A 71,402-nucleotide genomic window follows, 5' to 3' on the forward strand; every position below is an offset into this window, starting at 1 on the left:
CATCAAAGGCAGATCTTTTACATGCTTTCTCATCTTTATATGAAAGTGACTCCAAATCTTAGCGTGCATTAAAAAATACTTGGTAGGTAGCTACTAATGTCATTTCTGAGTGTGGTTAGCACTAGATTTATTTTACAGTGGATACTGAAGTTAACATCGCTGTGTGTAATGAGAACAGTGGGAGAGGAGGCAAGAATGGAATGGCAGAGAAATTTATCTTAATTGGTGATGGGTCAGCAATGAATGTTTTTTTTTTAATATTAATTAATTTCAGCTCATGATTTTATTAACTGCCATTATGTGAATTTGGGCCAGTTGGGTCACCCTTTGCTAGAGAGGGCACAAGGAAATGGTGACTATTTTTCTTAGATCAGTAGAAGTGAATCTTCTTTGTGTCTGCAGATGGTGTCTTCCAGTGCTGGACAGTGGGAGTCTTCCTTGGCTTATCATTGAGGGATGCAGTCCTTACCAGATACAGAGCACCTAGCTATTTCCTTACCTGCTAAGCCTTATATCTTATGTTCTGGATTCTGCACTCTTTTAAGCTCTCTTTTCCTTTGATGGATGAAACAAATGATGAGCCCCTTTCCTCTACTTCTGCGTGTGAGTTTTGACAGCAAGAAACTTCTGCTGCTCCCTGAACTTCTGAGTAAAGCCAGCTCCTCAGGACAGAAAAGGGAAACACCTTGAGAGCACTCTCCAGCATCGAAATGCCCCACATAAAAGCACGTTTGTACATTTTGTTACGAAGGAATTCCTGGCTGTACCCAGCCCTAAGTAAATAGCCAGGGAGAGGCAGCTGAAGCATGACGGATGGCGGTGGTTGGAGAGCAGGGACACAAGGCGTGGAAGTGCACAGTGCAAAGCAAACAGCGAAGGGAAATTACTGTGTTTTACAGCAGTGGTATCAGGATAAAACTGTCTGGTGCCTAATCCTCTCCTCAAGATCTCATGCAGCAAGTACAGAAAATGCAGAAAAGCTTGTTGAATTTTTTTATTTTAATCCGTAGGTAATTTTTCCTGTTACATCGCGCATTTCAAGACACTTGAGAATGATAAGTGTTGATCGATGAAAGAATTAACCCCTTTGGGGTGTTTTGCTTCAAATTCTGGACAGCAGAGAACTTAGAAAGTTTGTAATCTTTTTCTCAAAGATGTATTATATAAGGTCTGGGGCAGTCCTACCTATAAATTGCCAGAACTGTCCTTAGAGCTCCCTAGGTTAGCGAGATGTCAGAAAACCAAGGAGGGTTTTCCTTGGATGGCTTCAATGGGATTGTCTTTAGTTGAGCACCTGTTTCAGGCATGTCTTGCTGTATAATTCATCAAGGGGATTTAGAAACTCCCTTGAAACCAAAGGGAAACCTTTGAATCCCAGGAAGAAACACAAGACTGGAGAGAGGGCAAAGTGTGGTTTGTTAGAAGGTGCTGCATTACAGGGAACATGAATGAGTTTCTTCAGTTAATTGAATGAAGAAAAATTGCAAGGTTTGTGCTTGTTTACAGCTTGTATACCTTCTTGCTATTTTATATGTAACTTAATTTGAAAACTACACCCTAAATGGGGGAGGGAAGAAATACCTAAAAGGCTGAAATCCAGTCACTGTGTATTAATTTTATTTTGGAAAATTTTAAATCAGGAACTTCTTTTGCAGCACTGTGGTTTTGTCATTCATGAGCTAAGATGTTAAATATACTAATCTCTTCTGTGCTTAAAAAAGATACTTATTTCTGTATGTGATAACTTCCCCTCTGCAGGAGAAGCCTTAATTTTGTCCAGAGTGCCTGGTTGGCATCTCCAAGGCTTGTGCAGGCTGTCCCACCACGTTGCATAGCTCAGCACTCTTGGCTTGTGTTGTCCATGGTTTTACCTCTAGTTTTGTGAGCACTTTTTGACACTCAGCACTCCTCTGCCTTATGGGTCATATTCATATACTAGTCAGTTCATGTCGTGGAGCAGGGTTGTGGCAGAGTGGATTTTTATTTTTTTTGCTTGTTTCTTTAGCTAGGCAGTGTGCTGACTCTCTTCTTCCTTTTGGCTAAAATTAAACCTTCTCCCCACCCCACGCTGCTCTCCCACCCTTGGACTTCCATTACACGAGGCATGAGAGACATGCAGAACAGACCATAGGTTGGCATGAAGTTTCAATTAACTATTAAGTTTTTTTAGCTAGGGATATGATCTAATTAAGCTTGAAGAGCATGCTTGCCCCAGGTGAATAGACAGCTTGCCCAAACAAGCACTGTGGCACTGCGCAAAAATTACTCCCAATCAAAGCTTAATTTTATCCCTACAAATCTAAATGGGATGTAGCACCTTCAGCAGCCCATGGGTGCAGGTTAAAGTTGATAATACCAGCTATTTGGAGACAGTGTGAGCACCTCTGGGCTCACCAAAGCCCTCTATGCCCATTCCACAGCAGCATTTCAGGAAAGCAAGTGGGGAGCCTCTTGAAGCTTTCAATGCCACATGCTTGGTAAAGGAAGTCCCAGGCACTATCCAGGAGTGGGATTTTTGAAATAGTGCCTGTACCATGCTCCATACTTGGCAACAGCTGGTCATTATAGGCATGATGGGTATCTGGGGTCCCTGGCACCAGAGCTCAGCCTTCCCCATCACTTCCTTGGTTAGCAGGAGAGTCCAGAGTCTGTGCCATGAAGATTTTTGAAGCTACTTGAATTTTATTGTTGTTGTTTTTGTTGCTGTGATTTTATTTCTCAAGTCATTGGCGTGCCAAGTGCTGATGGACTTCAAACACTGGTTGATAAATGGATAAGGCAAAAAACACCCCATGCAGCCAGGACTGTGCAAAGTGAAGAGGCCATGAGATGTCCCAGAATAAAAATCCCAAGCTTTCAGCATCATCTGGCTCACAACTGTCCTGAAGACTGTGTCCTGTCACCAGAACTGCCAGAGCTCAGAAGCTGGATGAGGCACCCGCCATTTTTGTTGTGCTTTGCTGTTACTTCATACTATTTTTATATGCTTTGAAGAAAAGGACTTGAAGAGCCAGTCTGGACTTCTGAAAGTATCTCTTGGGTGTTGGCAAAGGATGGAGCAAAACACTGCTGTATTTTGCTAGTTGGCTTTCTACTGATGATCTGCCTCAATGGCAGGAGTTTTCACTACTTTTGTGGAAGCATTGCACAGGGCTTTTTGTTGGCTCATTCCTTCATCTGAAGCAAAGAAGTGGTGAAGTCAGGATTTCTGGGTGCCATTCCAGAGCTGAGATGACTTTTCTGGGTGACACATCAGGGTGGAAATCCCAGGAAGCCTTGGTAAGCATCATATATGGGTGCAGCTCCTTACCACCGCATCAAGTATTTAATTAGCCATAGAGCATGAACTTCAACAGTGTTTCTGATGGTGATTTCCTAGGAGCTGGTGTTCATGGGCTCTGTCTGTTACTGTTATTATTTCTGTTTCTGCTTGTAACTGATGTGAGTTGTTTAATTACAATATCGGTACTTAACAGGAGGAGCTACAGGGTGGTGTAGAACATTGGTCCCTGGTACACAAGCACACGTAGGGCAGACAACCCAGAAGGTAGCAAAGGTAAAAACTGGTCTATTGAATTTGCAGTAGTTCAGCAGGATTTGAATGTAAGTAATTATGTGGAAAGGAAATGGGAGTTGGAAAAGGGCAGGTACCCACTGATGACCATGCTGTTACAGGCAGTGACTGTTCTTCTTAATACAAAAGCAGAAGGCATGTGCCTTGGTGTAGTGTGTGTCAGACAAATAGCAACTGCTTAATATTTGATCCAGTATAGACATACTTATATGTTTGTGTACAATAACCGTACACATACCATCTGTATCGTTATTGCACTTGTGGTGGAGGTCAAATCCAAGTGGAAAGCAGGGGGCTGATGGTGTTGCACTTAATGTGGGTCATTTTCCTTAATGTGGGTCATTTTCCCCCCGATAGTAAACTAACATCCACTAAGGTGAAAATTTAATTGTATTTCCTAAACAGTGAATTCCCTGTTCGAAGGGATGACTTTCAGTGGACAGAAATAATTCAACTATAAATGGTACTGAAGAGTGAAGTGGTGAGGATGTATTAGGAACATAAATATTTAAACTTTTTTTTCAGGTTAAGTCAAATTTATTTTCTTCATTGATGGCTTTCTGTGCTCTGGGAATTCTGCAGACAGATTAGAATTCTGCTTTTAGCTTGGCATTGAGTACTTGTGCACGGCATTGGTGGCAGTTGGAATTATCTTTGCAAGGCCTTTGCAAGAAAAAGATTGAGAAGTTGCTTTGAAAAGATCCTGAGTGAAAACAAATTGATGTGGGGGTCCCTGTCTCCCACTCTCCCCACGTCCTTTAACAGCAGAAGACCCCTGGACAGTGCTGTGCCTTAGCCTGACTCACTTCAGGAAGATAAATTGTGTATGATATAACAGGAGTCTGAGGGCTCCGTGTGACGCTGCCATGAGCGAACACAGGATGCTTCTGAGAGAAGCCAGGTTTGGTGCCTCCAGAGTGATGGGGTCTGTTTAGCTTTGGTGATTTGTGATGATGCTCTGTGCCACCAGGTTGCTGCCAAAGTGGTGGTTGGCCCCAGCACATGCCAGCTGCATCCTTGTCATTCACAGCGGCGATGGTTTTATTTTCATTTTAACAAAAACTTAAGGCAGGAAAGTCCAGAACAACTTTTCTGTTTGTGGCAAAGCCCTTCATTTCCAACAAGTACTACCTTAGTATTGTTACAGTAAATATACCATGATATTTATCTGGAGGGAACGCCTAGTCCTGTGTCTGTGGGGGAAATGCAATATCAAAATAACTTGATTTATTGGTGTCGACTGCAGAGTATTGTCCATGCATCAATTCATAATAGCTTTAGATGAGGTGAAAACTGAATAACCATGTTGGTTAGGGAAACAGCAGATCTGTAAGATGCAGAATGGTCTCCCCATCTGACAGCTCTGGGGACCTGGGTGAGGAAACTGGCTGCAACTGCTTTTGTATATAGTGTGACCTGCAGATGGAGGCTTTTGCTGGTATCTTAAGCTTCAGAAAAACAAATATTCCCTCAAAATAACTAAAAAAATAAACTTCCACTTCTTCCTGTTTTTACAGTTTGCTTGTTTCCTCAGTGTCATGGTTTTGTCTCCAGTACTGTAGATTGTTAATCTTCAGAGGATCAGGACCTTCATAGAAGTATTTCCTGTACATGTTTATCTGTCTTTTTAACAAATTAGTATCTGCTTGTTCTCATCAGAATTTTCCTTCAAATAATAGGAAACTCTCCCCTCTGTAATAAGGCTTTTTGCTAGAAAAAATATCCAGATGAATCACTGCCAAGGGTTAAAGTACCTGTTTTATGACTTCATTGATGGCATCCTTTAGGCCGTCTGCAAGTAGCACCATATTCCAGAGGTCACTGCCCTTGTGCTGCTTTTGGCAAAGCACTGTTTCAGCTAAACTTCATTTACTTGGTTGTGAATGCATCTGGAGGACTCCTCTCTGAGTGTCAGCTGGAATTCCAGAAGAGGGATGCTGCTGCATCCTAGGCTTTTTCTTGGGACAGACACAGACTTCCACCTAATCCTTTAGCAAGGTGAGCGTTGGCCATTAGTCAAGAGGGAAGTGCCTGTTTTCCACATCCAGATGTTGCATTGCCTTGTTATAATGGGATGGAAACAATCTTTTCAGCTGCTACACTACTAATTTTTGTTACTTTTAGCTAATCTCTACAGGGTTTGCGACTATATGCATTAAATGTATAAATATATTCCTCCTGAAATGTGCGCACGTGTGTGTTGGTTGAGGACTTGCCCAAGCACATCTGTACAGGGTGAAGGCAGGAGGAGTGCGATTTCTCCCCCCTCAAAACCAGTGGTATATATCATCCATGCATTTCCAAGGGAGAGCACTGGATTTGGATGAGTAACTGACTTTCCCCCTCAGCTTTCTATTTTGAAAAGGAGCTGTCATCATCTGACTCCGTCACTGAGTCCGCTGGAGCTGGGCCTGTAAGTCAGAGCTCATTCTGGCACTGCCTTGGGTTTCCGTGGCAGAATGCACTGGGTTGTGTTGATACCCACAGCATCTTCTCAGCAGTGGCCTGGTTGGTGACTCCCAGGGCTGTCCCCGTGCTGGAGGCAGCACAGGTTGGGCAGCATCCTCCTTATGGTACTAGCATTAATAAAAAGGCATCCCTGGACAAAGGAGTAGCTTGTGGGCCTTTGCCCACCTTGCAGATTAATGCTGGAAATGTCCCTTTATCACTGTCAGAGAGGCATGGGGGAGTTTTCATTGGTTTGGGTTTGGGGGTTTTTTTCAGACATCTTGTCAACTTGTGATTTCCCATTGCGGTGAAAGCTGATTAGCAAAGTTTGTACTCATCTTGCTGTTTTCTCTGCATATTAATTTCTAGTGGAAAAGAAGCCTTGCAGGGCAGTCCTCACACGTCACTCTTCTGCTGCTGTCTTGTCTAGGAGCCAAAACATCCCAGTGGAGTGCTGGCATAGAGTTGCCCTCCCTTTGCACAAATACAGCGGAGACCCATCTTCAAAGGCTCTTCCTTGCAATAATTTTTCTTGCCCCAAGATGTTAGTGGACATAGTGGCAGAGAAAGATGAATCCTCGAGTCAGACTTACAGCTGGATGAAACTGCCTTGAGGAAAAAAAATCCAAGTTTGTAGGTGGAGCATAAAAGGGTGAGCACGCACCTTTTGTCCTTGGAATTAAAACCCTAGTTAAATCAGAGTTTAAGGGGATAGGGGGGAAAAATGAAGCCATTTTGAATTGAAGTAAACACTTGCAGTTTCATTATCATGTGCTGAACATGCGTAGAGTGGCTGCTACACAGCTTGAGACAGAGAAAATCCAGTGTGAAGTTAGGAAAAAAAAATCAGGGTGTAGTGTATCTTCTTCCTCCCTTGTAGATACTTTAATAATTTATTGGAAACTGACAGTGTATGGTATAGATGGGGCTTTGCCCAAACATGAAATCACAGAATGACTAGGTTGGAAGAGACCTTCAAGATCATAGAGTCCAACCTATAAAAGGTAGATGCTTTCTTCCCACAGATCTTCTGCAAGGAGATAATGTAGCTTCTCTTTGGGGTTCATTTTTTGCTGCTTTTAAACAGTGCTGTGGTCATTTAAATTGATAGACTTGCATAAGCTTTTAGGTTTTTTTGGTCTGGTGTTGTGGTATTCCCCAAGGAATCCAGAAGATTGGAGATGGTAGCTCCCAGCTAATAGTGAGTGTACCAAAAACCCTGATGGGTATGGTACAGGATGAGAAGCTGCTTCACTGTCTTTGCTAGAAGTAAAGATCATGGGAGTCTTAGTTCTTCATATATATCAGGGGACTCCAGCTGTCCCTGTACTGAACCTTTTTTGGAAGGAATTGGTGTGAGAGCATGAAATGCAGTGTGTTGAACAGCTCATCCTTACCTGCCAGAATGAGAAAATAGGATGACTCCAAGATGACTCCTGTTGGATTTCTCTGCCGTGTGCAAGCAAAATCCCTCTTGCCAGGGACACATTCAGCAGGCACTTGTCTCCACCGTATCTTTTAGCATTTAAAAGATTCTGCCTGTTAAAAGAGCAGAGCACAGGAAATGCAAGCCATTAAAATGCATGTGACAGTGTTGTGACCAGGCAAAGGACAGTGGTAGGGAGAGAGGCACAGGCACGCAACTGCCAGCATCTTGAGGAAATGATTGTTTGTTTGTCCTTTTTCCAAAGCCCTTTGGCTGTGCAAGGGAAGCGACGGCAGAGATGTAAACAGGAAAGCTGGCTGCAGGGAGAACAAAGTAGGGGTTAGGAGATGCACACAGTTGGCCAGAGGAAACCAAAGGTACTGGTGAGAAATATCTGCCTGATATAGGACCTAAATAATAAAATCAGTAAGCTAGAAATAGAATCATAGAATCACAAAATGGTTTGGGTTGAAAGGCCCCTTAGAACTCATCTTGCCCCTAAGCCCCTGCCATGGGTCTCCCACAAGACCAGGTTGCTCAAAGCCCCATTCAATGTGACCGTGAGCACTTCAGCAATAAGGCATCCACAGATTCTCTGGACAACCTGTGCCAGTGCCTAAACACCCTCTGAATAAATAATTTGTTTTTAATATTTAGCCTAAGCCTGCCTTCTTTCATCTTAAAGCCATTCCCTCTTGTCCCCCCTCTGCATGCCCTTATGAAAACAGATAATGCCAGATGTCCTGATCCAAGGCAGGCCTGGTGACACTTGTAGTATCCTTTACAGGAGGGGAATCCTGCCTTCTGTTTTTCCTGTGTCACCGAAGGAGGCAGAATGTGAGGATCACTGTCATAAATAAGCAGTAAAATAGTTCCCACATTACTAAAAATGAAAGTGGAATCATAAGCATTAACCATCTTCCTTCAAGTCAATAAAATAGCAGCTTGTTCCCAAGAGCAGTAAAATGAAGAGCTGGACAAGGTACATTTTAAGGGCAAGATAATGTTTTACTAAGGCTGACAGAGAAGCAGAGTGATCCTGAAAACTTCAGCTGGTTAGTTCAGGTCAGTCCCTGGCAAAACAGGGAACTGGCTGACAGGAAGCACAGTCAGCATGAGATTGGAGAGCATGAAGCTGGAGCTGGTCAGCATGGTTTTATGGGAGTTTTCACTGATTTTAGGAATGCAGGTGGGTAAAGGTTAGCCTGGTGGCTGCCTCTTGGTCTGCAGGTGTTTTTACCATGGAATATTGAGCTGTGGCGTGAGGCTTTCCATTATATAGTGCCAGCCCTCAGAGAGCAGTAAAGGTGATGTGAAATCTAGAGAGAAGAAACTGGAGAAGACACAAAATGATGTATCTGGTTTAGGATGTGCATAATTAGTCTGAGAGTACTCGCATAGTAAAAAATAATTTATCCTAAAAAAAGAGAAAACAAAGATGTAGTGGTTAAAAGACTCAAACTTAACTACCTCTACTTTGAGCTAAGCATTAAAGTGCAAAATAAAAAGGGAGGAGCAAGGCCTTGGTTTTTCAGTAGCTTGTTTTTTAAACCAGTTTCCTATCAAGAAAATGAAAGTTTGCAGTGTGCCCTGTGATGACTGAGGCCATGTCACACAAATAAGGCAAAGTACAGGGTTAGATTTCCTGGAGTATATTACAGCTGTTTGTCCAGGTATCAATTAGGAGCCATGGAGGAAGGGTTTAATTAGAAGAAAAGCACAGGAGGCTTTTCCAGTGTGGAGGAGCTCCGTGCATGTCATTTGTGTAACCTCTTTTCTGGTCATGGATGTTTATTTGGAATCCAGTAAGACGCTCTTGGCGCTTTCCTTTGATCTGTCTGCAGGAAAATGAAATCCATATGGCCTCCACCCAGATCCTGGCTGGAAATACCCATCTATGCTGGGGTCATTTTATGTTGTCATACATATGTACAAAGGTCCATTCATCCATGAGCATGACACTCAAAATAGGGAAAGCATGGTAATGATATGTAGGGAGGAGCATTTCAGTGCTCCCAGAATGTTCGGCAGCCCAAAGCGTATCATAAAATGTCTGAAGTCTTTCCTAAGAATTTACTTTTGTGCCCTTTTTTTCTTATTTTCGCTGTGCTTCCTGCTCTTCCCTACGACACAGCTTAATGAACTGGTATTCATGAAAGCTTTGTGGACAACAGGGAGAGCATAAGTGCAGTGGGTGTCTCTCAAGTGCTGGACGTAAAACCACACTGACCATGTCTTTGAAGTCTTTTGTTAGGGCTTGTTGTTTGTTTGGAGGGTGTTTGATTGGGTTTGTTTGTTTGTTTGTTTGTTCTATTCCAAGTTCTGTTTTTTTGTTTGTTTGTCTTCTTAATTCAAACAAAAATTGGAGAAAAGTGGCTTCCTTTACCTCTTACAAGGCTCAGCAAACTGTGTTCAGGCAATAATTGCTGGGCTTGATCTTGAATGCTACACTTAAGGTAGGTTGCCTGGTGTTCCCAGAGGGTGAGGCTTAACCAGTTTCAGTATTCCCAGAATGGGCCTGGATCTGCAGATACTCAGACACCTCACTCTGCACTGGAATTGCATGCTGAGACATCTTTGTGCCCAGTTCACAGCTGCCAGAGCCTGGTCCCAGGTATTCTGTTAATGTTTTGCTGCAGAAGTTCAGCCCACTGACATGACTGCTGTTAACAAGGTGACTGAATTTCATTCTCCTCACCACAAGTACTCCAGTAGCTGCAGTGAAAATGGGCTCCTCTTGCTCCAGCCAGTATCTCAGCTCTTTGAACTATCGTTGCAGTTGGCTGGCAGGCAGCAAAAGGCAGATCCACCACCTTGCTGGCTCTCCAGGTGCAGTGTTTCCTTTGGGTTTCTAACAGCAGAACCCTGTAGCAGCATGAATTTTCCTGGGAAATTGGGAAGATGTTCATATGTTGGCACAGCCACTCACTGGTCCGTGCTAGGAACTGCAAGAAAACTTTGGAGGATATTTCACTATAGCACCAAGCTAGTAGGGTTGGGTGTGCAATCTACTGGACTGGGCACTATTTAAGGGGAGAAATGATAATCATTTTAATAATACTTTTTTAAAAGGGCAGCAGCATTGACAGTCTTGGAGCTGAGGTTTGTTAGCTTAGCCTTAAGGTTGAAGAACGCGCAAAGGTGAGAATCCAGCCAGTGAGTAATTCAGTTGATGCCGATTCAGTGACTTGATATATATTTCCCTTTGGAGAAAACCCTTGGGAGAAGGGCTTGAAGCCAACTGAATGAGTTGGTGGTTCTTCTTGACTGATGCAACTGCTTCTGAATGTAGACAAAAGGCCAGGGCATTATTTCCATCCCTATGGATTGAGCATGCTGTAACATTCGCAACAGAGAGCTTTTTTCTGTCTTGTGTTTTCACACACAGTGTTTGTACCCACCTTCTCCTGACCCTGGGCAGAGCAGCAGTTTTGCAGAGATTACCCAGGTGGTGGCTCAACCCAGCCCCATGAGCTGAGACCTGCCCCACAGCAGCTGTGAGATTGTGGTACGTGTACAGTACAGTGTGATGGCTTTTCTGTGTCATTTGTTATACTGGAACTGTTTGTTGATGCTGCTTATCTGTAAGAACCTTCTGATGGTCCCAAATCTCTCTGTGTGCTGAGCCTTGAGATTTTAGGAACCAGTGGCAGGATGGTCTGCAGACCAGTAGGAAGGCAAGAAAACAGGAAAGCTATGGGGAGATGTAACTACTCAAGATGTTGTTTCAAAAACATGATTACAACACAGCTTATTCAAGGATAGTTTTGTCTTGCACAGGGAGGCTAATTTCATCTTCCCCCATCCCTTGGGGGAAAAGCTGTAGAAACTGGACTTGCAGCAAAAAGTGCCAGGCAGCTTTCTTGAATTTTTCTGGCTGACATTGTGTTGGACCTGTGTGCTGAATTCTTGCTGGAGACATATGAGGATTGGGCTGATGGCTGCTACATTAAGCATTTGAAGGTAAAAGCTGTGTTGCTGCAGAGCTTGAAGAGGTAAGTGAGGTGTCAGGTTCTGGCACATCTGGATAGGATGAGATGTGGACTGGGGATGTGCAATTAAAATCTAAAAAAACCCCCACCTATTATTTTTAATTACCTGCATAGCATGATACTCTGACTAATGAGCTAACCCACTGGTTGCAAATGTACTTCGACCAACACAGACTATCCTTTGGCCATTAAACTAAAGATCTTTTTATGTTATGTATCAGTAAATGCAGCTGTCCGTCAATACCAGTGTGACAAACTTCACATGCTTCCCGTTGTCTTCATCATGGCTTTGGACTGTAGCTTGATTCTGTTGTCATTACAAAATCCAGCCAAGCTGCAGATAGGTGCCTGCAGCTGCATCTGCACATGTGCTTGCTGCATGCTGGAGAGAAACAGTGAAAGAATGTCGGTATGTCATGGAATCAAAAGGGTTTGGATGGGAAGGGACCTTTAAAGGCCATCTAGTCCAGCCCCTTCTCATGTCCCAGCATACTCCGTGCAGCCTGGTGTCTGTTCACTGAAGCTGGGTTCAAGCCTCGTTGGGCCTTAGCTCAGCATTTCCATGGTCCAAGCATGGAGTTTTCAGGAGCAGCTGTGATTTTGGGTTGTCTGTGTCTGTAAAATACAGGATACAGCTTTCCTCTGAAGAATGCTTGCAGGCAGCATCACCTCGGTCACCATATTCCACCTTGGGGGAAAAAGCAGTTTTTGTCCCAAATCAGGTGTAAAACCTTCTGGATTTAAGGCAGACAGAAGCAGCTGAGCCTGGGAAGGCTTAGTTAGCTTTCTTCTCCCCTCCTGCCTAATCATCAGCATAGATTAGTTCAGAAACTGGGCAGGTATTTTTAGAAGCTGCTTTCAGAGCCCTAGTGTCACAATTTTTCTTCTTGCTATCGGTGCTGAGGCATTTCTCCTTTAATGAAGAGGGCGTTGGGGGTCATTGTAGAACCTGTGGGGACATACACGACACCCTGGGCTTCCAGCAGTTGTGAAGGTTTCTGAGCAGCAAGGGAGCGTTTGAGACGCAGTGTCCGAAGCCGAGACCGTGTGCAGGGATGTCACTGTTGGCACTCGAGTTGTGTGGGCTGACAGCAGGGATGGGGCATATGAGGATCTATAGCTGATACTCAGAGATACCAACTCGTTGCCCACTGGAAGTATTTAAAACCCCATTATAAATTGTGATGGAGGCACATTGGAAGGCTGAGTGCTTCCTCCTCCAAGCCTTCTGAGTCGTTTGGACCCTTGATCCCAGCGCTGCGTTGGCAGCTTTTGGGACGGAGGAAATGACACCTGCATTCATCCTTGGACCTGTTTGCAGCCCTGGGTGCACGGGTGAGCTTCTCCACAGCACGCTCAGCTGCTGCTAAACACCCTCATCATGACTTTATGGCACTTGTATGGCAATTATGGGTTTGGTTTTGTGTTTTTTTTTTTTTTTTTTTTTTGTTTGTTTGTTTGTTTTTTGGGTTTTTTTTCCCCCAGCCTTATAACCGGGGTGGGGAAACAAGGATCTTTGGTCGATGTTCTCTTCCGAGCTGGGAGGATATTGCGAATGAGTAATGGTCCGGCTGGGGCTGTAATGTGCAGAATACCTCTGGGATGACTCACCCCGCACAATGCAGCACATCCCTCAAGGAGACTGAATCACGAATGGGGAGAAGCCAGCTGGGACTCGGGGTAAGCAGCGCAGACAGGGAGGCTGCTGGTGGCAATGGTGCTGAAACGGAGCAGTAAAGGTTTAAAATGCAGAGGAAATGGCATCCCCCAGCAGGTAAGAGTGCCTCTGGCCGCGCGTAATTCCGTATTTCGTACTCTTCGGGGTTTTTTTTTTTTCCCCGTCTGCCCCCACAGCCCTTCTGAATGTTGCTTAAATCAGCATATAATTTATCAGTGGATATGTATGAATTCTTCTGTGAAACACAGCTTTTCATATATGGTTACATATCAGTTTTTAATTCTTAGAACTAATGGTTTGACATTCACCCTTTCTTTAAATACCGGTGGGAAAAATAGATGCTGCCCTGGGAAGCTGCTTCCCTTGATGTCCCTCTCCATGGACATTTGAAGGAGTAGGGAACTTATCAAAAAAGGTTGAAGGTAAAAACAATGCGGGTGCTGGTTTTGATACAGCCAAGAATGTCTTCTTTTCTTTTTTATGTTCATTTATCTGGCAAAAGATGAAAACCCTTAGATTTAGACTGCAGTTATCCTGCTTACTCCCTCACCCCACCTCTGATACAGATCCAGCTGGAACTGAGTCACAGAATATTTTTTTTTTAATATTTGCAAAATATTATCTACTCTTCGTAGTTATAACATATATGTCATTGAGGATGTTTACAAAGGGATAAATAGAGTTCTAGTCTCCACTACAAATGAGGGATCAAAATGAAGGAGAGTGGGGGGAAATTCAGCTTCCTTTGGGTGAATGATTTTTTTTTTTTCTTTGTAAACTTTGAGTTTACAGGAATACTTTGTATATGTTTGTCTGCAGACATAATTATTTTTATGGAATGCAGTTTCCGTGGTTGTTGTTTTTTTTTTTTTTTTCCTAAGTATTGCTGTTCATCAGCTAACATAGGATAGCAGTAACGGAGTGCTTATGGTCAGTTTATGTTAGGAAAAAACTAGGGTAGAACTTAGTTGTGGTTTTTTTGGTTTTTTTTTAGGTAGGGGAATCAATTCAGGATGCTGATCTTATGAATCTACCTGTTTGGCTGGCTAAACTTCTATGTGATTTTTGCTTATCTTACATGTGATATAAAACAAATACCATCTGTCATGCAACAACAATTTATTACTCATTACTGTAAATGATAGTGCTAATTAGCTTCCTTATAATCTGTTAATATTTTATGCTCTTGCATGAAAACAGGAGGACTTGAGGCTGCAACTCTTGCCTGTAATGCATGAGGTGTAGGGCAAATTATTCAAATATGTTATGCTGCCCCTTTTACCTTTTTAAGGCGTACCACCATGTGCATCTATAACCATTTATTGCAAAATTAATCTAGTCAACAAATTTGAGGGAAAGTATTTTTTAAGATATTTCCTTGAATGGTTGCTCATTAAAAGTTTTAGTAGTCATTAGTATGTATGTCCCAGTGATGTCATGGCTGCCTTTTAGGAAAAAAAAAAATCAAACGTTGTTTGGAGTGTTTTTGTAACAAGATTTGCTGTGACTTTTAATAGCTCTAACACAGTTTCAACAGCGTTACATAAATGCTTCATTACAGACACAAGTCATACATTAATCTGCCCCAATGCTGTTAAAATGTCATTTTAATTCAATATTGTTTGTGTAATAAGCTAATTTCTGGGGAGAGACCTTAAATTCCATACACTTGAGCTGCATCAGTGGATCTTTTGCTTGCCTATCAGCATGCTTGTAAGCCATCTTTTTTCCCTAAAAAGCTGCTTCCAGTTCATTTGAGGTTTTGCCCACGTGTACAGCACTTTGTGGGGATCACTAGGCAAATCTGGCACGGGAAAGGATGTTATGCTGGCCAAAAAAAAAGTATTTAGTCCATGCAGAACTACATAATATATATATTTTTGAATATATATAGGTATCTAATGTATGTATGTATGTATGTGTGTATTTCAGGAATGAATTTTCATGTACTTCCTGGAAGGATCTGAACTAATTATGGGATTATGAAATCCCATTTGAGCTAGTTAGGATAGAGCTGTTTCTCGTAAACTCAATAAAATCAGCCTTAAATGTTGAACAAACGTTTTGGTGAAAGGGTTCCTTTGTTCTTCACTGCCTCGGCATTTAAGGGAGATGTGGAGGCGGGTGGCTGGGTTGTTGCAGGTGTCTTGGTTTTTTGAGAAGTCCTTTTTCTTTTGGGGGGGGGGGGTGGGGGGAAGAAAAACCAAATAAAACAGCTCTTAGTTTTTCCTGTGGAGGATTTTTGGATGCCCTGCAGCACTGAAAGCAAACCCAGGCTTGCCAAGCACTGTCTGTGGAGACCTGACCCGTCTTCATTCTGCCTTTGGGGCTGCTCTAGGCTCTACCAGCATCTCTGTAGTGAGGAATGTGGAGACTGAATTGTTTGTATTTACTCTTGATTGTGTGGCAACTAAAATTTCCCAGGTGCCCTTTTATTCTGGTGGTATTCGAGTTGAAAAACACAAAAAAACCAGGTTGCGTATTGGTTACACAGGAATTGGGTTACAGGTATAGTGGTTCTTTGTTCCTAGTATGATGCAGAGGTGAGGGCAAGGAAAACTTCTGAGAGGTTTTCCATGGTTTTCTTCAGATTTCATTCTAACATTTGATCTGGCCAGAGAGGCACAGATGTCTTTTCTTCTTGGTGATGAACTTAATGAAAAAGTTTCAAACCTTCTGGAAATCTAAGTGGTATGGAAATACCAACTTAATTTTGCTATAGCTGCATGCACTTAAAAGTTTTCTTTCAAACAAATTGGTAAATTGGGATTTTAAGAAAAAAATGCTGGTTATAATAAGTCCAAAATAGTGAAACTCATGATATGCAAATACCATTTTTATGAGACCTGGAACTCTCCTGGCTTTGTAAGCTGTAGAGTTAGGAAGGGAGGAAAATACCTAAGTGCCTCATGGCAGCAATAGTGTGGAAGTTTATAAGCTTGTATTTTGGTCAAGCAGCTTGGCTAGAGAGAAAATGATTACTGAGTTATGGAAGGTGTCTGGGAAGTGTTTTCGATGCTAAATGTGACTCAAAAAAAACAGTAGTAAATATGGTGGGTTGGACTACTTTTATTTTCCCCCTTGGGATTTTTAGACATCTCAGATGGTGTTTGCAGTTGCTGCTTTGGAAGCAAAGTGGAAAAGAAGAGCAGCTGGTGGAAGGGAGTTGTCTACTTTAACCCAGTCTCCCTTTACAAAGACAGTGGTGAAATTTATGGCTTAACTAAGGAGTGAATTGTTGGGTGTTTAGTTCTGGATGCAGGATTGCAGCCATAAGCCCTCACTGGCCATACAAGGGGCTCATGGCTTTGTCCCCCATTATAATGTTTTGGTGGAGGTGATGTGTTTTATGTCTGAGAGCACAGGATGATGGCAGCCCCATGTGTACATGGTGGGGGACAGCACTTCTATCAGCCTCAAATGTCACCTGTCTCTTAGACACACAAATGCTTTGTGAGTCAGACTATAGGTACTGAAACCAGGGTTCAGTGATGACAGAGGTAAGACTCAGTCACTTGTTTAGGAAAAATCTGTGTCCTCCAGAAGAGCAATTATATGTGCACACACTCTGTTTTACTTTTATAGATATATATGCATACCCACGAGCTACAATTTTTAAAGAGTTCTCTTTTCCTTCCAATAAAAACAACACATGCTTTTCAACGCTACCTTTACTCCCCAAGTTCATTCTGTTTCTTTTTTTTTTTTTTTTTTTTACTCAGGGTGGGGCAGGCAGACAACCTGGAACATACTGGCTGGCTGCCATGCAGCTGGGTAATCCCTTCAGATACTTTCTTCCCCAGCTTTTAAGGCTGTTGAAGACAAATATGTAGGGTTAAGATAGTATTTAAGAGCATAATTAAGGCTAGTTTGCATGAAATGCTTAGCATATAGGCCATAAACACAGCAATTAGAGCAGTCTTAAAAGTTTCAAGGATCCAGTAAAACAAGGGGAACTAAGGCTTCTGTGGGGTTTTCTCTAATTGTTTCATTTTTAGCTATCTGTTCCGCATTAATTGTAATGGACCAAATATTTTCATGTACCTCATTAACCATTTCTTGTGAAAGAGTCAAATTGCAGTTACTATGATAAAAATGCAGATGTTCTGCTCCTCCAGTTCACCAAGGTTTCATCAGTGGCACGCACATGGGATTTGCAGATCTCTTCTTTGCTCCTCAGGATTTGGAACACTTGGAACCAGCCAGAGCCTTGATGCAGTCCCGTAAAATTAAATAGCAAAGAAAATAAACAGCTTTTACACTAAGGAAGCGAGATCCTTATATGGAACTGAAATATTTGAGTACCTCCCAAGTATTTATCAACACTGGCCTGAGGGAAAGAAGCATTGCCTATTCTAGGCTTGTAGATGGAAGCAGCAGGCACAATTTAGACATAGAAGACTGGAGGAAGCTGTGTGTAGCCTTGAAAATTCAACATGGAGCTTCTGAGTCCTAATCCAGTGATTCAACCAAGATGTCAAGCCCTTAACCACCTCCTTTCCTTTTATCTTTTTTTTTTTTATTTTTTCCTTTTTTTCCAAGTCCCTTGGCACAGGTTGTGCTTTGGGAAACATGCCTGTGGGTGGAGCAGAGCAGGAGTGGGGACGGGGCTCTGCAGGGAGCCCAACGTCACTGGTGACTTTTGATCGTGCAGGAAAGCATGCCAAGGGATTACTGTAATGGAGCCAGAGCTCTGCCTGCCCTGCCAAAGGTGAACCCTTCTCCTGGACAAGGCTCTTGTTTAATGGGGGAACAGAGGTCATCTTGTTGGGGTGGGGAGATGCAAACTAGATTTTCTGGCTTAATAATGTTTAAGGTTGGTCTTCAGGATGGGTTTAAATTGTGTTCTCTCTCTGTGTGTAGTGGCAGAGTTTGTAAGGTCCATGGGTCATGGATTGATGGGGATATGAAGAGGAAAACCATGTGGCTCTGCGCCCCTCCAGGTTGTCATTATAATGGGCAGGAATAGTCATGGCTCCTAAACTTAATGTATAGGCATCCGTTAGTACTCAAATGTGATTACAAGCCTAGAGAATTCACTGAGAGGTGATAGAAATGTGTAAATAACTGTCAGGAATCACAAAGTACTGAGCAGCTGTTTCTTGCTTAATTTTCCTCTAAGTGAACAATTTATGCAGCAAAGTAACTGAAGGCAACATTACTTTTGGGACAGCCAGAGGCTCCAACTGCTGCCATAAAAGTGAATGGTGAATCCTGCAGGAAGCTATAATGCCAGTGGCAATTTTCAAGCATGGAAGGAGAAGCAGCAGTTTCTGTGGATGACTTTTGTGGGAGGATAGGAGACAAGGTCGTATTGAGCGGCTCTGACTTCAGAAAAGAGCTAAAAATAAGTCCAGAAAGGATCCTCGGGGAATAGTAGAAAGATATAGAAATGTATAGTTGGCTTTCTTTTTACTTCATCTGCTAATTGCTAATCCTTATAGACCATATGGGAAAGGTACAGAGAAGAAAACAAAACCTGTCTTGGATGGAAGCAGCTCAGTTTTGCACAGTAGGAAATTAGCTGAAGTATTTTGCTTATTTCTGAGTATCAGGAAGTCAGGAGATTAAAGTTGCCACTGTAAAATCTAGAAATGAGTTTTCATTAAAAAACAAAAAGGTAACTGGATCCATTTATAGATACACTTGCCCCAGGAAGCTGCTTTAAGGACTCAAGGAAAAATATTCTTAAAAACATGGTTTCTCAGTTCTGTGAATAAATACCTTGTGTGTGTCAGCTGTGGCCATGTATCAGATTGGAAAGCTTTTTATCAGCCAGTGCAAAGTACTCAGGGCAGCAGTGGATGAACTTCTAGCATCTGGGCACTGCCTTCATTGTGTAGGTCCAGTGAGAAAGTTGGCACATCCATAGAAAAAAGGCCATGAAGAGAAAATTGCAGCATGCGTTTTGTGAGATCTGTGTAGCTGGAGAAGAGATAAGCTGGTCCCAGAAGATGCTCACTGCTTCCCTTGCTTTGTCCTCAAACTGCCTTCAGGTAGGGTGTGTGAGGCTGCTTGCTTAGATGTTAAATCTGGTTGTATTAGAGAAAGGGAAGCTTGGAAGTGTTACCACCTGAAGTGCTGCCAAAATAGTCTGAAAATGAGGCAGTTTTACCTGGTGCAGGATGAAGAAAGCTACTACTGCTTGTCATGCAAGCTGGGAAGATATTTGGATAAAGGGAGGAATTTCTTTCCATGAAGAATAGTACCTGTCATTTCGAAAGGCTGCCTCATGGAGCCCTCTGTGTGTTGATCTTCCTTTCTCCTGAATTGTACCTGGTGGCCTGGAGATGGACGGTCCCTTGGCTTTGCAAAGTCCCTTTTGATGTTCCCGGGTTTGATTGCCCCTGCAGCAGCTTCGTGGGCACCTTTGGGCGCCTCAGCAGCTCTGCAGCTGGCGGCGCCGCGGTTGTGTGTGGCTGCCATCCGAGCAGACCGTGGTGACCTCCCCGCAGCCGTGGGAGCTGTCTTCAGCATCCCTGCGTTAATCAGTGCCCAGCGCCTGATGGACGGCGCCAGCGCAGCGTCAGCACGAGGACAGAAAAGCTGATCTGGTGTTTCCCAGCAGCTCTGTGCTGGGGACAACCTGTTCTAGTTAGCAGTAGTCTTGTCGCACGTTCCACGCAAGGTGTGTGGCTTTTGCTTGCGTTCTGTAGGGGTTTTTCTGCTTCTGGACCTGGTGATGTCCCCAGTAGATGATGGAACAACTGCTTTGTGGAAAGGGTGCAGGAGGAGGCCTGGAGAATCCAGCTGTGGGGGCTCTTCTGATCCGTTGTGGTGGGCATCTGGATTATCCCCAGATCTTAGGTGCTTCCGGAATAGTTCCTTGTGAAGTTAGGACACTCTGCCTTTCAAAGCCCTGTGAAATGCTGGTGAAACTTTTTTTTTAGGAAGATTCGATGGTTCTGATGACCTGAGCTGAGCTGATTCCCATCCCCTTTCATCTGAGGTACTAGCTGGAGCCGCATCTGTGAGGTTTTCCCCATAAAACTGTCCCAGATGTGGAGGAATTTTGAGTGTCATCTTCCAAAGTCCACTTCACAAATTTGATCACAGAAGCCTTGAAACACTTCGCTCGTGTGTTGAGTTCCATGTGTTCATCCAGCCCTTTGGAGACCTGTTGGCCTTGGGGGTGGTGCCTTGGTCACCCCACTCTCTTGATCCCTGTCCCTAGCCACAGGAGGGCAGAGTGTCAGAGACCACGGGTTGTTTGATCTATGTGTTGACACCTGGAAAACCTGGCAGGTTCATTCCTTGAGGTTTGGTGGGTCTCTTTCCTGTGGTGGCTGGAGTGTTCCAGGCCATCCATGACAGAGGTGGAATTCCATCCCGGGCAGAAACTCTCCGGCGGGGTCAGCGCAGCGCTGTGTGAATACCACCCTCAAGAAAAACTGCTGTGATGCTCACGAAAGGTTCTGTTTTTGTTTTGTTGCCATTGCAGTGACAGCTATATTGTGCGAGTCAAAGCTGTGGTTATGACCCGAGATGACTCCAGTGGGGGATGGTTGCCACAAGAAGGAGGCGGTCTCAGTAGAGTTGGCGTCTGCAAGGTCACGTACCCGGAGGGCAATGGAAGAAGTGGATTTCTAATCCATGGTGAAAGGCAGAAAGACAAACTGGTAATAGACCCTAATTCAACTTTTGTCTGTTATTATAATGAGAATTATCCCAAATCTGTTGCTATTGTGTCCTTGTGAAAGTCTTTGGGGTTTTTTTTTTTTTTTAATATATAAAAAGCAGGCATATGCAAATAATGCCAGATTGGACAAAACAAACCTAATCTTCATCTTGAATTGCCATCCTTTGCTACCTAGGCTGGCATGATGCCACCTGGAAGGAGCAGGTAAATTTTTGACATCCACATGCAAAGATCCCCTTTGAATGAAAGAGGGCCTGTGATTTTCTTTTTTTCTTTCTTTTTCTTAGACCTAGTGCGGGGGTAAGTGACAAGTGAATTGAAGTGTAAAGAGCCCATGAAGCCAGTCACATTGCACTGAGTAATGCAGTGCAAGCCTTTTAAAAGGGCCATGAATTATTTATGCTGCGTGCTGTTCAAGGTTTGAACAAGCTGAGTGAAAATATGAAGACAAGTTGTCTCTTATGAATTGACACACTCAGTTTCTCCTGGTAGCTGTTTATCTAAAAAGGAGCTCTCATATCCCTGCACAAATCAAATTAATAAAGTCTTTTCCTGATTTCCAGGGGCCACTTGAAATGTTATAGTTGGTTATCTTGTTTTTATGTGTTTGATTTTTCTGAAATGCACTCCAGTGAAGATATGTGATGATATAAAATGCGGCACTTCTTCCACATACTCAAAAAATGCATTATTTGAGTCAGAAATGATCTTACTTTCAAAAAGACTGATGTCTTAAAGCTGTTTCAATTATGGTTTGTCTTTTGCAATGCTGTTTTGCTTAGGATGCCTTTTTTGATGTTACTTGGGAGCCATGGTTATGGTTTTGAGGGGTGGAGTAAGACATGGCAAGCTGTTCCTGTTGTCCCTGAACATCACTCTGGAGATGATTTTTGGCACAGCAGAACTTGAGATGAGTGGCTGGGGGTGAACAATTTAAAAACAGTGAGGGGAGTGTTGCAGCACTTCCTGAATCCTCTGCTGGTGGATAAAATTTCCGTTGAGCAAAATTATTGAGGGAAGAGGTTCTCCTTCCTCCTGAGCCCCCTGCTAGCTTAACCTGTGCCATACTGGGCCCAAAACATGCTCCTGGGGCAGGGAACAAGCGCCTACTCAAAGCACAAGCAAAAGATGAATGTGCCATGGTTTTGAAAACAATTACAGTGTCTGGTGTTTATTAGTCATAATTTGGTAGGGAAGGATGTTCCCTTATGTGAGGCATGACTTGGCTTGCTTTTTTGGGTCCAGCCTGAGACGGTGCTGGCTGTGTCCTTGGGTTGGGTAAAGTGACTTTGCTCCTCTTTTGGGGCTCACGCCCTCCCAGGTGGTGCTGGAGTGCTTTGTGAAGAAGGACCTGGTATACACGAAGGCAAACCCCACCTTCCACCACTGGAAAGTTGACAACAGAAAGTTTGGGCTTACTTTTCAAAGCCCCGCTGACGCTCGAGCCTTCGACAGAGGAGTGAGGAAAGCCATCGAGGACCTCATTGAAGGTAGCGTGGGGGTGGACACTTCTGCCCTTGGAAGAGTGGGCAGGGGCTTTGAGTCAGGGAGCTGGGAAGAGGAGTGCATCTAAAAAAATTTCTTGGCCTTGGAGGTCTCTTGTGCATGTGTCCAAGTGCAGCTGGGGTCCTTACCCTACAGTGAGCACGCCCCAGCTTTTAAGAATTGAGTTTTCTTGTCCCTTAGAGGAGATAAGGTATTTTAGTCAAATATTTTTCAATCCTCTGTTCAGACTTCTCCCCACTATTTATCATCAAGTTTGTTGTTACTGCTTTTTTGATAGGCTTGGGTTTCACACTAGTGGTGGCAACTCAAACAGCCCAGGCTCTTTATTTGCAGTCAAATCTCATCTTAGTCATTGTTAAATCACAGAATTTAATTCCTGCCTGGAGTTGAATAAAACCTCGGTTTGTTTTTGGTTTTATTTTGCAGTAATTAGTTTTGTTCTGCATCCTCTTAGTTGAATGGTAGTTCTTGAAGACTTTGTTGTGTTTTGGGATGTTGTTTTTTTAATTGTGTAAAAAATGCGTTTGAATTGTCTCTGCTTTGAAGTTGTCATAAATTTTTCCTTTTCACATTTCATTGCAATCAGGCAATTACAATACAGCTGTAATTCAATTGTACTTCATTTTAATGAAATTTGCTTCTTCATGCATTTTTTCTTGATTTTTTTTTTTTTAACCATACTACTTTGTGTAGGGACTTAGTCCAAAGCCGTTTGCCTTCTTTTCCAGTGTGACCAGAATATTTTTATATATGGATGGTATATAAACCATACTGAGGATGCTCAGATATATATATATATAGATAAGTATTCTTTTTGAGGACATTAGCTCCATAAGACCAGCCTAATGTTCTGAATGGCCTGTCCTTGCTTTAACATGAACATGGTAGATACTGGGAGAGAATTAATCCCCCAGGACTCCTTTGCTGGTAAATACCTCATCAGTTAGAGGAAGGATGTTCTCCATTCATTTGCTTTTTTCTGTGCCATTAACATCAGGAAGATACAGGTAGACTTTCTCCTTGTTAAAATTGAAGCATTTTGAGTCATAAAAGTGACGTTTTATGTAAGCAGCATGGGACTGCTGTGCAAAGTTTCAAGGAGATAATAAGTCAGCTGTATTGAGTAGTATTTTGGAGATGGCAATACTTGGCAACTCCTGTTTTGCTCTTCTTGATCCATTTTACAGTGGAGGTATTTAAAATCAAGTTCTGCTGTATCTCAGATACTTCGAAATGAGCAAATCTATATTTATCCCATTAACAGTACAGGCTGATCCTCATGAATGTGTTTCTCATTAACTTCCAAATAAGGCTTTCTGAATGAAAAACAATAACTTGCTCATGCACACACAGCGTCGGGCAGCAGATTTCATTTTGTCATTCATTTTTTGTTCACATACTTGATCAAATTCAGCAGGTAGTATTAAGCACAACTAAGTGTGCATTCAGAACTTCACTCCATGAAATCACTGCTTTATTGTGGATATTTAACGAATAGTTCATTCCCTGTAGCAACAGAAGTTTGGGGCACAGGTAGAAGAATCCTATGCAGCTCCATAGAACTTCAGCTTTTTTAATTTTTAAAGCTAATGCAGCAAATGGCACAAATGTTCCACATTACTCAGTGTTTCAAGTGGGCTTTCACACTTAGCTCTGCACATCTTCATGATGATGCAACTGAGAGCAGCCAAGGCTGGTGCCAATAGCATTATATAAAACACATTATTTTAACAAATTTTCAGAATAAAGGCAGTACAAGCCGTTCTACTTTGTTGGTCAGGGATGTGATGTGGCCATAATTCAGTCTAGCAGTGGGCTTCCATCAAAAAAACAGACTTTGGACTTGAGGGTTCTCCCCTCCAACAAATCCTCTTGCTGCACCCACTCTCCTTGGCAGCCCTAGGGTAGATGAAGCCGGCCAGGAAAGGGGGTCTGGGATCTTGATTTGGTACAGGGAGAGGAGTCACTCTTGTTTAGGTACAGCATCAATTTGGTGTCAAGCCCAGCAGTGGTGTGTGCCCCCTTCCCTGAGGCTGTTGTGTGATGTGAGTGCTCACCAGCCCCTCCAGCTGCTCTGCAGGAACACCTGCAGGGTGCAGAAAGATTTTTTTTTTTTTTTATATGCTTCCTTACTTTTTCAGAAGATTGCCTAATGTACCAAGTGAACATTGCACCCCAGTATTTTTCTCTTGTCTGTGGTTTTACACATATATCAGCTCCTTTCAAATACTTTGTTTACGTGGGGCAAGGGGCATTCTCTGAGAAGTAGGTGTTAACAGAGAAGATCTTTAGAGTGTATAACAACTTCAAAAATGAAAAGGAAAAAACCCTATCTAACTCTTCATTATTGAAATAAGGTTCATTTTTTTTTTAAATTAAAGGTTATTTCCCCCCAGATTTAGGGAGTAAGTGAACAAAAACTCATACATGGTTTCATGACAGCTGAGAATCAGCCTGGGGCACTGATTAGTACATAGCTTTACCATCCTTCCGAAATTAGTCTTCTGTAATTGGAAATGGTAGCTATTTCTATCATTGTTAATTAGCACTGGCAGCGTCACAGTTGAGTTTCAAGTAACACTTTTTCATATTTTACCTCTCCGACCCAGCTACCAGCAGATGGGTTGTTCTTCCTTAACTCGAGCCCCTCTTCCGCGCATCTGCAACACGCAAACATGTGAGAATCCGAATGTTTTAACAGCCTCAAAAAAAAAAAAATAATAAAAAGTTTCATGGAAATGTCATGTGTTTAAAAAGCTGTCGGTTTGGTGTTTTCTAGGATCTACAACTTCCTCGTCCACCCTTCACAACGAGGCCGAGGTCGGCGATGATGATGTCTTCACTGTAAGTACATGTCACCCAAGGTCCTTGTCTTTTATGTTCAGATTTACATGGTCAGGATAGAAAGGGTTTTCTTTTTATGCCTCAGGGTTGGCATTCAGCCACCGTGTTTGGACACTGGGTGTGTTTTATTTGATGGAAGTATATCCTCTACAGAATGTGGAGGCCTCCTGTTGGAAAAGCATGTCAGAGCAGGTGATGTCAGGGGCTAGAAGTGAACAAATAATTGCCCTTGAATTTATTTTGGCTTAGACTGAGGCGGTGCACACACCTGCTAATACTTCTCTCTGTCCTTGAGAAACTTCCTGCAAACTCAGGTAGTGAGCAACGGTACCTGCTACCTCAGGTACATGCTCAAGGAAATCATGTTTTGAATCACAGATTTAAACAAGCAAACTTCAAAGGTGTTTTGCCTGTACCTAGAAAGTTCAGAGTGGTGTTCTTCGGGTGGAGGAAGGCACAGCAGTGTGGCATCTGTCTAAGCAGCAGTGACTTACACAGGAGAGTGAGCTGTTGGAGGTTGATTTGTGGTGTTGTCTAAAATGTATTACAGAGTTTTGCTGAAACTAAAGCTACTAACTTCAAAAGGAAGCTTAAAAAGTGGGGAAAAAATACTTGTCAGGTGAAAATGTGACTCTGATTAGGGGTATTTTGTGGGCTGGAAACAAGTTGCTCACGTTGTGTACTTTTTTCTTAATTTACAAATGCCTTCCTTGTCCCATGGGATCCCGATGGCAGGAAGGAGGAAGGTGGGGTATCTTCAGTGCAGCAGCAGCAAACTCAAAATTGTCTTCGGGACACATGCCCGGATTTTTAGGGTGAAAGAGGAAGAAGTCAGTACAAGCATCAGGTTGCTTGAAAATGAGTCCCACGAAGCATCCAAAGCCAAAAGGTGCTTTTTGAGAGTGATGCTTTGCCAGCATGGGACCACGTGAGATTCCCTGCTGAGTTTTGACCGGATCTTCCCAATGGCTGGCATGTTGTCCACATCTGTCCTTTTGTCACGCTCAGGGAGACAAACAACAGCAGGCAGGGTTAAAAGGTGACTTCCTGAACTCTGCAGCAAAACTATCATTAGCAGCTGCTTCCCAACTACCTGCCAGAAGTGATTTATAGGCACTGGGAAGAGACACACAGGGGAAGCACCAGTGGAGCCAGAGCCTTTTACCAGTACGTGCTGCTTTGTTCCCAAATTCACTGGAGGAGCTGTGTTCTGCTGTGGGTGGACAGTCACTCTTGAGGTGTGTGTGGCTCTTCTGTGCTCATCACAAAGTGGATGACTGTCAAAATGTGCCTTGGATGGGTGTGTGCCAGCTCTCACTGGGTTACACCTTGGCATATTCAATGTTTAGGCAGTCATGAGTGGCCTGTAGAAACAGGAGAGTATATTTTTGCTAAAATCCTACTGGTTGATGTTTAGGCACCTGGGAGTGCTCCTGAATTTCTCCACAAGCTCAGTCTTGTGGCTGAGTGTTGATTTTTAAACTGGAAGAATGATTTTTACAAGAAGGAAAAATTTGTTGCCTTTAAGGAGGTGTTGTTTTTACATTGAAAAAAGTTGGATGAATCCTGCTTCAGCTGCATCAAAATCACTCAAACTCCCGTGTTCAAAATGAAGAGCCAGAACTGCAGGAATTTTTTCCCCACCTGCTTGACCCTGGGTAGGTGAGGTGATTCCCTGCTGTGTAGAGATTTATGGGTAGGATGCCTGACCAAGAAGGAGCAGCATGCTACTCAATAGCATTAGCAAGGAGGAACACCTCAGTGGTGTTAGCATCTTGTTGGGACCTGGAGGAACGAGTTGTGTCCTGCCCCTGGCAGTGTTCTCTGCAGGGTTTCATGATCTCCAGAGTGCAGGAGGGACCTTGCTAGTGATGGGACCTTGCATGGTGCTGTTTGTCGAGATGGCACACCAGAGCGGATGTGTTGTCATACTCCAAAAATAAGGCTTTGGGGACGTCTCCTTCCCCAATATGTCTTTGTTTTTCTGGGATGAAGTCTTTCCTTTTCCTGTGGTCCTTAAGCTCTTCAAAGCTCTCAACTTCCTATTTATCTGGCAGGTTGTGGTGAATATGAAGACTGCATAAGCCAGAAATAACATACTGAAGCATAGAGCAGTTTAAAACTGGAGGAAATTGATAGGGCTGTGAAATGTTTTATTTTTACCCTTCTGTTCCATTCTTTCTTTGCACATATTTTTGACTTGTAGTCCATTTGGTCATCCTTCCACACAAAACTTCTTTACAGCTTTCTGTAAACTCTTATCCAGCCACAGCAATGGTTTTTTTTGGGGGGGGCTTGGGTTTTTTTTCTCTGTTTTAAAGAGAAAGTACATTTGTTCTCTCTTATTTCCTAAGGTAGTTATTAAAATCTTCACAGTCCTCCCCCTCTCCCACACATGCATGAATAAACTTAACTGCGTGCGGCAGAATTTTCAAAAGCATCTGCATGATTGAGTCATTTAATCAGTCATTTACCCTCTGAAAATCTCAGCCATTGCTGCTGCACTGCTGCCTCAATTATTTGGCCTGAGGTCCTGCTCTTCTTGAAGATGTTTCAATCTGTTTGAGCATAGCAGCCCAAAACTTCACATTTCTGAGGCTGTTTTGTGACCAGCCACCCTGACTTCATCGTGCAGAGATGTTTGCACCAGCTTTAGAACAACTCTCCCCAGTTACATACAAGCCCTGAGTCCAATATGGCTGTTGGCTTTTGATTGACAAGGGGCTTCTATAAAGCCCCCAATCCTGTTAACTCCAGTATGGCTCCGTGGGATGCACATAGTTTTATGTGTGAGACTGGTGCATCATCCATTCTGTTTATTCCTCAGCCAGCTTGCAGCCCTTCCAGGCATCCAGCAGGTTACTTCTATGGGGAAGAGAATGTTTGCCCCAGAGGCAGAGCTCTCCTGCAGGCTATGACCTTGCATGGCTTAGTGGAGGATCATTTTCATGTATCAGAAGGTGGACTTTTTTTGAGGGTTTGGAGTTGGCTGCAGCTGTGGGAGCATTCACTTGGTGTCAGTAGTCTTGTCTCCCCCCATGACTTCAACTTGCAGAGCCAAGCTAACTTGGGCAGCAATATCCTGCCCCCTTCCCTATGGCAAATGCTCCCCATCCATCTTCCTGAAGCATGGGTTACATCTTTAAAAACACAACTTTGCAAACCAATACTTTTCTTGTGGCTTAGACCTACAGCAAACAACCTGTTCTGAAATTCATACCTGACAGGGCAGGAAACAACAGTATACAGAACTAAACGTCACAACCTCGAGTTGAAAAATACTTATTTCTAAAATGAAATCTCCATTTCGGAGTTTTAACAATATGTAGTTTTGTTTCTTGAGTTTCAGATCCTCTGAAGAGCCCATTAATGTTTTCCATATGTTAGCAAATAAATTTCTTCTGTCTTGTACATAATAAATCGTCCTCTCAAGAGATGCAATCTGAGTAGGACTGGCCATCCGTTCTGCCTCCACTGGGGGAAACTGTCACTGCAACAGGCTGAGATGTTCTGTTTGTCTTCATCCAGCCAGCCTGCATCTTCAGCCTTCTTTAATTAACATTCATTTCAGAAGCAGGGTTTCATACAGACTGAAAGTATTCTGTAACTCCTCAGCCACGGAATTTGCTGTATAATTGAGTTCTTGTGTAATTTTTTTTCCCCTATCTACACTTCTACTTTCAATTACAGATAATAATCCCACATGACCACGAAGCGAAAATTGTGAGTTGATTCCAAGGAAAAAAGGTCAATGTCTTCCAGAGTATGCAGAGTGCCTGAAATGGCCTCTTTTAGCATCCCATCTGAAAAAGCAGAGGTGTTTGTTCTGAAACCTGATGTCCAGTTCAGCTGAAACACCACTCATGTGTTTTTTCAGATTAATCTGCAGCCTTGTGCCTGCTTTAGTGCTAAAGAAAAGACACCCACTGGCAGGAGGAGCAGCAGCTCTCATATTTTTTCTGGTTTGTGACTCTAAAAATTACTCCAGTCCCTTTTGCTTTAAGGGAAACGCAAGGGATAACACAGCAAAACTCAAACTTACTAGGTTTGATATGCATGTTAAAATCACAGGTATTTTATGTATTTTTTGTTTTAAATCCTAGTTTTTGTTCAATCCAAGACCTGCAGAGGTTGGCAGATTGAGCAGGCAAGATCTAGAGGTGCATGGTTGAACAACACAGTTGCATTTCAAGGTGCACACACTCAATCCATTGGTTCTCTTGTTGGCTCCTGGCTAAAAGCTTACTTACCTTGGTTCCCCAACTACAAGATGGGGTAAATACTCTCCTGTTTTACTAAGGTGATAAGGACAGATCTTGCTGCCACTGCTTTTCTTCCTGGACTTCCAACAGAAGTCTTCAGGCTCATGTTTTCACTATCAAGTCGTGTGTTTAAAGCAATTCTGTGCCTCTTTCTTCTCAGAATGTGGGTTCCTGTGCTTGGGGATGTGAGTTAGGAATTTTGTTATGTGTCTTGGACACTGCTGACGGGCATTTCAGTGACAGACACAATTGCTTCTTCTCCACCAGAACGGAGCATATTGGGGCAGATGTTTACATTACAGTCCCATTTGCATCTCTCCTGCTTTCCTAATTAAAAAAAAAAGGTTTATCCCTGCTGCCTTTCCTTGAAACCTTTTGTCTACTTCCATCTCCCGTCTGGGCCTCAAGCATGTTGCAGCCTTACTATTAAAATTTATAAGATTTTTAAGATAAACTCTATATCAAATTTTTCTTGCTGGCTTGGTCGTTTCACATTCAGATGGTTCTTTTAAAGAACAACTGTGGCTTTTTTTTTCTTTAAAGTAGACAGTAGAAACCCAGTCCAAATACTTTGGAATATATTCGTAAGTTCTGTGGGCTGCTGGAGCATCTCTCATCCCAACCCTCTCTGGAAAATGATGTCACTTAGAGTAGAACAACACTGAGCTGCAAGATGTGTTTCAGTCAGAAGTTGTGCTCAGAGACTGAGGAGCCACAAGAGCTTGTGATTTCCTTTTTCTTAATGCTGTCCTCAAATAGCAGAAGGGGAAAAATTCATTTTGGAGGCACAGAGCTCTGTGTGGGAACGATGGGGTTGTCACCTCGAGCAAATCCACCTTGTTTGCTCTGTGAGGCTGAGCAGACCAACAATGGGTTTGTTACAGTGACAGGATGGCCTTACTTCTGTTCTTCTTCCTGCCAAACAGCCAGCTGTGCCCTGTGTGAACAGCCAAAGGGTTCATTGCTGCTAGCCACATCCTCTGATGTCTGCATTTTGGGCTTGCACTGTAAACCACAGCTATTCTAATTCAGATTAAAGGAAAAAGGAAAAAAAAAAATACTTGCCAAGAGGAGAGAAATTCACACACAGAAAAACCAGCAGGCTCAAATCCTTCCCTCAAAAACCTGAAAAGGTCCTGAGTTATCCACCAGGAGGTGGATAGCTGCTTGTTATATGTTTGGGTTTTTTTCCTGCCTTCAGGTTAACTTTGCCCACACCAATTCACATTACCCAATGGGAATGGATACCAATGCTGAAAGAGATTTTTCAGTAGGAAGGTCAAGTGGAAAGTTTTTTCTCTGGCTGTTAGGTTTATTTTCTAGTGTTGTATTTCTCCCTTTCTTTCAGGATCTCTTGTTTCTTTCAAATGCTGCTGGAAATTAACCCATTTATTTTCTTGCTCTTTCTGCCAGTGCAGGCAGGCTGTACTCCCTGATAATTTAATACTATTGTCACTGAAACAGTGGTATCATCTGGAAAGGCAGCTGCTCTTTTCCTTAAGTCCTTCAAAAATGTAGAAGCAATTACTATGTACTTCAGCCTATAGATTGCCCTTGCTTACTCTTACTCATAACCTGTTATTTGGACAGAGGTTGTATAAAAATTACTGTGGTATAGAGGTACACAGAACATAAAATCTGTTTATTCTTGTATCTATAACAGATTCATAAAATGTAAGTGAAGAGCTCAGGGGAGCAGATAGGAGGAAGTTTGAAGGTGTGTTTGCTGTCTTTAAAAAAAAGGAGGGGGAGTAAGGGTCTTGTGTGATTTATCTGTCGCTTTATTGTATTTACCACGAGGGTTTTTTTTTTTTGCTTTTGTATTACTCTCTGATGGGTAAAGCATGCTTTTCTCAACTGTGGATCAGGAATTGGCATTTTAACACAATTCCCAAGTGGATGAATTTCAGTTGCTTTGGTGCTGTTTCACTCTAAGTGAATTACGAATAAGAGCAAATTATCAAACATAAAGTATCTGCTTTGCTATCAGATATTCTAAAGCTCACTGCTGTGTAGTTTTTATGGAGCTAATTATAGCAATGACTGGGATGTGCTCAGCTACTTTGCTGAGGGTAAGCAATTTCTCTTGTCACAATTCTTCCTCTCAAGACCATTTTTTGCAGTGTATTTTTTGGCTCTGTACCATTCCCATATACAAACACAGTTGGCTGTGCAATGGGATTGGGATATATCCTGCAGGAAACAGAAATTTGATCTTTTGCTATGGTGGAAGTTTCCTTATAGCTGCATATTGCCAGAACTTGTGTTGTAATTTGTGCACCAATCAAGTACTCTGTTTTGTTCATTTTGCCACAGCAGCTCAAAAGAGATTTCCTTCTCTCCTAATTCTCTCCTTCTCAACAGCCATTGTGCCCTTTCCTTGTGCTTGGATGATATGGTGTCATTTTTCAGTGTTCCAGCTCTTTACATTTTGTACTGTATTATTTTTGTTATGTATAACCAGACTTGTGATAATTTAAGTAATCTTCAGACTACTGAAGGCCTTGTTTTCTTGCAGGATGAGCCTTTAAGATAAAAAGAGTCACCAGGAGACCTGCCTGTAGGATTCCTTGTGCAAAGTTGACTTGACTGGTGCCCCTCTAGCTGTAGCTTCTAGCTGGTGAATTTGTGATCAGAGTGTGTTGTAGCACCATTTCACACTTGCAATCAACTAGCTACATGTTTGTCTTCTGAAAAAATAATTTGACTGCATAGTAGTGTACTTAAACTATATGATGAGTTAAAGTGTGAAGCTGTTTACGAGCATGTTCCCTTTTAATTCATCTGGAACTGAATGCTGTAGTGCATTTGTGTATTTAAGGCACAAATGTGTCAGAAACAAAATACAACCAAGAGTAAATTGCCCTTTTTTAACATACAGTAAAACAGGGGGGAAAGGATTTTTTTTTTTTGTTTTTCCATGTTTTTGCTTTTTCTTTTATTCAGCGGTGGTTCCCAGGGCATTTATTTGGTATTATGTAAGGGGAACCTGATTTGAGTCAAGATGCCTGTGAAAAACCAAGTTATTTTCCAGCCAGCTCAGTTCTCCCACCTTGCTTTTGCAGCAGTCGTGCCAAGAGTGAAGTTGATGTGGGGGAGCAGGATTTGGGGTTGCAGGAGTTATTTTAGCACCTGTATGAAACCACAGCTGAGGGATGCAACTTGACTGATGCATCTTTAGCCTCAGCAGAGCAGAGACTGGCTCCTCCATCCCCCCTTTTCCTAGCACAGCTAACTCTGTGCTGAGCCAACCCAGGGAAGTGAACCAAAAACTAGCCCTATAAAAGAAAGCGAATACTTTTCCGGTGGTTTAGCTCCTGGAGCCAGCTCGCTGTAGGGCTGGAAAAGCAGAAGTGCTGGCTCAAGGGAAACTGTAGATGATGGGCCAAGCAGGAGGCAAAAAAACCTCTTCCACCCCACCAATATTCATAGTGCCACCTGAAATCCATTGCATACCCCTGGCTCTGGATACGTCACCTTCTGCAAGACCTCTGCTGTGCTGGTGATACAAGTAAGGTGGTTCTTGCCCTTGTGTCTGGTTTAGGATTTATGGCATTTTCCTCCTTCGTGTTTCTAATGCGAAGTTCATCCTTCAGTTCAGACAAGGAGATGCCAGGATAGCTGAGACAGTGTTGATGGGACTGTGTTATGGCCAGATGGATGCTTTTACCTTGAAAATACATGGTTAACATGACTGCAGCTTTCCAGCAGATTTCCTCTTTAATCTGGGCTATGCAGTCAGCCTTTGAAGTCGGATAGGCCTTTCTTTTGGTTTCAGGGTGCTTGAAAATTTGACAAAGGCAGAAAATGGCCTTTCCATTGCTTGCATGTCCAACCTGAGGAAGTGGCTTTCAGCAGACAGCTATATTTGTAAGCTGCAGTCTCACTGGCTGCTGTGCTGGAACAAAATGCCTTGTCCCAGGGCACTCATAGGAGGCGCCAGGGACAGCTGGATTTGGGGTGTCTTGTCTGGCCCCAGGCACTGCCTTTGCAGGTGACAGGCTGAGCAGATCCAGCACGGGCTGTAAACTCTGTTGGAAGGAGGCAGCCTTGGCCGGGGGCAGAGCGATGATTGACAACTTCCTGTACTGCAGCAGAAGGGATTAGGGAACGGCTGCCTGGCACGTAACCCGGCAGTGCCGGTGGGACGGCAGGGATGCGGGGTTGGGATGGCAGGGATGCGGGGTTGGGACGGCAGGGATGCGGGGTTGGGACGGCGGGGATGCGGGGTTGGGATGGCAGGGATGCGGGGCTGGGACCGGCAGGGATGCGGGGCTGGGACCGGCGGGGATGCGGGGCTGGGACCGGCAGGGATGCGGGGTTGGGACCACGGGGATGCTGTGCTTTGGATGGCAGGGATGCGGGGCTGGGATGGCAGGGATGCAGGGTTGGGACGGCAGGGATGCGGGGCTGGGACCGGCAGGGATGCGGGGTTGGGACCACGGGGATGCTGTGCTTTGGATGGCAGGGATGCGGGGCTGGGATGGCAGGGATGCAGGGTTGGGATGGCGGGGATGCGGGGCTGGGACCGGCAGGGATGCGGGGCTGGAGCCAGCCAGCAAAGCTCGGCCATGGCCTCTCTGCACTATTGAGGCGGGGGTAAAGCATTTGGCTCCTGGTGCTGAGCTGGAGCATCCATGTGGGAAGTGATGGGAAGGGAGCTGAGTGGGAACTATGGGGCAAATGAGTGCTCTCCTCTTCTGAAGGAGCCTGTAATTCCCACCTGCTGTGTAAACACCAGCAAATCTGATTTGAATCTGCCCCCTTGTGTAATATGTAGAAAAGAAAAGCCCAAAACAAACGGAGTTGAGGCTGCTTAGAGAGAGTCCTTGAATTTTGGATCCTCTCAAATGATTGGAGTTGGTTGGGGGGGGGGTTATGTTTGTTTGTTTACTTGGACTTTCTTTGGAGAATTTGGAAAAGAAAAGGAGTAGTTTGGTAAAGCTTAGCAATTAAGTGTGCTTTTATATGAACCTTCGAGATTTTTCTTTACACTGACAGATTCCCCCTCCCACCCCCAGAAAGAAAAAAGAAAGCAAGAAAGAACGAAAGAAAATCCATAAAGAAACACTACAACTTTCTGACTGAGAAAATGTTGTAAAGTGGTGTCCCCTCTGCCCCCTGGTATGTTTGGCAGTAACTAAGGGTGAACAACAGAATACAAGAATCTGGGGAGCTCACAGTGGACCTCTGCCCAGTACAGAAATGCATTATAAAGAACTGCATCTACTAAATAGGCCTGTTTCCTTCCCTCACCTAATGTGTTCTTTTAAGGTTATGCTTGCCCTGTATCTTGTAAATACTTCATGAAAATTAAATCAAAAGTGATTATAGGAAGCATTTCATGTGTTTCTGGCTCTTTCTGCAAAAGGAAAAGGAAAGACAGAAGTAAATAAGACCCATTACATTTTTAAGCAGAGCCTGACATATTTGCAGTGCATATGAGGAGGGTATTTTAAAAGTTTGCATCAGCTGTTGGATTCTATTCTAGTGATAAATTCCAGCTAAAATATCATCAATGTTCATAACTGTGTTAATAAATGACCCCTAACTGACTTCCTAAAATATCGTATCAGTCTGCTGTGGGAAGTTTGCATTTATCTTAGTTTTTTTCTCCCTCTGTTTATAACCTGTTGTATTATATAGGAGGTGCACTGCTGAATTTAGAGGCTGCTGCGTACATAGCAAAGACATTAATGATGGATTAGGTGCATCACTTCTTTTAGCTTGGCTAATTTAATTTTCTTTAGTGTTTTTCTCCCCCCCCCCCCTTAATATTGTGTCCTTCCCCCCTCTTTGAAAGCTTCTGTATAGAAGAGCTGAGGTTCATGGTGAGTTTTGTGGAGCCATCTGTTCCCAGCTGTAGTCAGCTGTCCTGTGTTTAGCACCCCCTTACAAACTTTCTCCCTTTATTTCCTAGCATCCTTACCCATCTTGCAGCTCTTTGCAGAGCTGTACAAACACAAATCCAACAATTCTGTAGTCCACAGCAGGATGTCATTTTCAAGGTATAAACAGATTAACAAAGCCTCTGCAAAAGGGAAAGGCCAGCCTCTATCCCTGGATGGTTTTAAGCAATTGGTTAGTTTACACAGTTCCCAGGTTTAAGTAAAAAGATCCTGTTGAAGCATTGTAGCTTGTCTCAGCATGGAGAAATCCAATCCAGCCACAGCATGGAGGAGTTGCAGGAATGAAGAAGAAAGCGTGGGAGTCCTGGTAAGGAGAGGCTCTCCCCATGGGTGAGGACACAGGCACATTGTGGGTAGACAGAGCTCTCACCACTGTACTGTGGGATTGCTGTGCTACCTGGGGGAGCAGCTCCAGTAGCTGGGCTTGCGGTTTGGGGTTTTTTCCCCCCTTAAAAGATTCAGGTTTTCCCTTACAAGTACCTGATGCAAAGACTTTCCACCGAAGCGGTGCTCTAGACCAGTGGTGCAATAAGGGGGAGGGGAATCTTGAGAAGGAAATTCTGAATAGACCTGCTCAGGGCTTCTGGTCCAGGTCTGAGTCTGAGAAAAATGGGGTATTGACTTACTTCAGTCCTCCTCTGACTTCTGCAGGCAAAGTTTCTCTTTGTATCTCTTCAAATGCCTGCTTTTGCAGACGTGTCTGATGCCCTGTATGAGGCAAGTAGTGAAACAGGAAAATCTCCCTGAGGTTTCCCCCTTACCACATCTGAGTGTTTGTCGTGTCATTTAATCATGTCTGAGTCTCGTATATTCTTTTCACTTCTTGAAGTGAGCTGTTAAGCCACATCTGTGGCCCATGTAGAGCTACCCAATTATGCCAGAGCTGGGCTTATTAGCAGGAGTTTAATGGAGATGATCTTATGCACTGAATTCTTGTAAATGTTCCTCAAGTTTTGCTGACTTCAGCCAGCACAGCCACCAGCATCTTTCTGGCACAAAAAGCTATAACCACAAAAACATAAAATAAGAAAAGGTAGCAGTAAAAATACAGCTAAAAAATCCTTCTGCGTTTTATATTGGTATTTGTTTCAGGGATTACTACAAAACAATCCAAACATTTGAGAAATTCTACTCCTGTTCTGGTATTGGACAAGTCTGAATCCATGCTTATTGTAATGGTTGTGTGCAGCCAGTTTGTCTCTGAACTGAACTGGAATATGATCTAACATGAAGCTTTTCCTTCAGACTTTCAGCAGAGTAGAACTACGTTCAGCTGCAGCCATCCCCAGTGGATGAGAGTGGCAAAATGTTTTGAAAATGTGTGGAAGCAATTTTCTGCAATACAATTTCTAGCTTGTCTTCAGTGATGGGAAACAAACAGAAATTTGACAAAAGCATTTTCTTCCATGGCTTTGTCTTGCCATGACAAATTAAAAGCTTGTGCTTAGGAGACAGGAGTCTCAAATATTAAAAAGATTTTTCACATTGAATCTTTTTCTTAATACTTGGATAATCTAAGCTCTCTTTGAAATGGGCTGTCTTGAGTATACAGGGCACACTTAGAGGTTAATGGAAAATGTCAGCTGTTCCCTTTCCTAAATTTCTTGAGTAGAGAGAAAAAGGTGTTTTGAGACAAAATTTAGGATTTGTGCTGTTCAGCTATCTGTGAAACTCAGAAGTGCTGTATCTCTTTAGGCTTTAAAAATAAAAGAAAAAGCTGGAGGAGAACGGAAGGACTTGTTCTGGTCTGGCAAGATTAAGCCGAGGGAGTTCCGGGAGACTATATTTTATCTTAATTTCTTTGGAAAGGTGGAAGTTTCTCTGCCATGCATCCGAAATAACTCTCAGACTTCCTCTTTGTGAAGTTCCTAAACAGCAGCTCAGTAGATAAGGCCCAGGCCGGTGCAGAGCTCAGTATCACTCACTTGCTGCACTGTTTTGTTGGCTTTATCATTCTTCCTTTCCGCACCGATAGCGCAGCTGTGCCTCCCTCCCCATATTCCAGTGAAAGGAAGGGGTCAAGTGAAAATGTGCTGAGGATCCCGAGGGATTGCACCTGGGCAGAGCACAGGCTCTGGCAAAGGGCTGGTGGGGAGCCCATTGCAGAGGTCTCAGCCAGAGGTGGTTGGGCTGTGGCACGGGAGGATGCAGCTCTCTGGCTGTCACTTTTCCAGGCTCATCTTCAACCCGAGCAGAGCTGGGTTTCTTGCCCTGGTGGAGATGCCTTCTCAAAACATGAGGTGGTGCTGTGCTCTTCTTCAGCATGTTCAGGCTTCCACGGTAAACCCAGGAATTGCTGCAAGGAGCTTTGGCTGTTGCAGAAGGATGCTTTCAGTAAAGATGAGACCGTGAGCCCCTCCAAGTTCTGCATTTCCATGCTGCATGTCAAAAGGCTCCCTTAGATCTGGATGTTGAGGTGTGTGGGCTTACGTGGTACTGGGAGATGGGACAGGTGGAGCAGAGCAGTAGAGAGCAGGTTGGCTTGTGCTTTGCAAAAGCCAGGCTGGAAAGGTGTTTTGATTCCTTCAGGATTATTACTTGCAAAGCTAATTGTTCAATATCATCACTACATCTGTTTCCCCCTGCTTCATGCAACCATTAACATTCTGGAGAGGAAAAAAATACCTTGTCTTGCTTGACTCACAGTTATTTTTTACAGCAAACTTGCAAATCCTTTAGCTGGCAGAAAGCAATTAAAAGCAGAAATTTTAAGTGACAGAACTCTATAATTTCACTCTGGCGACCAATTTCTGACAAGCTGACACAGACTGTATTGCTTCATAATTCTGAGAGGAATCTTTCTTCTTTTATTGTAGTCAGCCTTGCATGTTGCATCACACTGAGTGGACCTATTCTGTGAAGCCATTAGAGGCAGGGTGATCAGTCCACTTCAGAAGCAGGAGAAGGCTTCTTTTTCTCATATATTTTTCATAGATGCTCAACTATGCTTATTGCTTAGGTATCTGATTGGCCTTCTTGTGTAACAAATCCATTTCAATGAGAAATAAACTGCAGTAAATGATTAGCATAATCTTCTTTACTAATGACTGGGGGTTTTTAATTTAATGAGTCACTTCTGAAAGTCTGAGGGGGAAACAAGGACATGCTTTTCTCTTTTATAAATTACCACAGTGCCATCATTTGCCTGTAGAAGCCTGGTGTTCCTTTAAGCAGCCATACCACACATGCAGTACATGTGCTTGCTCAGATACATCCAGCTTGCTTGCAACAGGAAATGTGTTGCACAGGTTTTATAAAATGACGCTTATGGTCATGATTAATGATTTTGTTATCCAAGCAGTGAAACCACAAGAGTTTGTGACCACTATAGCAGTCACAAGGTTCTGGTACAAGCAGCACAAATGTCTCGTAATTGAGCGTTTGGGTCATGTTGAAGCAGAGTTTGTTATCAGATTCCCTGTTCCAACAACCTTAGTTTGGGGTTCTTTTCTCTTTTGTGACTACTGGGCATGTTTTCAGTAGTTTCTCTTCAAAGCCAAATGCTGGAGCTGGATTGGTTTTAACAGGTTTGAGAAGAAGTTGGTGTTTCTCTGAGAGACCAGTGGCTCAGTGGTTTGGGACCTGATTTTCCATCAGCCATGTCCTTTCTAAATGTATTTATGTAGGTGAGTGTGTTGTATTTGGAAGGCTTACAGCAAACATCTCATGTCTCCACCCTTCACCACCCTCCCCAACTTCTTCCCTGCCATGCTGTTGGTAGATAATCCCAGCTAAATCCCAGTGTCGTTATGGAGGACAGAAGTTGTTCCCTGCTTCTCTCACTGACAAAGTCTTGCCATCATTTGTTCTTAGTGGCACTTGGCTGAAGATGAGCATGCCTTTTCTTTGAGAATATGCCTGATTTTCACTGGTCACCAAGTCCAGGTTCGGTCCCAGTGGAGGGGCATTGAGAGAACAGTACACTTTCAGAGGCCTGAGGTATCTTCATGCCTCTAACCCTTGGTCACTTACTTTCTTCTCAGGGTTTCCCCCTGGCTTCTTGAACCACATTTTAGCTGTGGCCACCATCGGAAGTACCTCCTTCTACCTGAACCTTATTTGAGCCAGTGAATGCCTTGTTATCTTCCTTTCTGAAGGATACTAGAAGAATAATCCCTTCCTGCTCACATTCTTATAGGATTCTCAATTCACTAGACTTCCATCTTCTTGGTCCCTTCTGTGATCTCTTTCCCAGGCTGGAGAGACCCAGGCTATTTAGTTAGCTGTTGTTGAGAAGCTATCCCATGTCCTGTGTGGTCCTGGCCATGGCTCTGTGAGGTTGCCATGGTGGAAATACCATTATTGGGCCAGGGTGGAGGAGGCCCAGAACCACAGGCAGCTTGGAGTAGCACAGCAGATACATGCAGTGCCTTGGCAGTTGTCTTTGTTGCTGCTGGGTTTTTTTTTTAACCTGTTGCTGAGCCACCAAGTGGACACTGTCACAGAGCTTCCTATTTTAATCCCAAGACCTCTTTCCTAAACAGCAATAACTGGCTCAGAGGACATCATTCTATGTGTCAGATCAATGTGTTTGTCATGTTGTTCTCTAGGTTTAATTATGTTTGGGGGATTTTTAACATCCAGCACGCTAGAAGTCTCTCAGCATTATGAGATTCTTATGCAAGTTTTCAGGGTCAGCATTCATTTTGACTCTCATTAATAACAAATTTCACCTGACAACTGTGTCATTATCTTGTCCATCTCTCTCCTCAGTCATTGATGAGTGTGCCCACCAGCACAGGTGAGGAGCCTGTGGGTTTCATTGATGGCCTTCAGCTTGGGAGGCAGGAATTTTCTGCCTCTTTTGTTTTCTTCAGTCCTCAGAGCACACGTTTATGTGTGTTGAGAACATCCCTTCCCCTGTGTCAGTTTGAAACAGCGAAGGCCCTTGGTGGAAAATACCAGTGCTCATCCCAGCTAATGGTCAGCAATGTAACTGTGCAGACACTGCATCTGTCACCTGGCTACTGCCTTTAGTGTCACCAACCAGGAGTCAGCATGAACTTCTTTATGGACAAGTGAGCAGGGACCCAGTCTTGGATAGCTCGATTTCCCCTTTCTGGGTGCTTAGAGTAAGTATTTGCATTGGCAAACTTCCCATCTAATCTGAGGACATTGAATGTGGAAATGCAGCAATTTTTAATAAGGTGAAAGTGGAGAGCAGCGCCACAGCCTCTGGTATGCTGCAAACAGGTTTTGTAGCCATGTCAGCACGTGTGGAGGAGAGGCTCAGTTGCCCTAATGGGTCTAAAGGGAGAAGAACGTTTGGAGGCAAGCAAAGGTAGATACAAATCGGGCAAGATAAAAATCACTACAAACTCTTTCCCAGTTGCCTACTGCAGAAATGCTGCAATGCTTCCCAGAGAGGCAGCAAATAGCACAGTGTTTGGAGGGCTGGTTATAGCTCCCAGCTGCCCTGCTGAGGTTATCAAGGAGTTACATCCAGTTTGGGTGGTATTTGTATTTTCATCCAGAACAGGGAGGCAGTTGCAGGACAGTCTGTGCCATGACCTCCCACTGGGTTGTTTCTCCAGGCTGCATTGTTTGGACCATGAACACCCATGATGCTTTCCGAGTGTATACACAAAAGGCTTGTCCCAGCAGGACTCAGCTGTGGATCCACTGAAGGTGAAGGGTCCTGCTGGTTGCCATGGTACCATTTTAAGGCCCTGCCTCTTTTTTGCTTCATGTCAGTCAAAGTTTAGCTTTGAGAGCAGGCTGGGGCTACCCAGGCCATGGGGTGTGTTATGTGGCTTTCTGAGAAGCTTACATCACAGCTCAGCATCTTGGTCTGCACCACATCCAGCTCTGCAGGAAAGGTACTTGTGTGAGTACCAAGATGGCTGTTGTAACTAAATCCTGACTCATCTCAGGGTTTTCAAACTGTTTTTAAGCTTAATGTTATTACAAAACATGTGTAGAAACTACTCATTTTTTTTTAAACGTCCCCAAAATGTGCTAGATATTGTAGAGCTGAAGTTAAGTGTAGAAGACAGCTTTGAAGGGTTTAAGCCCCAGATCTGAGATGCCTTTTTTCTCATAAGTTATGAAGACTGGGCTGATGAAACTTCTTTCTAAAAGAGCCTGAATATTGGTGCAGTTCCACTTTAGAGTCACTGTTAACTATGTTAAGAGTTGATGTGCTTCTATGCACTTGTTTGAAAAAAAAAAACAAGCTAAGACACATTTATTAAAAGTTTGTTCTTAATGGGAGTCAGCCATTCAAAACCCACTCTGCTTGTTGTACCTCTCAGATAACCCAGCCTGGCTTTACATCACACTGCAAACAACTGTGTATTTGCTTTCAACAAAATAAGTTGGGAGTTCGGTGCTTTTAAAGTGCTTGTAAGAGTTAGAGAGCCAACATCTATTTTTGTATTGTAATGCTTCAAGGTGTTCTCACCTTTGGACGGAGTCTTTCAGAGTGTTGTTTTCAGAATAAACAAATACTCACAATGAGGGTTCTTGTGTTCTTGAAACAAGAAACACATCTGGTGTGATTCATTGGAAAGTAGTATTTAGAGAGTGCATTCTTGACAAGGAGAGAAGGTTTTTCAGGTAAAACCAGTCTTCTGCTACTACTGACACAATTCTTCTCTGCTCTTGAGATTGTGTCTCAGCTGACTGCAGTGGCAATCAAGAACCTTCTCCATGGACTTGTAGTGGCAGCACATCTTTTTAGTTTGGGGAGGGTGGGGTGGAGATTTCTTCTATTTCAGGCACCAGTGTTTCAGGCACGTGCAGTGCTACAGCTGTTCTGTTTGTTGTGCATGGAGGCTCTCTTTTTCCTGCTCTTGGTTTGCTGTCCATTGATATTCATGGTAATGTGAAAAAGCCCAAAACCTATATATAGAATTAATGGGCAAAATCCTGAATATTGTATGGCAACTGTTTTAACCAAGGAAGGGCTATGGAGAGATGGTGGCTGACATTATTACCTCACTGTGTGTTTCTGCAGGAAGAGAAATATGATTGTTAAGAAGCAGTAGGTATTGGCAACAGCATGTTGCTGTGTGATATTTCACCCTTCCCTGATCATTGTTACATAATGATGTAACTAATTAACCTAAAGAAAGTGCACACAGGGAGCCAGGAATGTATGAAAACACAAATAACATTCACTGCACATTAATTATGAGTGGCAAAAAAGTGACAAAACAAGAAAAAAATATCCTGAAGTTTTTAAAGGGCAGCTGATTATTCAAGTAGCAGGTGATGAACTGGAATTCAGTGAGTGTTTGGAGAATGTGTAAAGGTTAACAAAATTGCCAGTATTTTTGTATCCTGGGTAACTGAGCCCTCAGGACCTACAGGATTGCATCACTTGCCGGGGTTTGACTTCGCTCTTCAGAGGTAGCTCCTGGTGAGCACTCATCGTCCCACCATGCCCAGGATAACAAATAACATGCCAAGCAAATACAAGTGGTGTTGGTGATTATGTCACGGGCAGGCTATGGCATATTATTTTTCCATGTGTGTGGTGACAGCTTTTATGGTCTGGCAACAGATCTGCCTCTTTCAAGTATTTTATGTGAAACTTCATGAAGCCTCCAGCAGTCGAGTGTTGCCAATATTGCAGGTGTGCACGAAGTCAGTCAGTGGCAAAACATCTCTTAATGCCCTGTGTGGTAACAGCTGAATGTGTGACGGGGTTTTTTCCCCCTTTCCATTTAAAACAGAATGCTACAGATAGCTCCTCCAACTCCTCTCAGAAAAGGGAACAGCCTGTGCGAACCCTGGCTTCTCCTGCATCCTGCGAACATCGAAGAATTTGCACTCGTGGACACCTTCACGACCATTACAGCTCTGACCACTACCACCTAGAACAAGTAAGGTTTCTTCCCAGTGTTGCTGCCTCTGTGTCTGCCAGAGTTTGCTGGTGTTTGGTTTTTCTCCACATGCCTGAGACACAGCTCCCTCCTTCTGCTCTCCGCATTTCCTTCTCAGTTAGCTTTAAATGGCTTCCTGTTATTAAAAAAAGGGGGGGGCAGAAGTAGGATAACACTATGGTTTAGCATGTTATGTTGTACCACGTGCACGCAGGCCAGTGTAGGACTCTGACAGTTGTAGTCCCTCCTGAGCCAAAGGTTGAAAGTCTTTTTTTGATGGATCATGGTGAAAGTCTTTTTTGATGGATCATGGTGAAGGGCATATAAAGCATGAAAGATACAGTTGTTAAATACTGGCTCTTCAGGAGGCAAGGAGACAGTGTTCACCAGTAGCAAATGAACTTATTTATCTTTTCTCTCTCTTAACCTCCTTCCTGCTTCCACAGTCAGTAGTACCACGATCCTACCGGCACGTCAACTTCCCAGACGATGATGAGGAGATAGTGCGCATCAATCCTCGGGAAAAGATTTGGATGACTGGATATGAGGATTATCGCCATGCCCCAGCACGAGGAAAGAACTTTGATCCTGATGACATGGACTCCTACGTACGTTTTGCCAAAAGCGAGGCCTCAAAACACGAATACACTTATCCTTACGTAGACAACTCGGACTTCGACCTGGGTGAAGATACCAAGGGTGCTGTGATAAAGACTCAACCTGTCAAATTCAAGCCCAGGCGGAAGGAAGATGGTGAGAGGTCGCGGTGCGTGTACTGCAGGGACATGTTCAACCACGAGGAGAACAAGCGGGGTCAGTGCCAGGATGCTCCAGACCGCGTCAAGACTTGCATCCATCGAGTGAGCTGTATGTGGTGTGCAGACACTATGCTCTATCACTGTATGTCCGACCCAGAAGGAGACTATACAGATCCTTGCTCGTGTGACACCAGTGATGAAATGTTTTGCCTCCGGTGGATGGCCCTTATCGCCTTGTCTTTCATTGCTCCATGTATGTGCTGTTACTTGCCGCTCCGGGCTTGTTACCACTGTGGGGTCATGTGCAGGTGCTGTGGTGGAAAACACAAAGCTGCTGGATGACTACAGATGCATTCGAAGTGTTAGGTTTTTTCTGTAGTTCAAGGAACACGTTGGTTTTGGAGCACCGAGGTCACTCGCTTTAATGCAGCCACTGTGCCCGACAGCGTCCGGGAACCACCAGTTTGGATCACTTCACATTGGGTCGTCTGGGGCTCACACTGCATTGATTTGCTCATCAACTGTTCTAACTAACTAACCTACAGCATAGACTTTTGTATTATTAATCTGTAATCAAAACAGACTGTCTTGTACATGTTTATATTTTTATTTTTTTTTCATTTAAAATAAGTTTGAGAGAAGAACTGCTTTAAATGGTGGTGGATCGTAGAACATCTCCAGGTTGTGTCTGTCTTGCCTCCGCTTGTGTGGTACCATCAGCGTGTTAGCAAGCTTTGGCATTTCTAGAAATGGGGCGGTGTAGTGAATGAGATCTCACTTGGAAGGTGTTTTAACTTACCGTCAAGCTATTGTGTGCGTATAGAAGGTGTGCTAGTAACAAACTTGTACCACAACACAGTATTTCTGTCACTAGTTTTCTCTGGGTTTTTTGTTCTGTTTTCCAAAGCTAAAATAGCCATCTAAGCTGCAGTTTCTCTTCTAGGGTCCATCGTCATTTCCTTCAGCAAACATCTTAAATTATTTCTCTGTTCGTAAAGCTCTGTGAACAGAAAGTAAGGCTCAGTTACCATAGTCACATAACCATCGAGAATCTGATAGTCCTCCTTACCTGTAATCATTTCAGACCACTACTTGAAAGGGAAACATAAATTTTAGGCTTTTCTCTTTTCCCTAAATAACATTGGAAAAATGTGTTTTCAGAGCTCTGCCCAAAAAGAAAGGGAACTTCTTCGTTAGCCAGCAACGTAGAGATCTGTGAATAAAACACTAAGGTTCCAGATGAGGAAAAATTGTTGATATGCAAAGAATTACTAACAATGCAATGTCAAAAGCACTATTATGGCAATTCTGGGGAAATGCTGCATTAAGTGGTGGATTATATGGAAAATCATGTGTGTTCGTTTTCTGTATACGTGAGCATGAGAACATTCGCGTCCACTGTAGTAACAACATTAGCAACCTAAGTAGGTATTTAAAAATCCAAAGCCAGGATGTTAACTACCACTTCCAGTCTGTGACCTGTGGTCCCAATCCACCAGATATTTCCACATGCCTCAGCACGTTGCTGTGAGCCTGTGTGTGTGGGATGGAGCACGTGAGTCTTTGCAGGAGCCAGACTGAGGCGTCTGCCTGGCTTCCCCCCTCCCCACTTCACCACCCAGGTTTATCAAGTGGATGCATAAGGTGCATACAGCAGGATAATATTCCTTTAATTTTTTTTTTTTATTATTATTATTATTTTTTTTAATGTCATGTTGTCTTGTGTACAAGGCTTGTAATTAGCTTGGGAAAAGAGTATTTTTCTAATATATTACAAGGAATAGCCAAATAATTTTTATTAAAAAATAAAAAAAATAATTTAGCGCAGTGAGCTCTAACTAGCATAGTACAATCCGAATACTTTGAGGCAGCTAGGGATTGGCTTGTCAAAGCTGGCACTGCTGTTCCTGCCATAATTTCTTTCTGCAGTAAATTGCCAGTGGGCGCATGTCCTTTCCCTCCCTCTATTGCACATTGACATCAGTCTTAAAAGAGAGGATTTTTTTTTTTAAGAATTAATTTGCCAAATAAATGTAAAAGGAACGCTTGCCATTCTTTCTTAGTGGAATGTCCCAACAGTTCCTCTGAGAGTTAATCACAGCTTTTTAGTCAACCATGAATTAAGTATGCAATGTGCTTATTATACACTATAGAGTTGGGTAGGTTTAATTCATAGCAGTTACTGGGGATTCTTTTGGTTGGAGAAAAAAATTGAATGATAGTGGAAAAGGGATGGAATGTTACACTCTGGGTGATGTGTCTGGGTTTGCTGAATGAAATACAAATATTTTGTGCCTAATAGCAGTTGACAAATCTTTCAATGGTGTCTAGTAAACATCAAGCCAGCCTCGTAAAAAAAAATAATTAATAAAACAACCTTTTCCTTTTATTTCTGTTCTCAAAAGTTGTTTCGTGTAAACAAATATCTGTAAGATCTTCTCTCCTTAAAGCACAACACTACAAAAAGATCTTACAGTTTTTTGTCCGGTCTTGAAGTGCCCCTATTTATTTAAGTAAAGTAGACATACTCCAAGCCTTTCTGTATGTCTGAAAATAAAAGTTATAAAAAAAAAAGTCCCTCTTTTTTTTTTTTTTTTTCTTTCCTTCCTCCCTCTTCTCTTGGGTTTTTGTAATACTTGTAGATTTTTCTGCGTACATTATTTGATTCGTGATGGCAGTGGTGTTAGGGCACAAGGATAGAAATGGGTGGTTTTTTGTAAATATTTCTCCTTAATTTCCACACTGCTGCTGAACAGTGTGTAGCATTCTCCCAGTCAGCTTTGCAATACTGACATCAATCATTTGAGAGAAATTATTCAGATTTTATTTTTGTATCTGTGGTAACAAAAACATTAACCAATTTTTTTTCCTGTTGTGGAAAGGTTTTGGTTTTTTGTTTGGTTTTATTTTTTCCAAGCTATTGCTCACGTTAACAAATTAAAGTGCCTGAAGCCTCATCATTATGTATCTATATACTAAAAGTTAAAACCCTGTTGTATTGATTTTTATAAGCCTTTTTACCTCTGTGTAAAAAAAAAATATATATACAAGTGTATGATGTACATTTTAGTTCTTAACTTCTTTTTTTATTGTTTCTAATATGTATGATCAGTGTAGCTATTGCTTTAAAATGTACCATGTAAATATAAATACATCATATCAAAATGATGCCGTTTATTGTCAGAATTACGCTGTTTATTGTTGTGAGAGGGGAAACAGAATGGGGGCATCTCCAGAGCTCGGGGTTTCTAAGGAACACCAGAGGCCAGCACCGACCACCTCTGCACAATCCAGGTCTATTTTTCCATAGGTAAGTGATAACGAAGCTGCTGCTCCTTTTTTTTTTTTTTTTTTTTAATGTCCTTCTGGTTGTTCTGCTGAACAACAATGCTGCCTCGAGCAGTATGTAAGAGAGGAGGCAAAGAGCACACTTTTTAATCATTTACGTTTGTTTACATATTCTTAGAAACATGCTCTATAAACAAAGATTTCTGTGTACTTACATTATACAGCTAATGGTATGTGTATGTTACATATCTTTTAAAGTTGCAGCCCTCGTGAGAAATGCTCACTGTGGGTCAGGTGCTGTGTTCAGGACTCACAAACATTCTGTTTGTGTTGGTGTTTGGATCCATCCGCAGCAAAGCTGCAATGTTGCTCACAGTCCATCACGCTCTCTTTAAGTAATGGAGAAGAATTCCAGCCCTGTTCCCTGGCCATTTGGATTTAGCTCATCCCACAGAATGCCTGGCTAAGCCGTGTTGCTTGCAGCCTGCAGTGTTCTCTTGCTTTTCATCCATGAATCAAAGGTGTTGCTTATGCCTGGAGATTACTAAACCAAACCAGAAAACGTTACATTTGGGCACTGAATGTGTGGAAAATGAAAAGTGTCATCGAGATAGGAGGCACCATGAACATCAACCAACTTTGTGCAGCATAATACACTCCTGTTGGCCATCTGGGACAGGTACTGTCTCTTGCTAGGATGCAGTCACAGAGACTGAGGTTGAAGAGGACACAGATACTGTAAGCTTGCAACCATATGAAACTATATGTTGGGTATTTTATGGTTTAAAAAAAAATGCAGGTCACTAGTAAATGCAATACAAAATACATTTTAGAATAATGTCCTCACGCAGGCTGAGTTTTAGGGTCTGACAAATGCAGCTTGGCATTTTCTAGCAGGGACTTGACGCCCAATGTGCAGCTGTCAAGAGTGGCTCTCCAGGCATCTCTTTTCCCTGCTTAAGCAGCAGTTGTGCTGACCCAGTTCACACCCAGGCTTTTCCGTGGGGAGGCATCCTTGGTTTCAGACAAACACAGTTCCACCTGTGTGAATTGTTCTCCTCGTGGTCTGTGAAACTAAAGATTCTAGACTGCTCCCTCAGGAAGCCTACAAATGCTTCCAAGAAGCCTCTCCTCATAGAAGCAGCATCAGCCCAGAAGTGGCAGTGTGAGTGGAGGGCAACTGCAAGGGATAATCGGTGTGGGTGCCTCCAGCTCTGTTCTTCTCTAAGGGACCAAGGGAAGGAGCATTTCTCAGGAATGCAGCTGCCTGGCATCACCTTCATGGGCAGGATGCTCGAGGGGAGCTCACCTGGCCTCCTTTAATCACTAGGTAGGAAGTTTTTCTCACTCTGCTTGGAGAGGTTGTAATTTAAATGGACAAAACAGACTTACCCCTGTTGTGAAAACAACTCCCAAGAGTTTGAATGACTTCCATAAAGCCATATGGGGGTATTGTGACACGGTGTGGCCTGAAGTATCCTGAGCACAAGTCACCACCATCTTCATCCGAAGGTTATTTCTCCTATCATCCTGGAGATTAATTGGGAAGTTTGGGCTTTGGCAGGAGCCTCGCCGCATGGAGCACAAACCAAGCTGCCAGAAAGGGGTGTGTAAATCCCATTTTAAAATGCAAATTTGAAGTAGCTGGCAGGATGCCTGGAAACGAGGTATCGTTTCATGTGTCCTCAGTACTTACCACAGGGCTCGTCTTGTAATAAAAGAAATCCAGCCTTTTTCTGTGAGAGCAACAAGGAGATGCTTTCCTTTCTTCATCATGTGGTGTTAGGTGGGTTAACATCCTCCTAACACTTTGTCGTTTTCCAGGATGCCTTTAGGCAATTAAATTCCTTAGAATCTTGATGACATATGTGGAAATAAATAGAAAAATGTTTGGCTTCCACCCAGAGACAAGATATTTAAATGGTGGAAAGTATGTGTGTATTTTGGGGGTCATATACTTGGATCCCCACAAATATTTTTAGTTGCTTTCCTGCAGTAACGCACAACCATCCCATGCCATTCATCTCATTCCCTCATTCCCCACTTGTAAATTCATTTAGGAAGAGTTGACAGACTTTGGTTTGGCTTCTGTTGGATTCCAAGCCTGCTGCCTAACATCATGTGGGACGGGATCTCAGGGCTGCGCTCTGGGTGGTTGGAAGGAGAAAGGTTTGTGAGAACTCTTAGCACATCCCATCTCCCTGCATGAGCCATCACAGCTCCGAGGTGGCAAGGAAAGTACAAAGTGATTTTCAGACTTAATGTAATTCGTGTAATCACCTAGGGAGTCACTGATGTTTTGAGTAAGTGTCATTGCCTCGGGGAGCGAGAATTAACGCATGCTTTGGGATGGATAAGACATTGCCAAGTCATACACAGCCTTAAACTTAATTCTTAATTCTGAACTACTCAATTATTATTAATTATATAGAAAACTGTCACGAGAACTGGCATTCCTCTTTTTTTTTTTTTTTTGCATTTTCTGAGCTTATGTCACCATGTGCTACTGAATTGGCCAACATCTGTTTTAAGGCAACTGACAGGAGTGCTATCAGGTTTACTGCTCTGAGCAAGCACTTTGCTGATTTTCACACAATTTTCCGACTTCAGTGTTATCTTATTAACTGATAGAGCTCTTGATGTGACGCTTCAGTCCTAAAAAAGAACAGGGATAGGGAATTTGTCAATACAGGGAGACCCTTGAAGTATCAAGTCTGATATGTTTCCAAATGTACCCTGTCTTCAAATCTGAGATTTCCAGTGTGCAGTTTACATTTAGCTCCGATCTCATTCAGAAACTAAGAGCTCAGACACTTCTAAAGTTTGAAGCATTATCATCCTTGTGCCCCAGAGGGTAATTTCCAACTTTAAAAGCCCAATTCCAGAATAAGTGAACGCAAGTGATTTCAACTTTAAAAGTGCTTATTCTTTACGACTTCCTGAGAGCAATGATAAAAGCCAGGTTACAAAGTATAACTTTCGACCACATTTTGCCAAAGTGCTGGCCACACCTTACTGCAGAGAGTGATTTTGCTGTGGGCAGCCAAAAGAAGCTCTTTGCTCATTTTGTTCAGGAGTCTGAACATTGCAGAATTCAAATCCCAATAAATTTGTTTCAGAAAACTCTGAACAGCTAAAACAAAAAAGGAAATAGAAGTTAGGACTGAATGCAGATGCAGGAAATATGGTTCATCCTAGATACGAAACGAGAAGGTGTTTAAGGGATAAGAAGAAATGCAATTTTCTTTTTTTATTTCTTTTCTTTTGAGGGATGCCTAAAAGGAAATGTATGGGTATGGGGCCTGATGTTCAAGCTGAAATGTCCCCAGCAGTTTCCATGTATTCCTGCCAGGAAGGGCGGATGGTCTGTGCCTCCAAGAGGAGCATTCAGACCAACACCATGGCTCAGGCTGTCAAATTGGAAGCGTGGGTATGGATATGCATATACATATCCTTTTGGAACAGAAATCTGATATTACCAACATGATCTAAAGGCCTAAGGGATAGCTGCCCTTCAAATAACTAAATAAACAGGTAAAATTCCAGCTGTATGGCTGACCCTGGTGGCTTGGCAACCGTGAATGGGGTTTTCTGTGCACTGACCCCAAGTCTTGGAGATGGCTGCAGGATTTCTCTGTTCACTTAATGAATAGAACTCAGTGAACATCCTCATCCAGAGCAAAACCCCCAGAACCTTATTAAGTGGTTGAGCCAGCCACAGAAATGAGAAAGCTTCCAAATAGCAATCAAAATAGCAATAGAATGAAGCAGAGATACATTCTCAGAGGAGTTTTCTGCTTTGCTGTGGCTCAAGGGTCACGTGCTGGATGGTCAGTGATGCTGTTTCTTGGGGGACATTGACTGGGCTCTGGGGAAACCATGGGCATTTTGGCAAGCAGGAAAACCTGTGCGTTCATTCATCTATCTGAAATGGAGGGGTTTGTGGCAAGCCATTTAGCCAGAGCAAGGCAGCCTTTGCAACAGTGCCAGTTCCACCGTTTAATTGCAGTTTCTGTACAAGGCTGAGACATAGTTGTACTTCCACATGTGGCCAGGCTGCAGGGTGAGCGGAGTCCTCACACTTGCCCCTGTCTTTGCAATAAGATCTTTGCAGAGAGATTTGAGGGGCTGCAATGTGCCGGAGAGGTAGCAAAAATACCACATAAGCTTAATTTCAAAATTCTAGCAGCCATCGCCAATGCAATGCTATTTGCTGCATTTGTGCTTCTCTAGGCTTTGAATAAATTGACTCCTTCCAGCAACAGGTAGGAGACAACTGGACACTGTTCTCCAGTTCCCTGAAGAAAAATAGTAATTCCACTTAAGTCAGTGGTGAAAGACCCATACAATGAAGTGAAGTTGGGATTTCCCTCCTGGGATTTGAAGGGTTGGGATGCCAATATCTTAAGGTTTGGCACCCAAAGCACCTCCTCGACTGGCAGCTCTCTGAGGTCAACTTCCCATGTTCTTCTTGTTCAGCCTAGAAGGGACTGAGGGGGAGGTCTCGCTGCAGTTACAGCTTCCTTGGGAGGGGAAGAGGAGGGGCAGGCACTGATCTCTGCTTTGTGGTGACAGTGACAGGACCCAAGGGGACAGCCTGAAGCTGTGTCAGGGAAGGTTTAGGCTGGGTATTAAGAAAATTTTCTTCATACAGAGGGTGGTTTGTCACTGGAACAAGCTCCTCAGGAAAGTGATCACAGCACCAAGACTGACAGTTCAAGAAGCATTTGGACAACACTCTAAGGCACATGCTGTGATTGTTGGGGTGTTCTGTATGGGAGCTGAACACTGGTGATCCCTGTGGGTCCCTTCCAGCTGAGGATGTTCCATCATTCTCCTTCTCCCAGTCTTCTTCAGAGACTGGGTACAATGACAGTCTACATCCATAAAAAGGGGATTTCTTACACTAAACTCCCCAACTCTGTCTTCAAAGGGCAGTTGGAAATGGGAGCCACTTTCTGCTCCTGCAAAGGAACAAGTGTACTAGTGACAGCTGAGGGTTCTGTGGGACACCAGCATTTTAAACTTAGCACCTTAACTTGTCACCCTTTTTTTTTTTTTTTTTTTTTTTTTCCCCTGTGCTCAATTACCAGGGCATTTAGTTTACTTCGACCTTCACAAAAGAAATATAGGTAGGTGGAGTAAACAGTTTTGACATAAAAAGTGACAAATTGGCAGGGAGGTTCCCTCAGCCACCTTTCACTCATTTTTGGCAGCTTGCAGGGTTTCCAGCTGGTAGCAATTTTTTCTGATATTAGGTTGAAATTCCAATCAAATATTTTTAAAAAAGGCTGAAAGGATGCTTGTGTGCTAACATTCATGACCAAAAGGTCCTGCAACAAAGAAGCACCTCTGAAAAGACTGTTTTCAAACCCACTCACATACATAACATTTTAAGAGCTGTCACCATCGGAGCACTTTTTATGGCCAGTTCCTGAAGGAAGTGGTTGTAAAGATGTGGCATGAAGAGCAGCAAATCCAGGTGCTGAGCAGAGAGCTTTTGAACTTAGAGCAAATGCGTGATACTTTTTTCTAACCAGAACAACTGCTGTTTGTGACCATCTGAACTTTGAGCTACAAGAAAATGTCTTTGGGGTTCATCAGGCTGATATCCTGTCTCTAACCACAGCCTGTACCAGATACTTCAAAGGGAAAGAATACAAGAAACTCTGTATTGGAATCATCTGCTAGCGGAGGAAATTTCTTCCCAACATCAGACATTTTGTCATTGATTTATCTCCTCTGTTGAATGCATCAGTGATGTAAGTTTATTCATTAACCCTAACAAATTTTTATTTGAAATATATTTGATTTCTCTAAAATAGCAACTTTTCTACCATTTTCTCTGGTGGTTTTCCTAGTGCTGAAATGACAGTTTGAGGGTTTTTTCCAGCCACCTTTTTTATACAGCTGGCTGTTGAAATGTGACGATGTTCAGGAGCTGCGGCCCTATGGCAGCTATTTTGCAAATGTCAGTGTCTCTTCCTCCACATCCTTCTCCTGGCAAGAGATTTACCCTTCTTTTGTGGATCCTATAACCATCATTTCCTTACTGTTGGGGTGATACTGTGTTCTTATTGTTGTGCAGTTTCTCTGGAGCCTCCTCTGTGTCAAAGACCCAAAACAGATTGAGGGCAGGAGGCAGATAGTGAAAACACAGCAATTTATTCATTTGTTTGTTCATTTGTCAGATTGCTGACATTGAGCTGGTTTTATAATATTTGTTTTCTAGAACTCAGATACTTTCCACAGCAGCTGTGCTGTATCTGTGAATGTAAACAAGGATGAACGAGGTGTCTGACAGGGAGGTGTAAAGTCTGTATTTAGGCTCAATGGGCTTTGCTCTAAGAGGTGTTGAATGTCTTATTTTTTTTCTGAAACCCATGAGCTTGGGAGGTGTAAAGCATTGGCCCCACATGAGGTCGATGGCAAACTTCCCACTGACTTTAGTAAAGTAAAATCACCCCCAAAATACAAGGTTAGGACACTAATTATTGGCAGCTATTTTTTCTAAGAGCCCTGCTAATGCACAGAGCAACCCCAGAATGCCTCTGTGGGTTTTATTTCTTTGTGCAAAGGTCTATGCATTTTCCCAAAACCTACAATGAAACGCAGGAAAATTCTGCTGCCTAAGTTGCCATCACAATCCATTTAAGGGTCATTTATTCGGTCTTAGTCACAAACAACACAAAGACCTGCTTTGCTTAATACTAGACCTGGGCAGTTGAGCAGTTCAGCTAAATAGTAGAAACTTGGTGGTTCTGCTGCAGAAAGTCACTGAATGTTTGAGTCCTAATGTGAGACTTTTAATTTGGTTGCTCAGTGAATTTTAATAGCTTCAACATGAAGTACGGATGAGCAGCATCTCTCGAAACCAGGCCACAGATCACTGAAAATAGTAGGTACAGGGCTCCCTAAGATGTGGGTCCTAAGGCTCTGTGCCTCGTTGAATTTAATTACAGCTTGGAGTAAAAAGACACACACAAATTCGTATTTGGCTTGGTTTCCCACAGATTTGTATTTGCACCATTAATCTTCTGCTTGTCCTGTCCAATGCTTCAGTAATACTTCTTGAGCCACATGCCCAGGGAAAACCAAACTGAGGTCTTGAAGACATTCATTCATATGAAGCCTACAGGCTTCATAAAAATAGGCAGCTGGGTAAAACAGAGAGCTCTTGGTACCTTGCTGAGCTCATCCCTGATTAGACACTGGGCAAACAGAGTGGGGAAAACCCTTATTAAAAGTGCCTTACCCGTGGATAAACTCAGCTGGCAGTCATGCCCTACTGGACACTAAACAGCCACCCCACAAGAGCAGCTTTGCTTTCACACCATACCTCTCGCTTAAACAGCCAGTCGTGCTCAGACACATCCTTTAGAAACCAAGCCCTGTTTATTTCATCACTTGTGGAACACTTTTTTTTAACATATACCAGGAATATCTAGGAGGGAAGTGACATGTTTTCCCAATCAGAGCAAAGAAATGTGTCACGTAATGCCCTGGGTTTTTTCAGTCTGACTCTAGCTGTTAGAGGGTCTGTTTCACAATTTGTTAATTCAGCTGCAAGTGTTGGCTGCATCTTTGAAGGACTGTAGGTGGATGATTTTGTTTTTGTTGTTGTTGTTGTCACATTTCACCTGTTTTTTACCGCTTTCTTGTGCATCACTATGAGTAATTTTCCAGCTATGAAGCTAAATTACTGTAGCTGGAAAGTCAGTGATTCCGAGAGATTTCAGTGGGCTTCGGGTTGCATGATGAGAGAGATTCCTGTGCTCCAAAAGGCTTAAAATGTCCAGGTCTTGCTAATAATAACAACCCAAAAGGGAATAGTCCAGCTGACTGTATGTAGGCCAGACTTAATCAATTAACACACTGAGATAATGACAGACGAGCCTATGGAGCCTTCTAAATATAAACGTGTGTGAAGAAGGCCACTGGCTACAGGATGGCTTCACAAGTTAAATAGCACAGGACTGCCAATATTTAGATCTGGGATTTCCAGAAGGCCACACAGAGACAGAGAGCAGCAGCGACTTCTGAAGAAACGTGCATCTTTCCGTGCTAACATCTCTACTGAAACCATGGCTCAGGGGACACTGAGCAATCAGAAATTCATTTCCACTGCCATCCTTAATGGCTGGTGGCTGCAAACTGATACCTGTTGGAGTTGTTCAGCCAATGGGGTCGTTCCCACGTACATCATTGCAGAGCACACGGAAACTTTGCTTGCCTTGGAAGTTTCGGTCATATGCGCCGCTGTATTGTTCAAGATCCTGTGAGCTGAAGTTTGCATAGCAGCTCTTAAAAATGTGGGCCTCAAAATGTCAAAGGGAGCCCCCTTTCATGTAAAAGATGAAAGCCACATGGTCTTGGCTGAGTTCCAGCATGTATCCTTGTGTGTTCAAGTGGATGATGGAGGATTTCTGGTGGTGGTTCCTGAACCGAGTGCCCTTTTACAGCCAATAAAGCTGAGTCAATTTGCCTCGATTTTGCCGTGGGCTAATTTGGGTACAAAGGGGTTACAGTAAACTCTTAATTGGTGGCTGCTTGAATGTGTGTGCGAGCCCCTAGTTCACCCATGTGTACAAGGAGGGCAAAAGAGGGGTGCCTTCCTTTTGGACCCTTTTGTCTAATCTGGTTTGATTGTGAGATCTTCCAGGCAGAGATTGTTACCACATGGTTGCACATTGTCTACTGTGCTGTGGACCCTGGTTCCAGTGGTAAATAACAGCCCTCAGCAGTCACTCTCACATGAATAAAATATGACCAGAGGAGTGATCTGAGTCATCTATCAAATAACCCACGTACAGCTCCTCCATATGAATCCTGAGGTTAATTAAAAGAATCTAAAGAACGGTAGGGTTAGAGTGATTTGGGTTGAGCACCGAAGATTGATGTAACCTCACAAGTTCCCCATGCTGTTCCTCCAGGCTTGGGGTTTTGCATCGCTGCTGGCTAGTCCCCAAAAGACCAGGACTAGGTTTCTAGCTGTTCTGTGGAGGCTATGCCAAACTACAGGTTTAAATATTCATTGCGTTCTTCACATGCCAAATCATCTAAGTTGGAAAGCAAGGGTCTAAGATTTTGCAAAGCTGCTCTTGCACAAAAAGACCATTAAAAATTCATCGTGACAGAGAAAAAACAGCAACACTGCCACTAGTAGAGAACTTTCTGTTGACTTGGCTAATGCTGTGTGGAGCTAACCCACATTAATCCACTTAAATGGAAGGGTGAGCCTGATCCAGTAAAAGCAATAAATCCTCTTTAGAGCTGACCAGACTCCAGTTGCACTATAGGAGAACCAGGCTGAATGGCAAACTGTTGGCAGGAGGTAACTGGATGGGGCCTGGAATTCCAGTGCACCAGGTAATTTAACCCACAGCATCCCCTTTCCCTTATATATGCAAACCAGTTGTGGGTAGGTCCACACCCCAAAGTTCTTGGCACCAGAGGTGGAATGATGGACTGCAGGATGGGGAAACTCCCTGCCAACACAGAACTGGAAAGACTGAAGTAGCTCTCTGTCCTCACAGGGACTGGGTACCTGAGATGCCTGTGTTGGAAGAATTATTGTCCCAGGCAGCTCAAGCAAAAGGGGTGAAAGAGAGGGAGCAGAGATGGACAAAGAAACGCCTGACCTGAAGCTGGTGGGGCTCTGCCTTGCCTTGGAGGCAGCTTGCAGTTGTTAAGAGAGAATGGTCAGCTACTTCTGCCTTGCTGTGGGTGAGGGACTAAGTGGGTTGCTGTTAAACTCCACAGAATTACATCTGAAGATGGACTGGCTTGGGAGCAAGTGGATCTGCATGCCTGGGAAGTGGCTGTTACTATCAGAGAGCAATTCTCTCAAGGCTGACCTAAGACATGGAACTAAACCCAGACTGGCTGAATATCTCCGTTTCCTTATTCCTCTGAGAAACTAGGCCTGAATTTAAAAGGCTGTTTAACACTTTGAAGCCACCCACAGTTCTGTCTTTGCCTCCCACGCAAGCTCCAAGGAACTGACTCATTCCCACCGTATTTTCAGCTGTGCGTAGATCCTGCTCACAGCTCGGGATGCTCCCCGCTCAGCCAAGCAAATCAAGTGCACATTGTGACTTGAGTTAGCTGAGCTTGAAAGGTTTTGTGACACTGACTCACAGCCGACAGTATCTGAAGACATCTGGCCTGCCTTTTAAAGTCGAGTAGGAGCCGTATTCTTGAGTTAGCTGCATAATTTATGCCTTATCTGCCGTTCTCTATTCATGATGCTTCCTTATGTGAAATAGCTGTTTGTGAAAATAAGTGACACTGTCATCTGCTGTTAAAAGAAAAGGGATCTGCTCACAAGCAGGCATTCACCTCTCCTCTCCCCTTCCAAGTGGCAAACTCTTGTTTGTCTCACCATGGGGACACTCCTTTGGGTTCTGCAGAACTTTCAAGGGTTCAAATGATACATACAGCTCTGGATGGTTTGTGACTCAGGAAAGCTTTTCTCTGAGGGGAGATGTAGGGTTGTCCCTCTGTCTCTTGCCAGTCTGGTGAGCTGAAATGTTCTTTCCAGTTTGGACTAAAATCCTGACATCCCTGGATTTCTAGCTCACTAATTCTTTCACTGCTGAGGAGAATAACTCACTTCTTGCTGACATCATGCTGTCCTCCCGCTATGCCGTATCCACTGTGAGTCTTTAAAGCTTCATGCCATGCCTGAACAATTACACCCACGTTTGGACTGGGAAACAGAGACAAATGAAGGCAGTTAGAAGGAGGACGTGGGAGCCTCGCCTTCTATTTTCCTGTTCTTCACACTGGGTTCATTACTGCCATCTTTCCTCCTGCCGGGTAACAGATTTCCAGCAAATGTATTGAGGTCACCACTCCCTGCTTCTCTGTAGAAAATAACTCTGGTGTTTTTGGGCTCTGGACCACTTCTGCATGCCATTACACCACAGCACAATCTTTACAGATAAACATTTGCAGGTTTATAAGCACAGTCCTACTCACTGAATCATTACAGAAGAGGGGGAGAGTAAACATCCTTTGCAGTACAAAGGAATTGTCAACAAACTCAGAGAAAAGGGGAGAAATATCCAAAGGCACCCCCCATTTCTGGCTTGCTGCATTTGGTTTCTTTCATGCTACTCAGTGAACATTTGCCCCCCTCTGCAAAAACGCAGGGCAAAGGCCTGGCTCTTGTCTGCACTATTAACTAATGAAGTCAGGAATTTACCTCTGTCACCACCTGGGAATTGAATAATATAAAACGCAGCTTCTCCATCCTACCGGCCCTGGGCTGAGTTCCATCAGCTTCTGAGGAGCCTTTTAGGAGTGCAGAGTCCTGAGCTGCTCACAGTGGCTAGTATGAGTTGAGACATAAATAAAAAATAAAGAAGATAAAGGAGAAGCTGGGTTGAAAGCAACAGCTGTTTCCTATGGACTCCTGAATAAACTCCAGCTCCTCTTGTTGATGGGCTGGGCTTTTGTCCTCGTGCAAAAAATTAACTGCTCTGGGAATTGCTTTCTGATAGGAGAGCAGTGGTGTTTGTGTATCACTAAATATAAAGGGTCTGCTCAAAAACTTTTAAGAAGAAAAAAATGTCTACTTAAAAAGGGCTTTATTTCAGGTAGTTCCCAAACTTTTAGCTGTGTTATCTCACTTCAGCTGTGGTTCTAGAAGCAGAATTACACCCAGACTTGCACATGTAGATCTTACATGGCAAAGAGCAAAGTCCTTAGCCCAAGATAGCCTTTTGCTGACTCCAGATGTGCTCCTCTGCCATAAAACACTTTGGAGGCCCAGTGCTACATTACATAAGCCACTCGGTGGTTTTAACATTCATTTCACCAGGAGTGATCCCTTCCCTGTGCAAATAAGCAAAAGGTTTGGCTTGAGCCTGTTTTACAATTAATTTCTAAAGCTGGGCTTGTGGGAATGACTCCATCAGTTAATCACGAGCCTCTGCTCTGCTCTACCCCCAGGAGTTCACATCAAATTCTGGAGCTTTATGCATTTACTCCTGATTTCCACCAGTGGAGCAGAGAGATAAGCTTGGCCAGGAGAACTGGATTTTCTTCATACTTCTGTTGTGTAGGCTCATCCCATTTGTCTGGAAATCGAGCATTTTTCTTTTATAGAGAGGCAGAGGGTTTGGTTATCTCAATAGTACAGCAAGAGGAAATTCTAATATCAGATTCAGGAAACAGATAAATGCAATATATCTTAATGCAACAATGTCCTTTGCAGTTTACTACTACCAAGTTGCTGCATCTGAAAATCCTTTAGAAAGTCTTTTCACTTGGGTAATATCTTACTTTGGGGGAGACCTGGTTGCTTTTATTTATGTGTGTAAAATTCTCCCACATATTGTCCCAGATTAGTGAGTCCCTATCCTCCCTCTCTGCCTCCCAGCTGAAGAAGTGTGGCTGCAAACTACCATTGACACTGTCACTGCAGAGACCTTCCCCACAAAAATAAAGATCTTGTAGGGTATTCATTTCAAACAGCAAGCAGCCAAATTTTTAATTTTTCCTTTTTTTTTTTTTTTTAACATTGTGTCTATCCTGTTTTAGCATGTGAATAAGAAGAACCTGGAGTGGGTCCACTGGTGTGTCTCCCTCTTCAATAGGAGGGACTTGGCTCCAGCTGCAGTGGGAAATGAGGGCAGCTGAGTCTAGTGGGTTCTGCTGTGGGTCTTTTTGTGACTCTCTGGGGTGGCTGCTGCTGGCAAATTGGCCACCTTAGGAGAACAGAGCATACCAGCCCCATCTCCACAGCAAATAGCAAAATGGAGCTGTGACTCCATCCAGGTTGTCTGTATCTTCCTTTTTTTTTTTACATGGGGAAGGGTAGGTAAAATCCCTGGAAAAGTGAAATCTGAGGGCAATCGAGCCTTAAAACTTCCATTTGTATATTTGAAATGAGTAATAACTTGCCTTAGAGCAAACTTAAATATATAAAAATACAAACCTGCTAAATTTCCAGTGCTGTTCCTGAAGTCGGTGTGTTTGTTTTAAAGTTCAGTATAAGTTAGAATTCAAGTTAATCCCTTCAATATTTCCTTTTTAATTTCTCTTTTCTATTTTTCACTAAGTCTTGCCCATCTCAACTGCTTTCCTGAGGCTCTTTTTTGTTTATCCTACACAATTTCCTTCCTTCCTTCAAGACCAGACCCCCTTGCTCCCCTGGGATTTTGTATGATAGCTAAGCACTAATCATGTACTTCTGCCCCAGAAGCACAGATAGGAGCTTCCTCCCCCTGCTTCCAGTCAAAGGAGGATGTAAGGCATAATGGTAATCTTAAACAACACTGCTATTCATTGTTTGGGAGATCTGGGAAATATCCTTGAATTCAGCTTGCTAAATTAGCTGCTTCTTGAGTAACCCACAGCTGCTGCGTATCTGTCCCATTACATTTTACAAAAATGCAGCACTTCTGATTACGTATGATATTCTCTAAACATATGGACTTTCCACTAGTTTGTGTCTCTGTGTATGCTCTGTTGCCATGAATGTACACACAGAAACATTTTCTTTTGTACTTAAAAAAAAAAAAAAAAGAAAAAGAAAACCAAAAAAAACCCAACAATTCTTGAAAACAGATTAAAGACAGGCATTTACAATTACTCAGATGGAGCAAAGATGTTGGAGCGCTTCAGAATACAGCCTTTGTCAGGAGCCAATACTTAGATTAAAATATTGCTTCTGGCAGTAGAAGTATAACTACCAGTGGTTTTAAGGCTTCATCCTGCCTGTTTTGCACATGAACATCTCCCTTGAAGTTGGCAGGCATCACCCTGTTCTTGCAGATATTGAAAGTTAGATGGACCATCAGTGTAAGGTGATGCTTAACTGTCTATATGAGGCTATGACGTGGGGTTTGGATTTGGTCTTGTGTGTTTGCTCCTTCACATTGATTTTCCGAGGAATTTGGTTTGAAAGAAAATGTATTTCTGGTGTTACTGTGTTTACACTCCCTATTCTTTAATAACTTCTGTTCATGAGCAGGGAACTTGAGCAAATCTTGAAGAGGAAGGTTTCTGTGTCTCCTCCTTCTTCACAGTTTTCTAGACTTTGTCCTTCAAAATGGAGCAGCATCCTTGAGGAAAACCCAAACTTCCATTTTTACTGTGTTCCTTGTGAGATAGCTGGTTCCAGCAGGGAGCAATTGAAGCATCAAGTACTTTAACTAAAAGTGCAGTACTGAACAAGTGAAAATTTGCTGTTCAGTGCCTCTTTGATCCCATTCAGGGCTTATCTCTGAACGACTTCAGGAGGAGTCTGGCCAGGGATGGGCATCTCCTGTACTCTAAACTTTGGGAGAAGTGCCACACATTTGCACATGTCCTTGGGCTGTGCTTGACTGGGTGGTCACCAGCAAGGGACACCAAGTGTCTCTGTCACAGCAGTCTTGACTTTGTTATTGTGGTTAGTAAGCCAGTGGTATCCAGCTCATTGCCTTCCCTCCCTCTGCTCCTGGTCATCTCTTGTCCCTCTTCTGTTTTACTCCTCTTTGCTCTTTTTAATAACTAAAGATGTCTCCTCAAACATATCCGCCTAACTACAGACACAGCCTGATTCCCTTCTGTATCTGAGCCTTCCTGCAACACACATTTATATCCAACCCCTGCTTAGCACTTTGGTGCTGCAGGAGGGGAGTATCATCTCTCTCCAGCAGGAGCTACAGAGCAACTGGAGATGGGAATCTATGCAGGGATGTGGCTTTCCTGCAGCCTGAGGGAGCTGCCAGTTCTGGGGGCTCTCAGGTACCGCTTCCATGCTGGTGGATTTGGGGGGGGGGGGGTGGAATGGATCCCTAGGAGCTGGTCAGCTGTGTGCAAGGAGTTGCCAATCCCTGGGAAATCGGAGAGGTGGCAGATACACAGCTGTGGGTCCTTGAAGCCAGCCAGGTGCTTCATCCTCTGTTACAAGGAGATGTCTCCTCCTCACCAGGATGCACGGGCAGGAACTCTTTAAGAGGGGCCCTTCACATGAAATAGAGGAAGAGGGTTTGGGTTTCCTTTCAGTGGCCTCTAAATCATTTGTCCAGAACACAGAGCTGTCTCTTCCTGGAAATACTTAGCCTCATTCCTTCAGAAGTCATCTATGATTGTGTTAGTATTTGTGCATAAATGAATATTAATGGTGAATGTGGTCTGACTACTGGGCCCATTTCCTCCCACAGCTGTTTTTGTGAGAGACCTGATCCAAAAACATCTTGTGCACACATCTTCCCTGGCTCCTCCGCGGGTGAGCTTGATGGAGAATGCTTTGCTGGTTGTGGTTTAGGCATGGATGTAGCACATAGCTGCTCAGTGCTGTCAGGGTCTCAACAGATCTCCATTCACCTCACAGCAGACATTTAGATACCAAGGGAATTTGTGTTTTAACTGGAAAAAAGCTTATGTGCCAAAGGCCTCCTGTTATAGGGGAGGTTGCAGCTGAGCAGAGGTTTGGAGTGGCTTAATGCTGGAGTTGGCTGCTCCAGCTGGCAAGGGAAGCCCACCCACAGCTTAGGTGGGACCAGCACCTGAAATCGAGTATAGAAACACCTGCATTATAGCACTTTTATTTCATTTGGATATGATTCTGTGCAGTTCTACATTTATCTTTTTTTTTTTTTTTTTTTTTTTTTTTTTTTTTTTTTTTTGTGGATTTATCCCAAAGATAGTGCTGGGAGTGAGCCTGGGATTCCTGTAGAAAAAAAAGATGATCCCAGAGACAATAGGTTTTGAGAAGAAATACCTCAAATGCCCCATTTTTTAATCATTAAATATCATTACAGATGTAGATTGATTTAAGTAGGGAAAGGGATTTGCTATATGACTCACATGTCTGAACTATTGCTACTAATTTTTGATGTAAAACCCTCCCAACTGCTTGCAAATAATCTGCAACCGAATCGTGTGCTCAGAAACTCTTGAGCAAGTGATTTTGGCTTCGAACCCTTGAAGAGGCTGTTTGCAGATGATGCACATGCCGACCACTTCTATTGAGAAGGAGCCTAATTCAGAGTATACAGCAGGCAGCAAAAAGGTTCCCATTGCCCCAAATCAGTCACAAATGACTTGTCTGATTCTTGGTTTTAATCACATGATCCATTTACAGTTTAATCCCATCAATATGAAATAAATGTTCCCACCTTTGGTTATTTTCTTGGTGTGGAAAGCTGCTCACAGCCTCATGCCCAACAATGAGTCTGTGTTTTCTGTTCCTGTTGCAGAAGAGGAAGGGGGACACAGGAAGACTGGTTGGGGAAACAGGCAGCTTGAAAACCTTTCTTTCAGCCCAAAGTGGGAGCAGAGCAGCCCATGGAGATATTGTCACAGCTCCAAGCAGGCTGGGGTTAAACAGTTTCCTCAGCTTTTCTTCCTAAATCAATTTGAATATTCTTGGCAAGCTCTGTTACTATGCATGGTGGGCAGCTGTGATTCAAGCAGGGAATTTTTTTTTCCCCTTTCTACTGTCCCAGTCTTCCTGTCTTGTGCAGATGTGATCCTTTCCCTCTGTCTGCCTAACAGCTAATTATTTTACCAGATGAGCCAATAGTCTGAAGAAAACAGACCATGCATATTCTTGAAAGCAACAACTGTGTTACAATGTCAGGGGGATGGGTAATTAAAAAAAAAAAAGGAGTCACTTCCTTCTGACCCACTCTACTCCTTAAGAAAACCTCCAGAAATAGTAAGCATTCTGATTTACAAGGGACCAACCTACCTCCCAAGTTAGTACCCCCAGCATTTAACAGCATAACCCTGCACTATAGTTTTTGGGAAAGCAGAGAAAAGCTAGTTGCCAGTTTGAATATGCAAGGCATCCAGCTAACAGCTCTGCAATCTATGGCAACCCAATAAACTTACACACCCCTGTAACTGCAAGAACATGGTCAAGAGTGCATCAGCTGCTCCCCAGAAACTGCCTGGGTGTCTCTGCACTCACTGAACCTTCATTCCTAATCCAAATTATGTTTTTCTGATTAAAATCATTAGTCCCAGGCTCTGGAAAGGGCAAAAATTCTGCTTCTCGTGTTTGGTGGTTACACTAGAGGGGTCTTTTCTGGTGGGGTAGATATCTGGGCTTTGTAGCTCCCTACAAAGCCAACAGCTCTAAACCAGTGTGTGCCACTGTGTGCCAGGTGTGAGCTGTGAGCTAGCAGAGAGCACCATAACCACGCAGGTGTGTTGTACAGCCTACAGACTGTGTTTTGAGAATGCCTGCAGTATTGGGTTACACAGGCAGGACGGGCAGGGGAACGCTGCATTTCCAAATCCCGCAGAAGCTCGGCGCCTGCTGCTTGCTGGAGCACCGCTGCCATAGGTGCTGCAGTGTATGGTCCTGCTGAGCCCTGCCTGCTGTCTGCTTTCCTCTCACTCCAGCACCCCAAGAACAGCAGTGTTGGCCCTGGAAAGGCTGGCATGTCCATTGTATTTAGGAGACCCTGGTTTAAGCAGCGAGGGCCTTGGTGTTTTACCAGGGCAGCAGTAGCATATGAATGCCGAGAGCCAGGAATGAGGGCTGCGAAGGAAAGCACGTGGCTCAAGATGAGGTAGGGGCTGTCTGGTACTTTTTGGAAAGTTAAATTAGGGCCTAAAGTGCTAATCATTATTGCATTTGGCAGGATAAGGGTCTTCACAGAGGTCTACTACTGCTGGAGCAAAAGCTGCAGGATCTTGAATCACAGGAAAATGCCACCACTTTTGTTTTTGACAGGCAGCTACTTTTCCTAGGCAGAAGAAGCAGGTTTCAGTATGGGGTAAAACCAAGGTCTGTCCCTAACACACTACATCAAGGAACCAAGTGGTTTGAGTGTTTTATCTTTAAAATTCTGCACAAGCAAACATAAAAGGTGACCCATACTGCTCCAATGGCCAGCACTGGCTGCCTTCCAGGAGAACCTGGGTCAATGAATCCTCCTTCATTTTCAGCTGTAGCTTAAATGTTGAGGTACTTTTGACTAAGCAGACTACTCTTCTAAAAGTAAGCTTCCTGCCTCAATCCCTGAAGTAGGACAGAGAGAACTCTGTCCATCCTGGACTACCTCATTCACTTCTGAAGGAACACATGACTTTACTGACAGTAATGGAATAAGAGCCAAAATAATGAATTTTCCTCATTTTTTGTTACCATTTTAAGAGTGGATAACCATTTAATTAGTTTTCACCCTCTGGGGCTCTAAGTTATTGTTTAATTAGATAATGAGCAATTATCATTACCGCATTTTGTTCTCATATGATACAATGTGGATTCCAGCAGTGACCACATTTCAAAGGCTCGTGTTCCAGGTTGCTATGAGAAGCCCTAATACCCCTCTTACAAGAAGACTTTAGAGGGAACAAATCTACCAGTTATTACAGGTGCTAACATAAATCCCACCTGCTCTTACTGGACTTGTCCCACATGATTTATGCCAGTACCCACTGCAAGAGGAAAAATCCCTAAAATATTCCAGGCAGATTATGTGGTTGGGTGCTTCCCAACATGCTGCCTTTCATGTCCTTAATGCCACCTTGCTTTTCCTGCTTTGGCAGGGAAGGCCAAAATCAGGGTTACACAGAGTGGTTTAGTACAGAAAGTTACATGCCAACACAAAGGTTTCAATTTGTTGGAGTAGCCCCCAGAAGCACTGCTCCGCTAAGAAAAGTGCCTGATGGGAGTCAGGACTTACAGGCTCTCCTTGCATTGAGGCCACCAACTGGCAATTAATTAATTGGTTAAAATACCTGGAGAGATTTAAAACGGGCACATGGCGAAAACATGCGTGCAAGAGTAGGATCTTGGAACAACTTAGGCTTTAGGGCAAACAAAAACCAGGTGGGAGATGGGAGCAGAGATTAAAAGGCATAGGCAAGAGGCCCATATCTGTCATTATTCCTGTAGCTAAAGTTTAATTACTACTCCTAGGTGCTGGCAAATGAGGTTTTTTTTAATAATATTTTTTTAAAAAAAGGCATGTGAAGGAACATGAGTTCTGCAGCTGAAGATGGCCCTTAGTACTATCCCAAGTATCTGCAAAGACTCTTAATACGCTTTATTCATGACCTAGAATAGAAACTGTTTCCCTAAGCTTCAATGTTAAGGATGCTTTCAAAAAGGAAAAACAAAACTTTAAAAAACCCAAATAAACCAATTGAGAGACAAAGCCCCACGCTGCCACGCCTCCCCAGACTTCTCCTTTTTCCAGCAGAATTCCAAAGGAATTCTGCATGAGGCACAAAGGAGGTAAGAAGCTCTTTTCCAGCTGTTTGGGAAATAAGCAGATGTGCACAGAAATCTCGTTTTGTGCAGCTGTTAGTTGGTTCAATGGGCTGCAGCACCAGGTTATGGGAAGGTAAGCAATTTACGTGGAGGATGTTATTAAAGAGCTACTTTAATGTTGTAATGCAGTGCAGGTAAGAAACAAAATTAGCAGCCTCTTCTGAATGGAAAGGTTTTTTGTTTTTTTTTTCTTGAGGCCTCTAATGGCAAAATTGTAGTGACTTACAACACCAGGACAACAAACCAACCCGTTAGGAAGGAACAAGCATGACATAGCAGGGCCAAAATACAGCAAAATTTTAGCTGAAATACTTGCTGAAAAAGTCCAAATCAATTTTCTCTAATACCATTCTTAGTTGGAATGTAGAAGCAGATACACTTGGATTAAAAAAAAATTCCCCCCCAAAAAACTCACACTAAACCAAGAAACCAAACAACCCCCCAAACAACCCCTCAAAACTAGATCTTCCACAGTTTTGGAACAGCTAATGACACTTGTTTGTGGAAAATAGCTGAAGTGCCCACAGGGAGGAACTCACTATTGAAAAAGTTGACTAGCAAATGTTGACTGAGCTGTATTTAGTCCTTTCCATACAAAAGCCATGTCAGGCAAAATGAGCAAAAGGGGAGGAGCAGGGACCATGAATTAGTATTGAGCAGAGGCACAGCCAGATGTATGCATTTTTTTCCCCAAGAATGTACAGTGATAAAACGCAGATTTGGGGTTAAGGGTGGCCTTACTTTTTTTTTTTTTTTCCCCTATTAAAATCCTGTCTATCTGCATCTGTCCCTAAGATTGCAAGTATTTGACCCAGCCACTGAGGCAGATGCATCCAGAGCCAAACTGCACATAATGGTTCCATCTAAGAAAAACAAACCCTTTATTCTACCAGGAACAAGATGCCTGGGGAATGCTCCTCCAGCACAGCATGTGCAAGGAGCTGGGGGAAAAAAGCTGGTGGAGCTCATTTCAAAAGCCAAATAAATGCATCATGAGTGGTGGACCAGTCACTAATCCACTAAGTCCTAAATGCTCCACATGTACTTTTTCTGTCAGTTAAAATCAGGGATGCAGGTGAAATAGCACAGGAAGTCACAAGGCCAAGACTTCCTAAACAGGGTATCATTATGTGGGCTTCAAGGATGCTGAGCTCAATACAAGTTGAGGGGTCTTCCCCTTTTGCAGTATGGAGGGTGAACTAGAAAAATATTCCTGTCCAGGGATAAGGATTTTTCTTTTTAAAGTATTGGCTAAATGATGGAGTATGACAGCAATCAGTAGACAATGTGTTATTTTGTCATGTCAGATTTCCTTAGCAAAAGCAGCTCATGATGGTTTTGTGATAGAAGTTAAGTTAGCAAAAAAACTGACAGAACTGTGATTTCCCAAAGGAAACAAAGCAAACATAATCTACTTTGAAAAAAATCTGATTTTATTTTTGTATTGAAAAGACCTGTCAATTTAAATAGATGTTTATTTCCATTCATGGTCTCAACCAGTGTTGTGTGTTAACATTATTCAGAACTGTATAAAAAGCCATCTGTGTTACATTGGTTAACATCCTAGAACACTGGGGGAGGGGAGGGTTTGAAGCAGCTTAACATTAAAAATAGGATGTTCCCAAAAAACTTACAACTGATGCGGCATCTTCTATTCTAATTTTATAGGAGCTGAAGCATTTTGCAAATACAATTCAAGTTATTTGGTCTTCAAAAAAACTTTAAAACCAGATTGCTTTCATAGCAGTATTGAAGCTGTCAGCTGAGAGAACACACACACAACACTTGTGTGTGCAAACAGATACAGGGAGAACCACACTGAGCACAACTGGAACACTCCATTCAGTATTTGGACTACAAATGTGCTCCTCTGAATCCATGATCATAGTTAATTTAAAATGCTAGTTGCTTTTTTTTTAATATATACATGGTTTCCACAGAAACCCAAGATTCTGCACAATCAACTGACATTTCTTACTCATGGTGCTGTGAAGTTCTCTAGTGAAGGGGCCAAATTCCAAAACCTTTACTCAAACATGCACATACCTCACTGAAGCCAGTGGACAGGGGAGAAGATGGTTTAGAAAAGGGGTTGCAGGGTCAAGGTCTAGATTTGAAAAACCACATGACAGATTGTCATTTAAAAAACGTTTTTAAGTCATTCTTTGGTTTATTTCCATGATTCCCAACACTGTCTGAAAAGCCCAGAGACAGTCACATGAGAAATCATAGCTCTAAAGCAAGCCCACAGCATTTTTAAGTCTTGTGTATTAAATGTTTAGAAGACTACAGGAATTCAGAGTACCCCTTACATTCATGTCCCCAAAAATCTAGTAACTGCTTAAGTGCATGCACTGAGGCATGACCGGCATGCCTGCAAATTCATATTGTTCAAGTCAAGAGTAAATATAGCTGCAAAAAACCCCACCCACCTATAATTAAATGGTCATTACTAGCAATACTATAGTGACTGTCTTGTTATTAAAGAAATGCAGACATAGTTTCTGCCCCTTTGGCTCGCTCAGCCAAAGGAAGCTGTCTGCTCAATTTAGAAAGGAAGCACATTTTAGGAGTCCAAGGGAGTTTAATATTTCCATGTTTCTGGGGTCAATTATTAATGTAAAGATGTAGACAAATGGCAAGTACATGAAAGCATCTCTCATACATTCCAAGGTTTGGAAGTCAAGAGCAGATCTTGACTTCCTTATGCTTAAATGTTATGGTAGGCTTCGAAAACCAGTAAGAAGTAATATAATATTTCTATGGAAAGCAAAGTAGAACTAAGTCTAGCTAGCATTTGTATGCAAGCAGTTTTTGCTATGTTTAATGTAAGGCAGATTTTATTGCAAAGACAGTTACCAGTCTGCTAGTAGGGGGAAAAAAAAAAAAAAAACCAAAACAAACAGGCAACTATAGTCAGAGAAGGTGGCTGATCATTACTAGTGACAACTTCCATTTTTTAGAACAACTCAGCTTTAATGTACTTTCTGGAAACAGCACTTTCATCACTGGTTTTCACTTCCTTCCCCATCCCATGTTAAGTATCAAAAAATCAAGACTGGATAAAATGAATTGTGGCTATTTACCAACTGACAACTATTCCAATATTATTCTTAACTGGAACAAATATAAGTCATTCTTTATGACCTACTGCCACTGGTTGTTTATAAATATCTGCTTGCTGCAATAAACACTGGTCATTGAAATATCCATTTGCAGTAACTACTTGGCACTAGGTTAATATACTTGTAAAGTTTAATGGAAGTGCTTCTGATGTACGTACAAGCACTTAAAACATCAGACTTTTTAAAACTTAGTTCTGGGGCTTTAAAATATTCATAGTTACAGTCTTCACAAGCAGCTCTGAAATTATGGAATCTCTTCAGTAAGTTTAGAGGCTCCTGTCCGAGCATATCTAAGTTTCTTCAACAATTACAGAATAGCTAATTTAACATTCTTGCTTCCTATGCTGAGACAACACGGTACCAAAATTTAGTTATAAAAAGAGGCATTTTTGGTCAGGGCGACCCCCCCAGCTGTCCCTTAACAAAAAAGAAACACAGCTCAAACCTGTCTCCTCTCTCCAGAAAAAAAAGACACCTAAGGCCACAAATGTACAACTGCCAGAACATCAGGTGTTTCTCCATTCATGGCAACTGTACATTCCCACTTAGAGAAATACAGTCCGAAGGCCCCACCACCACCTTTAAGGATGAACTACTCAGAAGCCAATTTAGGCAGCAGTGCATGTGAAACAACATTACATTGAAACGGTGTATTAAAGTCATTCCAGCTACTTCAACTAGTTTTTAACAATGTTTAATCAAAATTCCTAATTGCAGGAAAGAAAAAAAAGAAAAAAAAAAAAACAATGTGTAGAGAGAGGCATGAAGATGCAAAGATAACCACCACAATGATCCAATAGCAAAAACTCTTGTTTAAAGGTTTTCTTATGCTAAAAAAGGCACACAACCCCTTGTGAACTAGAGACAAAAGCTAGCAGGACTACAGCAATAAACCCAGAAGAAAAAGCCTACCAGAATTACCCAACTGCCTACTGGGAGGGAACAATGAAGTAGACAGGCTGCTCTTGCTCCGTTTTGTTTGCAGGGAAGTGGTCAAATTTAATAGTCAAATTTAGCCACATTAAGAAACATTTAACAAAAGCTACCCCAAGAAACCAGAACAAAACCTGACGTTTGGGTCAAAAGGCCACAGACAGGCCCTTCCATAGCATGTAGCTGAGTGAGTTCAGAGATTGGCAATGAAAGAAAAAAGCTTTAGACACGTGATGGGAACAAGCTTTGGGATTTATCGAACAGTCACACCAAGCTTCTCCAGCACACGCACTCCCTTTTCTTGGTACTCTTGTCGGGTCATCCAGAAGTTGTCTTTGTCTTTCATGATGTCTGCTAGAACAGCACCCCCCAGAAACACCATGTGCTTTCGACGAGGGGGATCTTCGATTCGGATCTTAAATTTCTGAGATAAAGGAAAGAAATTGTTACTACGATTCTTGAAACAAAGCCTTGAAAAATAAAATCGGGCTTTCCACCAGAACAATGAAGTGGAGACTGTCTAGTGAGAAAAATGCAACTAAAAAATCTGAAATGTTAGCACAGGGCACTCTGTGCAAGCTTCCACCTTGCACAACCAAATTAAAACAATGATTTTGCATTGGAAATTACACACAGCTACTGACACTTGTCTAAAAATTGTACTTTCGGTATATAAACAAAAAGCCCAGGATTCAGAATACTGACAGAAAATTAAAGACACAATTTTTGCATTTCAGGAACACTATTAAAAGTGAAATAATTCTTAAACTTTGATGGCCAAAATTATCAGAAATTACCAGATCATCAAATCACAAATATTTCAGAATTATACCAATTTACACATTTGAATTAATATTAATAGCAATAATATTAATTAATGAACATTTCCTTAACTTCTGCAGTGCTAAAGCTCTAACTTGAAGAGAAAAAGAATGAGTACAAAGCTGTGACTGAAATACT

At 42.9% G+C, this 71,402-nt stretch overlaps 2 protein-coding genes across 3 annotated transcripts in view; one reads left to right on the top strand and one right to left on the bottom strand.

The window, feature by feature from the left end:
- Positions 1-12,388: 12,388 nt before the first annotated feature.
- On the top strand, positions 12,389-44,376 carry SPRED2 (sprouty related EVH1 domain containing 2). Its single transcript, XM_062489463.1, has 6 exons — positions 12,389-13,214; positions 20,560-20,737; positions 22,079-22,247; positions 25,043-25,107; positions 42,958-43,123; positions 43,561-44,376. Exons 1-6 carry the CDS (start codon positions 13,198-13,200, stop codon positions 44,205-44,207), a joined length of 1,242 nt encoding a protein of 413 aa, XP_062345447.1. The 5' UTR covers positions 12,389-13,197; the 3' UTR covers positions 44,208-44,376.
- Positions 44,377-70,187: 25,811 nt separating this feature from the next.
- Positions 70,188-71,402, bottom strand: part of ACTR2 (actin related protein 2) — a 20,636-nt gene continuing 19,421 nt past the window's right edge. For both annotated transcript variants that reach the window (XM_062490641.1, XM_062490643.1), the window contains one exon: positions 70,188-70,866. In XM_062490641.1, coding sequence (XP_062346625.1) covers positions 70,696-70,866 — 171 coding nt within the window. In that variant the 3' untranslated portion in view covers positions 70,188-70,695. The remainder of the gene's footprint in view (positions 70,867-71,402) is intronic.

The sequence above is a fragment of the Cinclus cinclus genome, chromosome 3, assembly GCF_963662255.1.
Source record: "Cinclus cinclus chromosome 3, bCinCin1.1, whole genome shotgun sequence".
NCBI lineage: Eukaryota > Metazoa > Chordata > Aves > Passeriformes > Cinclidae > Cinclus > Cinclus cinclus.

What these genes read in the sequence shown, in the direction of transcription:
- SPRED2 (XM_062489463.1), top strand. An exon ending in CATCGAGGACCTCATTGAAG is followed by an intron (nt 22,248 to 25,042) that starts GTAGCGTGGGGG and finishes GGTGTTTTCTAG; the next exon opens with GATCTACAACTTCCTCGTCC. An exon ending in ACAAGTAAGGTTTCTTCCCA is followed by an intron (nt 43,124 to 43,560) that starts GTGTTGCTGCCT and finishes CACAGTCAGTAG; the next exon opens with TACCACGATCCTACCGGCAC.